The sequence below is a fragment of the Rattus norvegicus genome, chromosome 11 (genome assembly GCF_036323735.1).
Source record: "Rattus norvegicus strain BN/NHsdMcwi chromosome 11, GRCr8, whole genome shotgun sequence".
Lineage (NCBI taxonomy): Eukaryota > Metazoa > Chordata > Mammalia > Rodentia > Muridae > Rattus > Rattus norvegicus.
The window spans coordinates 99,166,968-99,239,056 of record NC_086029.1 but is presented as its reverse complement, the minus strand read 5'-3'; positions in this window follow the sequence as shown (position 1 = coordinate 99,239,056).

Genomic DNA, 72,089 nt, shown 5'->3' with positions numbered 1-72,089 from the left:
GATTTTTTTAACTGTCCAGTGTAAAATTATTGCCCAAATAACATAGTTCTGTCTGACAAAATAGGAACAGAAATAGTTTTCAGAACTTTACCTCTTTCCTTCCCAGTCCTCTGTACAGAAAATGGATGGGGTACAAGTGGTGAAGCTGATATATGCAGAATAGAAAGCTGAGAGGCCATCAGTCTATGAAAAAAAGCTAAATAAGTAAATAATCTTTCTTATTTATTCAAGTCATGCTAAGTTTTGTTTTCTACATGATCTGGCTGCATGTCATGTCTTTGGTTGATAAGCTATATAAGAAGACTAAAAAGCAGAAGACAAAAGCAGAGTGAGATAGTATTTTAAATAGGAAGTCCCTAAGAAACTTCCAAATCAAATGAAAACACTCAAAGAATCTCACCATCTCGACCAGAAAGTTTAAAAATAATTCTGTTCAAGGAAACACTCAAAACAGTAATGGGAGAGAGGAAGTCATAAAATTAGCCACAGAGAAAACATGGTCAGATTAAAAGCAGGATTCCTCAACTGAAGGAGGTCAGAGACAATAAAATAATTTCTTAGTGTTGAGAGGAAATCATTGCTGAAAAAAGATTACACTTAACTAACTATTGTTTTAAAGGAAGAGAAAGACTTTCAGATACAGAATTTGTCAGTCACAGACCTACAGTAAAATATGTTCAGAAAAATGTGGTCACAAAGGTGGTCAGGAGAAAGGGTAAAGGAAGCACAGAGATACCATGGAGCATGTACATAACCCTGAGCAGCAAATTTGTTAAGGGTCCAGGGCCATCTTATAATAATGTTTAGGGAAGGTGTGAAATATTGTTAGGTGCTCATTTTTTATTATTTATTTATTTATTTATTTTTAGCAAAGCTAGACTCTATAATTTTACACGCAGATCTCCAAGCCTTTCTTCGGTTCATTTTCTATTAAGCCCACATTTCCTACCAAATTCTTTGGAAATCCCTGATAATTTTTTTACATGATTTTACTTTACAATTTCAGAAAAGAAAGCATTTGATTAGTTTGCATAGAGTGATAAGTTATTGGTTTAAATGCCTACATGATCCCATCTGTCTACCAAATGTCACTTCCTCTTAAACGTTGCCATTACCAGCATTTCACCTCATTCTGTCAAGGTCCTTTCATTTCCCCATCACTGATATGGAAATGAGGGCAAGGAAGAGCCACTCCACTGAAGCTGGTGTCCAGTTAGTACCCAGTTCACTAGGACCACTATTGTCACCACAAAAATTAAAGGAGAGTATTTGATGGTACACAATAATCTAACAAGCTATTCAGTTCTTTTGTTAGATATTATTTCTTCATGTTAATGTTTACTTTATAGAATTTTTCTTAAACAAATCATTCAATTTCAATCATTCAATATTTAAAATTCCTCCTAAGCTTTCAAAAATTGATCCTCTTCTCTTATTTTTAACAACAAATGTTGAAGTAAGGAAGAACTATTCTGTTCTTGTAGTTGATTTCCTTTTGTCTAATTATTGATGAAGATACCTATTGATTTCACTGATATTTGTCAGAAAATTCTCAAACTGAAACCTATACCAACTCCAGCAACTCTACACAGAATTTGATATTCCTATCATCAAGTTTGTTCTTACTTCTAGGTTAGAGATTGTGAATTATTGAATCCATTAGACCCTTTGAATTCTTTGCCATATTCTAGGAGTTAACAAAATATTTTCAGGAGAAACACACACACCAGCAGCAGCAGCAGCAGCAGCAGCAGCAGCAGTAGCAGCAACAACAACAACAACAACAACAACAACAACAACAACAACAACAACAAGATGAAGACATTCCCTTCCTGTCCAACACAGCATGGGAACAGAACCTATTCCTCAATGCACTAGCCCCTAGTGGTCACATTCCTTCTCAAGTGTGGTTGATGAGGTGGTCTGGGAAACATTCTGACTGGGAGGGATCGAATTGCTGAAAGGCATGCAAAAAGGAATGTGGTTTTCAAAAGGTTTCCAGCAAGTACACAGGAATAGGGCTCTTGAAAGAGCCTGGATCTGGAGCTTCCCTTCCGAAAAACACTTCCAATCTCCACAGAGCCAAGTATAATAACAGTCCTGACATTATTATTACGAAGGGGAAAAAATCATTCATGCAGACTTAATGCTGTAATTTGGATATTTATAAGCCATACCCACTTTGCAACCTTACAGTTAGTTCTTGATCCAAAATGAAGCCCGCAGAAAAGCAGGGCCATGAGTCAAAGCCATAGGGCGGTTAAGGTCCAGCTTCTGAGGGTATCAGACAAGGGTAGCTATTTTTTAAGTGTTTTGAGGTAATTTTTCAAAACTTGGCCTCTTTTCATATATATATATATATATATATATATATATATATTATATATATATATATATATCATCGTATTTCACAAAATTTTCCATTTTGACCACAAGATAGAGTTCCAGACATGGGCAAAGAGCCGCTGTAACCAGAGCTCATGGTTAGGGGAACTTAATACAATAATCATGTGTTTGGGACAAGGTTTTGCAACTGCAGCTCTTTCTCCTTCTCCTCCTCTTCCTCCTCCCCGCTTCTTTAAGAAAATCTGCTTTGCTCAGAAGGAGCCAGTGGCTCCCATTATTTCCCATGGCCTCCCATTAAACATGAGTGTCATCAGTTATACTTGAACTGATTTCCAGAGTGGTCACATCCTGAATGCTACATTAACAGATTCCACCCCCATACACAATGACATCCTACATGGCGACAGCATGATTGTTTAAAAAAATGTAATAAAATATATATAATATAAAACATCATTTTAGCCATTACTAAGTACATGTTTCAGTGGCATTCAATCCATTTGAATTACTGTACAGCCAACCATCATTTCACTATCTTGAAAGCTACTAAAACCTTCTCCCCATTAAACACAAAGCCCTTAGTTCCCTCTTCCTCTGGTCCCAGGCAATCACCATTCTCTTTCTTCTGCCTATAATTCTCCTTTTGTAGATATTTCACGTAAGTGGCATCATGTAACATTAGGATGTTTGCATCTGGAGTGTTCTGTCAGCCTTACAGCTCCATGTTCACACGCGGTGTTGTACGTATCTGAATTTATTTCGTAGTCTATTTCCTAATTATCCTAATTCTATTCTAAAGTAATATTCTATTTTGTTTATTCATCCACCCACTATCTAGACACTTACATTGTTTCCATCATTTGCTATCGTAATGATTATATGAAAATTTTGTACAAATATCTGTGTCACAGAAAGGAATAATGGCTCATGTGGTTATTCTGTGTGTACTTTCTTGAGTAACTTCCATATTCTTTCCACTGCATTTGTATTATTATACTTCCCCACCAACCACCACCAGCATTCCATTTCCATATCCCCACTAATGCATATCATTTCTGGGCTGGTTTTCTTTTTTCTTATTTTAATTTTATTTTAAGATTTGTGTGTGTGTGTGTGTGTGTGTGTGTGTTTGTGTGCGCGCGCGCATGTGCATGTGTATGTGTATGTGTACAAACTAGTTTGTGTGAATACTGGCACACATGTGGAAGTCAGAGGACAATATCAGGTCTTTGCCATCTCCCTTGAATGGGAATAGATCTCTTGTTACTTGCTGCTGAGCTGTGTACAGACTAGCTGGCTGGGAATTCTCCAGTCTCTATCATAGGAGACAAGCACTATGATTCATAAGATATGATGCCAGGTTTGATAGGTTTGGGGCAAGGAACTCAAACTAAAATTCTCACACTTATGTAGCAAGTACAGAGCTTCTGATGTGTTCCAATAATGAGTGTTTTTCACACATACATTGGCTATAAAGTAATTATCTCAAATCTTTTGCCTGTTTTAAAATTAAGCATTTGTTATTATAGAATTATTTTCTCTTGGTTGACTGTGATTTTGGTGTGAAATCAAGGAATTATCATCCAATCCAACCATGAAGTTTCCCTCATCTTTTCTAACAAAGTATGTTTTAGTTTTAGTTCCTGAGTTTGGCTCTTTGGTGTGTTTCACTTAACTTTCAATATGATGTAGAGTATAACATGTTTCTCTTGTGCACACAGGGTCCATTTTCCTAGCTCTCTTTTTAAGCACAGTGCCTTTCATATTTTGAATGCTCTTGATACCTTTATGCCTTGTTAAGAATATTTTGACCCCTTGTTTGAGGATTTATCTCTGCATTCTCTGTATTCTGTTTGTTCTCGTGTCTGTCTGTGCACCAGTACCACACAGCTTTATAGTAAGCTTTGAAATCAGTAAGTATGACTGATTCCGACCTGTACATTTTGAAGGTTGTTTTGTTGACTTATGGTTATTTTCCTAATGCAGTTTTGTTTCTTGAAAATATCATTGATATTTTGATTAATGTTGCACTGAGTATACATGTGATTTTGACTATAATTCACTATTTTTATGTTAGCTATAGATTAAATTAACACTCTTTCAATCTTTGACTGTGGGACACACTTTTCTTTGTTTCTGACTTAAATGTGTTTTTACAATATTCATGTTTCCAGTGGATAGATTTTTGGTTAAACTTATTGCAAAGTATTTTATTTTTGCCATTACTGTAAATTCTATTATTTTCTTCATTTCCCCTTCAACTTCTTTACTGTTACTGTTTATAAATGTAGTTTAATTTTTATCAAGGTAACTTCTTTTAAGTATAAAAAAAGTATGTATCACCTTTCATTAATCAGAAGCAAAATCACTTTATTTGTGGGTGTCTGTATATTTATTTCCTTGGAGGTGTAATGATAGAATTGTTGGAGACCAAAGAACTGAAGAAAGGTAAAAGAACCATCTTACATAAGTCAGTCTGAACCAGGCATATCGGCACTTGCTTGTAATTCCAGAACTTGGGAGGCATAGCCAGGATAGTTAGAACTTCAAGTCATCCTCAGATTCATAGTGAGTTTGGGGGTACTTCGCACTAAGTAAGACTGATGGCACCTGCATCACCAGTGTGTGAATATTGGGCGTAGGTTTGCGGGACTGAAAGAAAACATATACCCGGGTCACCCGTTTTCAGAGAGTGCCACCAAGGCTTTACTGAGATCTCCTTATATACCCTTATATATCCTTATATGCCACAGGTTGTCTAGAATGACTCCAGTTTTAAGCCAACTTTCTGTTACCAATGTCACAAATTTTTAACCATACCCAATAACTCAAAAGCCAGTAAACTATAACCAAGACATGTAGAGTGTATTATACATTTAAAACTAATCAGAAACAAAAAATGAAGTGACTACACGTATCTTTAATATTTGGATCAAACACCATTTTTATCTTTTCTAACTGTGATTTTAAGAGAAGCACTTTGTCACCTATTGAATCCAGTAATCACAGTCAAAGAATTTCCTAAGAGAAACAGCCATCAGTTCCATTACCATAGAAGCTGTGAAGCTCCTGGAGCCTTTAGGATCCGCTAGTGTAAACATTTGGCCAGCCCACTGGGGAACTTCCCCAGTGGACTTAGGCTCCAAACTACAGATGCAGGGCTCCAAAAGCCAATTGAAACTGCTTTTTACTTATTTGTTCCTTTCTTGAAAGGAGTTAAAGCTACATCAAAGGGAGAATCAACCAGCATTTAAAGTTTTAACCATTTTTTTCTTTTAAACATGAAACACAAAACACTCAAGCAACGAGAAGCAAAACCCATAAATTGACATACATGGACAGCTTGGCGCACCAAGAACAGACAATAGATATACAGGGGGAAAAACTAGATGGTGTCCCACCAAAGGGACCCAGATATCCTACCTAAAGGACCCAGAACCAGAAAGAAGCACTTCTCTAATACCAGCAAGGAGACAGGACTGTCTCCTGCCGTCCTTCTGTCCCTAGGAGGGCTCTTAAAAAGCTTAAGTTCATTTTCCTTCTCTCACCAAAGCATCTGTGGAGAGTCCAGGAGGACTGTTTTTCTCAACCCCATTTTCTCTCTTGTCTAGGGTGTAAACTGTCTCTAGTCAGGATCCAAAGACTAAAAGCATCTATGATAATTGACTTTGCTCCTCTAGATTTTAGCATAACACTAAAAGATTACATACACAAAAATATTTTACCATTATTACCTTGTCCCTTTTAACCTATTTCCAATCTGGAATATTAAAACCGCCATTAGCTATAAACCAAGGACTGACTTGTTCTATAGTTTTAACAAAATCTTGGGCTGTCTTTACCATAATACCAGTACCTTGTTGTTTGAGTAAACTTACAAGCTGATCTAGGACCAATACCAAGGAACTTGTGGTTCCCATAGGTAAGACAAAACCTTTGTAGTGCTACTTACTTTCAGTTTTGCCCCGTGGTCACTGCTAGTCCCCAATACGTTCCTCTTCCTTGTGGGCCGACATCTTGGAACGATCCTGTCAGGTTGTCCTCTCTTTCCCGATCTGGGTGGAACCTCCAGATGACAGCGCCTGTGCCGCCAGTGTGTGAATATCCGGCGTAGGTCTGCGGGATTGAAAGAAAACACCTACACGGGTCACCTGTTTTCAGAGAGTGCCACCAAGGCTTTACTGAGATCTCCTTGTATACCCGAGGCAAAAGCCATCGAAAAACAACAAGGCAGGTGAAAATTACCAACCAGGAAAACAGGAAAAGTCTGTGTGGTGGAAAGTCCCGAGCCCAATCAGGGGCATAAACAACTTCTTAACAACAATAAGCTGGAAGGCTTGGTAGGGAGCAAGGGTGCCATGGAAAAATCCCGGCCCCAAATCAGGGGCTAAGAGCAGCTACCAAAGGTGTAAACAACTTCTTGCTATAGCAGGCTAAAAGGCTCAGTGAGGGGGAAGGGAGACACCCCAAGGTAGGGCCCAACATAAGATCATGTTTCAAGGGGTAGAGACAGACAAATTGTCTCTGGTTGAAGAAATAACCATGAATAGTTCCTTTCACTTAGTAGAGCAAATGCTGCACCTTGAACTTTGTGTAGAGGCTTCTGTAAAGCACCAAGCTCATCCATAAGCTTCTATTCTGAAAAGACAAATGAAAATCTACAAACAACTGTGGAGAACATAGGACATGGGGCCAAGAGATGTCTCAATGGTTTAGTGCACTGCTTGCTCTTCCAGAGAAGCCTGATATGATTCTTAGCACCCACATGGCAGCTCAGAACAATATTTTAACTCCAGTTCCAAGGGGATCTGATGCCCTCCTGTGGCCATAACGGGTACTGCACACAGGTGGTACACAGAAATTCACACACATATAATAAAAATAAATCTCAAAAGAAAAAAAAGCTTCAGCAAAGTAGAATAGTAGAATAGGTTGTCTAGTAGTCTATACTATGATACAACAAAGTAAAATGAAAAACTGGAGTATAACTGAGAACAAGGAAGTAGTACTAGTCAAAGTTCAAGAGAAGATGGAGAAAACTCACAAATGGTCATGTAAGAATTAATAAGGAAGCAAAACTCCTTGAGCAGGTTGGGTTCAGATGCTATTTGTAACACAAAGGTGACTGTTTATGATCTCTATATTTCACTCTAGGGGATGTGGTCTATCCTCAGGAGACATGTTCTTTGTAAATACCTACAACTCTGTAGAAACGTCAGTTCTCTAGCAAGCTTATAGCTTTATTATCTATGTTAGGATAAATGGAAAGTCTGCTGGTCTGAAATGAGCAAGCATTATTAATGGGGACCATGTACCTGTCAAACATGTAACATGAATTACCAATAAGAAATATAGATTAAATGGCACTCCTGAACTCAAAATCTTGTTAGAAGGGTATGTCGTTAGCCGAGTGCTAGGCATAGACCCCTATTCCAGAATATTGAGTCCAATAAGAACTATAGCAAAAGGACCAGGTAATGTTTGACAAAGGTACAAAGAATATTTAATGAAGGAAGATGGTCATCTTACCAAATGAAGTTGAAACTGACATTCAAATAAACTTCCATGTTATCTCAACATAACCTCATAGTTTATGCAAAATTAACCTTGGAATATATAACAGCTTGCAAAAAAGTTTTTCAAAAGCTCCTGGAGAAAAGCATAAAAGAGGACCCTTATGCCCTCAGCAAAGTAATGAGTTCTTAAACATGTCACATGGGACTGGAGAGATGGCTCAGTGGTTAAGAGCACTGACTCTGACTGTTCTTCTAGAGATCCTGAGTTCAATTCCCAGCAACCACATGATGGCTCACAACCATCTGTAATAGGGATTAGATGCCTCTTCTGGTGGATCTGAAAGACAGCTACAGCGGACTCATATAAATAAAAGAAATCTTTTAAAAAAAAAGTCACATGAAATAAAATGAGAGGAGCTGAAGAGAAAACACAGCGGTTAGGACCACATACTGCTCATACAAAGGACCAACGTCAGCCCGCAGCACCCATGTCTGGTAGCTTACATCACAACTGCAGTTACAGGGGATCTGACACCTTCTCCTGGATTTTGCTGGTACCTACTTCATGTGCACATGCACACACATAGATACATGCACACACATACTTTTAATGATAAAAATAAATCCTAACAACCATAGATTGATTTGATCAAAATTAATATACTTTACTCAGCAGAAGTTACTAGCAAAAGAGTTAAAAAGACAAGCTACAAACTGGGAAACATTTGCCAACCTTATGTTAGGTAAGTAGTTTTCACAGTGTAGTATAAAAAAACAAAAGGGCCCAATTTTTAAAAAAGAAACAATATTTCTATTAATTCTTTGAGAATTTAATATACTGCATTTTAATTGTATTCACATTCCTCCTCTGACTACTCCCAGATTATCTCCTTATCAGCCATCTTTTCAAAGACTGGCCAGTTGAATGCCTCTGTGGTAACTCACCTTTGGCACAAAGAAGCTTCTTTCTGATGAAGGTTGACCAGTGCACTGAACTATGGGTATAACAATCAGGAGTCATTTCAATACTATGCCCATTTAGCAGAATAATAGTATTAGAAGCTCTCTTAGGGCCTATGACCTGTATAGCCACAAGTTCTTGGCCTAATCAACAGTGACAGGTTGCCAGCTAACGGAACAAGCCTTGGACTCAAACAAAAAAATGGCTGATTATTCCCATAACACTTACGTCACCTCTGTAGCAGTGGGCTGAACTCGTCAAGATAGCCATTATTAGCTAGCAGGGTTTATAGTTGGTTGAGAATGTTGACTTCTTTCCCCCTCTTATAGTATTTCTAAAACCCTTCAGCACTAAGAAAGACAGTCATCAGGACAGATGAGTTTTTATATGAATACCAGCTTGATAGCTTCATGTTCTGTGACTCAGATGTGTGGTGTTTTCAGCAACAGAGTCTTACTGTAAGTTCTAGAATGTAACCAAGAGTACTAGCATAGCCTAAGACATGTCTGACCTACAAAAATAGGAAAAGGAGGCAGAAAGACTGTAAGAACCAGAAGGAATGGAGGATACCAAGGAAGCAGAGCTCTATAAATCATGAGTAAAGCTCATATGAATTCAGAAAGGCTAAACCAGCACACACAGGTCTGCATTAGGTTCTTTGTGTTTAAATTAGTGTGCTTCCTGTATAGGGTTTTTATGTGATCCCTGAGTATGCAAATGAATAGATATCTGATTCTTGTATCTTTTCTTAGATTTATTTTTCCCTGTGGGTTCATCCTTGTCCAACCTCAGTGTAACAGCTTTTGTTCTATTTTATGTTAAAAAAATGAGTGGATGAATGGATGAATGTAAACCTAGTTACTCAGGTAAAGATCAACAACTTACTAATTTACCTTTCTTATCTGCTGGGAGACTGAGAATCATTTACTCCAATACAATGATAGTGGGTATATCTGGGGTAGGCCTTATATTCAGGAGTAGGTGACCAATACAGTTGTGGGTTTTTTGTGGTTTTTGTTGTTGTTTGTTTTGCTTTTGTTTATTTGTGGTGTGTGTGTGTGTGTGTGTGTGTGTGTGTGTGTGTGTATGTGTGTGTATTTGGTTCTAGTTTGGTGTGTTGTGTTATTTGATTTTATTCTTTTTGGTTTCTTTGCTGTTGTATTGGGCTTTTAATAATGCAAAATCCACAGCCACCACTCTTAATAACCCCATAGCCTCTACCTCAATACCATACACTTTCCACTGTTCCCTTGTTGTGTTCTGGCTACTGTCATAAAGGGATATTTTCAGGGGACTATATTTCTTATGTTTGGCTTGTGATACTAAGGACAATAAAGAATTCAGTGGGAAGTGGTATGACCATTTGAATGTTTTGAGCACCTACTGTGTGCTGTTGTTCCTGCAGTAGACACAATCCCAGTGTGGTATTGACTAATTGTCTCGGAGCCCCAAGCACTAATCTAGTGTGAGAACAAAACACCCTCAGTGACAGAGGGTAGAAACTAGATCTCCTTGGTTCCAAAGTATTTCCAAATACATCGGGTCAAAACCAGGAGGCTCTGGCTACTAGTTTTTTTTTTTTTTTATTAACTTGAGTATTTCTTATATACATTTCAAGTGTTATTCCCTTTCCCGGTTTCCGGGAGAACATCCCCCTCCCCCCTCCCCTTCCTTATGGGTGTTCCCCTCCCAACCCTCCCCCCATTGCCGCCCTCCCCCCATAGACTAGTTCACTGGGGGTTCAGTCTTAGCAGGACCCAGGGCTTCCCCTTCCACTGGTGCTCTTACTAGGATATTCATTGCTACCTATGGGGTCAGAGTCCAGGGTCAGTCCATGTATAGTCTATAGGTAGTGGCTTAGTCCCTGGAAGCTCTGGTTGCTTGGCATTGTTGTACTTTTGGGGTCTCGAGCCCCTTCAAGCTCTTCCAGTTCTTTCTCTGATTCCTTCAATAGGGGACCTATTCTCAGTTCAGTGGTTTGCTGCTGGCATTCGCCTCTGTATTTGCTGTATTCTAGCTGTGTCTCTCAGGAGCGATCTACATCCGGCTCCTGTCGGTCTGCACTTCTTTCCTTCATCCATCTTGTCTAATTGGGTGGCTGTATATGTATGGGCCACATGTGGGGCAGGCTCTAAATGGGTGTTCCTTAAGTCTCTGTTTTAATCTTTGCCTCTCCCTTCCCTGCCAAGGGTATTCTTTTTCCTCATTTAAAGAAGGAGTGAAGCATTCACATTTTGATCATCTGTCTTGAGTTTCGTTTGTTCTAGGGATCTAGGGTAATTCAAGCATTTGGGCTAATAGCCACTTATCAATGAGTGCATACCATGTATGTCTTTCTGTGATTGGGTTAGCTCACTCAGGATGATATTTTCCAGTTCCAACCATTTGCCTACGAATTTCATAAACTCGTTGTTTTTGATAGCTGAGTAATATTCCATTGTGTAGATGTACCACATTTTCTGTATCCATTCCTCTGTTGAAGGGCATCTGGGTTCTTTCCAGCTTCTGGCTATTATAAATAAGGCTGCTATGAACATAGTGGAGCACGTGTCTCTTTTATATGTTGAGGCATCTTTTGGGTATATGCCCAAGAGAGGTATAGCTGGATCCTCAGGCAGTTGAATGTCCAATTTTCTGAGGAACCTCCAGACTGATTTCCAGAATGGTTTTACCAGTCTGCAATCCCACCAACAATGGAGGAGTGTTCCTCTTTCTCCACATCCTCGCCAGCATCTGCTGTCACCTGAGTTTTTGATCTTAGCCAATCGCACTGGTGTGAGGTGAAATCTCAGGGTTGTTTTGATTTGCATTTCCCTTATGACTAAAGATGTTGAACATTTCTTTAGGTGTTTCTCAGCCATTCGGCATTCCTCAGCTGTGAATTCTTTGTTTAGCTCTGAACCCCATTTTTTAATAGGGTTATTTGTTTCCCTTCGGTCTAACTTCTTGAGTTCTTTGTATATTTTGGATATAAGGCCTCTATCTGTTGTAGGATTGGTAAAGATCTTTTCCCAATCTGTTGGTTGCCGTTTTGTCCTAACCACAGTGTCCTTTGCCTTACAGAAGCTTTGCAGTTTTATGAGATCCCATTTGTCGATTCTTGATCTTAGAGCATAAGCCATTGGTGTTTTGTTCAGGAAATTTTTTCCAGTGCCCATGTGTTCCAGATGTTTCCCTAGTTTTTCTTCTATTAGTTTGAGTGTGTCTGGTTTGATGTGGAGGTCCTTGATCCACTTGGACTTAAGCTTTGTACAGGGTGATAAGCATGGATCGATCTGCATTCTTCTACATGTTGCCCTCCAGTTGAACCAGCACCATTTGCTGAAAATGCTATCTTTTTTCCATTGGATGGTTTTGGCTCCTTTGTCAAAAATCAAGTGACCATAGGTGTGTGGGTTCATTTCTGCGTCTTCAATTCTATTCCATTGGTCTATCTGTCTGTCCCTGTACCAATACCATGCAGTTTTTATCACTATTGCTCTGTAATACTGCTTGAGTTCAGGGATAGTGATTCCCCCTGAAGTCCTTTTATTGTTGAGGATAGCTTTAGCTATCCTGGGTTTTTTGTTATTCCAGATGAATTTGCATATTGTTCTGTCTAACTCTTTGAAGAATTAGATTGGTATTTTGATGGGGATTGCATTGAATCTGTAGATTGCTTTTGGTAAAATGGCCATTTTTACTATATTAATCCTGCCAATCCATGAGCATGGGAGATCTTTCCATCTTCTGAGGTCTTCTTCAATTTCTTTCCTCAGTGTCTTGAAGTTCTTATTGTACAGATCTTTTACTTGCTTGGTTAAAGTCACACCGAGGTACTTTATATTATTTGGGTCTATTATGAAGGGTGTCGTTTCCCTAATTTTTTTCTCGGCTTGTTTCTCTTTTGTATAGAGGAAGGCAACTGATTTATTTGAGTTAATTTTATACCCAGCCACTTTGCTGAAGTTGTTTATCAGCTTTAGTAGTTCTCTGGTGGAACTTTTGGGATCACTTAAATATACTATCATGTCATCTGCAAATAGTGATATTTTGACCTCTTCTTTTCCGATCTGTATCCCTTTGATCTCCTTTTGTTGTCTGATTGCTCTGGCTAGAACTTCAAGAACTATATTGAATAAGTAGGGAGAGAGTGGGCAGCCTTGTCTAGTCCCTGATTTTAGTGGGATTGCTTCAAGTTTCTCTCCATTTAGTTTAATGTTAGCAACTGGTTTGCTGTATATGGCTTTTACTATGTTTAGGTATGGGCCTTGAATTCCTATTCTTTCCAGGACTTTTATCATGAAGGGGTGTTGAATTTTGTCAAATGCTTTCTCAGCATCTAATGAAATGATCATGTGGTTCTGTTCTTTCAGTTTGTTTATATAATGGATCACGTTGATGGTTTTCCGTATATTAAACCATCCCTGCATGCCTGGGATGAAGCCTACTTGATCATGGTGGATGATTGTTTTGATGTGCTCTTGAATTCGGTTTGCCAGAATTTTATTGAGTATTTTTGCGTCGATATTCATAAGGGAAATTGGTCTGAAGTTCTCTTTCTTTGTTGTGTCTTTGTGTGGTTTAGGTATAAGAGTAATTGTGGCTTCGTAGAAGGAATTCAGTAGGGCTCCATCTGTTTCAATTTTGTGGAATAGTTTGGATAATATTGGTATGAGGTCTTCTATGAAGGTTTGATAGAATTCTGCACTAAACCTGTCTGGACCTGGGCTCTTTTTGGTTGGGAGACCTTTAATGACTGCTTCTATTTCCTAGGAGTTATGGGGTTGTTTAACTGGTTTATCTGTTCCTGATTTAACTTCGATACCTGGTATCTGTCTAGGAAATTGTCCATTGCCTGAAGATTTTCAAATTTTGTTGAATATAGGTTTTTATAGTAAGATCTGATGATTTTTTGAATTTCCTCTGAATCTGTAGTTATGTCTCCCTTTTCATTTCTGATTTTGTTAATTTGGACACACTCTCTGTGTCCTCTCGTTAGTCTGGCTAAGGGTTTATCTATCTTGTTGATTTTCTCAAAGAACCAACTTTTGGTTCTGTTGATTCTTTCTATGGTCCTTTTTGTTTCTACTTGGTTGATTTCAGCTCTGAGTTTGATTATTTCCTGCCTTCTACTCCTCCTGGGTGTATTTGCTTCTTTTTGTTCTAGAGCTTTTAGGTGTGCTGTCAAGCTGCTGACATATGCTCTTTCCTGTTTCTTTCTGCAGGCACTCAGCGCTATGAGTTTTCCTCTTAGCACAGCTTTCATTGTGTCCCATAAGTTTGAGTATGTTGTATCTTCATTTTCATTAAATTCTAAAAAGTTTTTAATTTCTTTCTTTATTTCTTCCTTGACCAGGTTATCATTGAGTAGAGCATTGTTCAATTTCCACGTATATGTGGGCATTCTTCCCTTATTGTTATTGAAGACCAGTTTTAGGCCGTGGTGGTCCGATAGCACGCATGGGATTATTTCTATCTTTCTGTACCTGTTGAGGCCCGTTTTTTGACCAATTATATGGTCAATTTTGGAGAAAGTACCATGAGGAGCTGAGAAGAAGGTATATCCTTTTGCTTTAGGATAGAATGTTCTATAAGTATCCGTTAAGTCCATTTGGCTCATGACTTCTCTTAGTCTGTCGACATCACTGTTTAATTTCTTTTTCCATGATCTGTCCATTGATGAGAGTGGTGTGTTGAAATCTCCCACTATTATTGTGTGAGGTGCAATGTGTGCTTTGAGCTTTAGTAAGGTTTCTTTTACGTATGTAGGTGCCCTTGTATTTGGGGCATAGATATTTAGGATTGAGAGTTCATCTTGGTGGATTTTTCTTTGATGAATATGAAGTGTCCTTCCTTATCTTTTTTGATGACTTTTAATTGAAAATTGATTTTATTTGATATTAGAATGGCTACTCCAGCTTGCTTCTTCTGACCATTTGCTTGGAAAATAGTTTTCCAGCCTTTCACTCTGAGGTAGTGTCTGTCTTTGTCTCTGAGGTGTGTTTCCTGTAGGCAGCAGAATGCAGGGTCCTCGTTGCGTATCCAGTTTGTTAATCTATGTCTTTTTATTGGGGAGTTGAGGCCATTGATATTGAGAGATATTAAGGAATAGTGATTATTGCTTCCCGTTATATTCATATTTGGATGTGAGGTTATGTTTGTGTGCTTTCATTCTCTTTGTTTTGTTGCCAAGACGATTAGTTTCTTGCTTCTTCTAGGGTATAGCTTGCCTCCTTATGTTGGGCTTTACCATTTATTATCCTTTGTAGTGCTGGATTTGTAGAAAGATATTGTGTAAATTTGGTTTTGTCATGGAATATCTTGGTTTCTCCATCAATGTTAATTGAGAGTTTTGCTGGATACAGTAACCTGGGCTGGCATTTGTGTTCTCTTAGGGTCTGTATAACATCAGTCCAGGATCTTCTGGCCTTCATAGTTTCTGGCGAGAAGTCTGGTGTGATTCTGATAGGTCTCCCTTTATATGTTACTTGACCATTTTCCCTTACTGCTTTTAATATTCTTTCTTTATTTTGTGCGTTTGGTGTTTTGACAATTATGTGACGGGAGGTGTTTCTTTTCTGGTCCAATCTATTTGGAGTTCTGTAGGCTTCTTGTATGTCTATGGGTATCTCTTTTTTTAGGTTAGGGAAGTTTTCTTCTATGATTTTGTTGAAGATATTTACTGGTCCTTTGAGCTGGGAGTCTTCACTCTCTTCTATACCTATTATCCTTAGGTTTGATCTTCTCATTGAGTCCTGGATTTCCTGTATGTTTTGAACCAGTAGCTTTTTCCGCTTTACATTATCTTTGACAGTTGAGTCAATGATTTCTATGGAATCTTCTGCTCCTGAGATTCTCTCTTCCATCTCTTGTATTCTGTTGGTGAAGCTTGTATCTACAGCTCCTTGTCTCTTCTTTTGGTTTTCTATATCCAGGGTTGTTTCCATGTGTTCTTTCTTGATTGCTTCTATTTCCATTTTTAATTCCTTCAACTGTTTGATTGTGTTTTCCTGGAATTCTTTCAGGGATTTTTGCGATTCCTCTCTGTAGGCTTTTACTTGTTTATTAATGTTTTCCTGTGCTTCCCTAAGTGTTCTGTCTTTCTTGAAGTCCTCCAGCATCATGATCAAATATGATTTTGAAACTAGATCTTGCTTTTCTGGTGTGTTTGGATATTCCATGTTTGTTTTGGTGGGAGAATTGGGCTCCGATGATGGCATGTAGTCTTGGTTTCTGTTGCTTGGGTTCCTGCGCTTGCCTCTCGCCATCAGATTATCTCTAGTGTTACTTTGTTCTGCTATTTCTGACAGTGGCTAGACTGTCCTATAAGCCTGTGTGTCAGGAGTGCTGTAGACCTGTTTTCCTCTCTTTCAGTCAGTTATGGGGACAGAGTGTTCTGCTTTCGGGCGTGTAGTTTTTCCTCTCTACAGGTCTTCAGCTGTTCCTGTGGGCCTGTGTCTTGAGTTCACCAGGCAGCTTTCTTGCAGCAGAAAATTTGGTCTTACCTGTGGTCCTGAGGCTCAGGTTTGCTCGTGGGGTGCTGTCCAGGGGCTCTCTGCAGCGGCAGCAACCAGGAAGACCTGTGCCGCCCCTTCCGGGAGCTTCAGTGCACCAGGGTTCCAGATGGTCTTTGGCTTTTTCCTCTGGCGTCCGAGATGTGTGTGCAGGGAGCAGTCTCTTCTGGTTTCCCAGACTTCTCTGCCTCTCTGAAGGTTTAGCTCTCCCTCCCACGGGATTTGGGTGCAGAGAACTGTTTATCCGGTCTGTTTCTTTCCGGTTCCGGTGGTGTCTCAGGCAGGTGTCCTGCTGCTCCTGGGCCCTCCTCCACGGGAGCCCAGAGGCCTTATACAGTTTCCTCTTGGGCCAGGGATGTGGGCAGGGGTGAGCAGTGTTGTTGGTCTCTTCCGCTCTGCAGCCTCAGGAGTGCCCACCTGACCAGGCGGTTGGGTCTCTCTCTCACCGGGTCTGGGAGCAGAGAGCTGCTGTGGGCCGGGATCCGCGGGTGTGGGACTTCGGGTAAACACAGAACGTGCCCGGTCCTAGAGAAATTCTGCTTCCGTGTGTCCCAAGCTCACCAGGCAGCTTTCTTGCAGCAGAAAATTTGGTCTTACCTGTGGTCCCGAGGCTCAGGTTCGCTCGTGGGGTGCTGCCCAGGGGCTCTCTGCAGCGGCAGCAACCAGGAAGACCTGTGCCGCCCCTTCCGGGAGCTTCAGTGCACCAGGGTTCCAGATGGTCTTTGGCTTTTTCCTCTGGCGTCTGAGATGTGTGTGCAGGGAGCAGTCTCTTCTGGTTTCCCAGACTTGTCTGCCTCTCTGAAGGTTCAGCTCTCCCTCCCACGGGATTTGGGTGCAGAGAACTGTTTATCTGGTCTGTTTCCTTCAGGTTCCGGCGGTGTCTCAGGCCGGTGTCCTGCCGCTCCTGGGTCCTCCCCCACGGGAGCCCAGAGGCCTTATACAGTTTCCTCTTGGGCCAGGGATGTGGGCAGGGGTGAGCAGTGTTGGTGGTCTCTTCCGCTCTTCAGCCTCAGGAGTGCCCACCTGACCAGGCGGTTGGGTCTCTCTCTCACCGAGTCTGGGAGCAGAGAGCTGCTGCGGGCCGGGATCCGCGGGTGGCTACTAGTTTTTAATAATGCCTTGCTTCCCTAAAGCATCCCATTTCTGCAAATTCTCCTTTGTAAATCTGAGACTAGAATGTTAAGGAAATAAGATGAAGAAGAAATACCTCTAATTTTATCTTAGAGATCAGAAAAAGTTTATTTTGTTTGGTCATGGCAACCAAAATCAGCATTGTTAAATCAAATTATGACTTTTGCAAGATCACAGAATTATATAGATGTCAGTGTTTTCAGGGAGAAGATGTTCATGCTGGAGAAAACAGCTTACCTCAGAACAGGAGAAATCAGGCTGAACTCATCTTACTCTAGATGCTCCTCTGGGCATGTGAAGAGTTTTCAATAAAAAAATAATTTATAGCCTTAAGATGTTGATTAAAGACTTTCTAAATAAACTGACCATTCAAATGGCTATTATTCACAGTTGTTTTAGTGCAGACTAAGAGTGTTCTAGAACTGAATCATAAGTGGACACAGTAAGCCTTTTTTTTCCCTCAGATGTTCCCAGCAATAAGTAAGATGTGCAAAGCACCCAGGGACTTAGTGAAAAATTTTGAACTGTGCCAGAATTGCCATATTAAGGAGACTATCTCAGCCTGAAAGATAGGATATTATATTAAGAATATATGACTGTGAGAACTGGACAGATGGCTCAATAGTTAAGATCACTTATTCCTTCAGAGAACCCCAGTTAAGTTCCCTGTACCCATATGGCAGCTCGCAACCATCTATATTCCAGTTCAAGAGTATCTGATGCCCTCTTCTGGCTTCTGCAGATATCAGGCATTGAAATGTTACACAAAAATGTATGCAGACAAAACACTCATACACATAGTGCATGCCATTTTATTATGTTTTTATTAAAACAACTAACCAAAAATTCTTATATTAAAGGTAATTATTTATGTCCTATGAAATGTTTAAACTTGGTCCTCTGAGAATGAACCATCTTCAAATGATCTCAGTTGAGAAAAGTTCAACACAAATACATATGGATGTCTGAACTTTTAGATATCAAGCAGAACCCACACTCTTCTGCAGCAGGCTGTTATTAGAGAGAACGAAGGCTTTAGAAAATGTGGGATGGATTTCACAAATGAGGACTGCTCTGTCATGTGAACTCAGAGTGCTGTAAGAATTCAAGGGCAAGGTCAAGCACCAGATTATTTTTAATCAACACACTAAAAATCTGAGACTGACTATATCAGGAAAGACCCTGGTAGCCCTAGCTGTGCTGTTCCCCTGAACAGAATTAGAATGTGGCTGGACAGCTGAAAAAGAAGCTGCAGAGTAAATACGTGTTCCTCTCTTGTCTTCTTCTATGACCCTCTAGTAACCAAAGGGGCATCCTCAGGGCCAGTACTGGGATCATCTTTGGAACAAAGTCCAAGTCAAGCTGATTGCAAACTTGTGGGAACTGGTTCTCTAAATTGGGTTTCCCATAGAGAAGGGAGGACCTATGACTTAAAGGTCCCTGTCCAAACACATGCTGAAATTTAACTCCTGTTGTGAAGTAGTAAGAGAATGAAAACAATTTGACCAAGATCTTTCCATAGGGATACTTCAGAGGCAGTAAGGACTAGATGAGGTCATTGGGGGTAAATCCTCCACCATGGCTTTATAAGAGGAGGAAGAAAAAGACCTGTGTTAGCAATTGTGCATCTTTGCACCATATCAAGTTCTGCTCCTTCTTGGGACTCTGCAGAGAGTTCTTAGCAGCAAGAAATTCCTCACGTGATGTGACCTTGAGCTGTTGTTACAGGAAGTTCAATAGAGAAGAGATTGCCACTTAGACACAGTTAATAGCCAATTGAAAATCTTATTTTTTATTGGATTTTTTATTTACATTTCAATTGTTATTCCGGTTTCTGGTTTCCTAGCCATAAGCTCCGTATCCCATCCCCCTCTCCTTCTTCTATGAGGGTGTTCCCCCTCCCCAAATTCCCCCTTCCCACCCCCCTGACCTTCCCCTGCACTGGAGGGTGGAGGGTCCAGGCTTGGCAAGACCAAGGGCAAAAGTCTTTATTCCAGCAGGCTGGGAGTATACTCAGGTGTTCAAGAACCCAGTGTCCAGAGCAAAAGGCTTTTAAAGACTTTGCCTTCACATAATGTTTTCCAGCTGCACTGGGGCTTTACAGAAGCAAACAGTTTAACAGAAGCTAAGATAAGCAGTTAGCTGGAGGGGGTTCTGCACAACAGGTAGTTTATCATAACAAAGATATACTAGCTAGGACAGCTTGACCCCAAGTTCCTAGAATAGAAAGATATGCTAGCTAGGACAGCTTGACCCCAAGTTGCTAGAATAGAGTTAGGTAATTTTCCATGGGATTTTTCCATCAAGGAGATCAAATTCTAGTTAAGTTTGAAATGGTCTCAATGAGAATACAAGATGGAGTAACCTCGGCACTGTCCTACCCTATCACAGTGCATCAAAAAAAATTTAAGTAAATTGCACATTTAAATATATTGTGTTATCCATATATAGAATAGAAAGCAGACTAAGACTGGAGACTAGAAGAAAAAAAATCCTAGAAAGTGAATTCATAACCTCTACAGTGCAAGTAGGAAGAGCAAAACAATGTAGAAAATAACCACAGATGAAAATTAGGATTAGGGTCAGCCAGAGATTCTGAAAGATCTGTGAAGCTGCTACTCACCTGTATGTAACTTCTGTGTACCTGTCCAGGGAGCCTCCATCCTCCTCTCAAGATCACTATTTGGCTGGGCCAGCCCCTGTGTTCTATTAGAGAATGGAGACCAGTAAGTTCATGATAGTTAAAGGGCACTCAGGAATACAATATACAAAAAGATGGTGTTGTTTAATATGAATGTAGAAGGCTTAAAATACCTGCCCACCCCCCAAATGGAAGAAACCCTAATATATCACCAGAGGAAAGTAACCCAGGAGAAAGATAAAGGAAATCACAGCAAAGAAATTGCCATGAAGCTTCACAAATATATGTTAAAACTAGGCTGGGTGGCAGAGATAGAATTTGATGATATATTTTTAAATAAAATATCTGAAAGGCATACCAAATGAGCCAGGGGCATCATCTCAACCATAAAGGCTAAAGGTAGCAGGACCAGGACGCTCTCATCAGTATCTACTATTCCCCAAACCTAAAGACCATCAGCCATAGGGAGAAAGCAAAGTTCTAAAACCACACAGCTACGTGGAGTAACACAGCACTGGAGTACTTCTCTGTATGCAGTGGTGTGTCCACACTAATGGAAATGAAAACACCTTTTTTGTCCTTCTAGTCACTAATAGTCACCAGCAAAAACACAACAAACAAGCAAACACCCATAAAGAAGCATTTTAGAGAAGTAGTTTTGTTCCTTACCCATGTAACAGAATAATGCTACAGCTTCTAAAATTGTTCAGGAAAGCTGGTGATAAGGATTTACTTTATTTACCTTACTTATAAGTCACAAGAAGTTCACTCTACCAAGACAGTAGGGGCTTATAGCTCTAAGCCTCTCACAGACACTTTTGCTCTACATCTCCACAGAGCACGATCACCCAGAAATACATTCAAGACTAGAAAACAAGACAGCTGCACTATGGCTCAGGGAACCATACGTGGATTCAGGCCCAGTATGGTTCCTACACAGTCACTAAAACCTCCACAAAAAGAACTCTCTGAAAATAATATTATTTTCTGAAGAAATCTTAGCATTTCCATATGTGCATTGTAAGGGAACTAAAAGTCAGCCGATCTAGTGTCTAAACATTGTGACAAAATCATAAGAGTTCACAAGAGTACACAGCACAGTACAAGTCAGAGGACACTTCCATCTCTAAGCTTTGCCTCTGCTCCCCCAGTCTCACCTTTCTAGTGCTAACCTGTCCCAAACCCTCTAGCTAGCTGTCATCGCTTCTTGTCCATAAGGATCTGAAACCTTGCCTCCAGGGTGCAGCTATGAACTGGAGTGCACAGAACAAGGGACAGCTGCTTTTCAATGGTCCTCAACTTGAACGGCCCAGCTACAGCTAATTAGGTGAGATTGGGCAATTAAATCCATAAGCTTTGATCTTTTCTTCAGATATTTCCAAATATTCTGTGTCATTCTGCTTCAGACAACACTAACATTTCTTCCAGTGAGCAGATGCCTGCCTAGGTGACCTTGGTCTCCCTGCCAAAATAAGCTAGCATCCCTCAAGGGCATGGATGTAAAGTCATGCCTCACCTGCCCAGGCTGGCATTCACTGACAAAACTTCATCCCTCAAGTTTCTGCAGACCATTCTGTGTTTATACCTAATAGATCAGGCTTCCTAAGTGTCAGGAGATAAGAGGCTGAGTCATCTACCCATCATAGCAATTGGGTAGCTTAGACAAGAGTAGGACACTTGCCAGATCCATCCCAGCCCCACCCTGGACAGACTCATCATGTGAATTCTTTTTATTGTACCTGCCCCTATAAGGATGAGACTAGGCTAGAAACCCTAGTAAAATGGATTTTGCCATCTAAGAAAGACCTGTGAAAAATCTTTCCCAAATCATTTTTCCTGTGTCTTCCATGTAAACTTATATGTAAAAGTATATCCACCTGTAGTAATATATAATTGTTATGTTAAAATGTATAACAAGATTTAGTCCTATGTGCATGCACAGGGCTCACAGGAAATGGTAAGTGAGCTTGGGAAGTTTGTCAGAGATAAGAAACCAGCTCTAATTTCTTTTCTTTCTTTCTTTCTTTCTTTCTTTCTTTCTTTCTTTCTTTCTTTCTTTCTTTCTTCCTTTCTTTTTTAAGTTTTTGTAGTGTTTGGAGGTTGAAACCAGAGCCTAATGCATGCTAAGCAGCCATTCAAACAGAGGAGAAACTCAGAGGAAGCACAGCTGTAATGTTTCCACCCCCCAGACTCCAGGACACACCAGTGGAAACCACACTCACAACACACACACTATCGTCCTCTAGAAGGTCTGGTTTATCAGAGTCATCCTATCCTTAAAAAAAAAAGGCGAATTTCTGAGGACCCACGTATCTCTCTTCCTGATAAGCAAAGGGATCCAGTTCTGCATCCTCTGGCAGAAGCGTCTATTTTGTTACCAGCTTCTGTTACATGACATCACACGTTGAAGCCTTACAAAATATTCAGGAGCAGTGTGGGGCTTGGAAAGAACTGGATCCCTTTAGTTCCAGGTCTTCAGGCTTTCTCCGATGTGCAATTATACCAGCCAATTAAACCCTCCTGTTTCTGAGGATGCACAGTATACTGAAATTCAACTTCAGTTGGATGGTCAGCATAAACATTCTATCAACTCCTAGAAAAATACCTCCCTTTCCTTACTCAGGATGTTAATGGGCTCAAAGAGGAAATGGCTATGGTTGTGGGGAGGGGGGGAGGCAGGGTGGTGACTTAGTGAAATCAGAAACTTTTCCAGCCCTTGCTTCTGTCAACTTACAAATCGAACAGGAGTCTGGATGTCTAACTGTTTCTATGACCTCATCTGAGTGCAAAACACAATCAGTAAATAAGCACAGCCTTTAAATGCAAAGCTACTGACTGTTTCATTATTTTACCATCTCTGGTTCAGATTTGTGAAGCTATTCTGGGAGTACACGTAACAGAAAAGACCAAAAACCTATGGAGAGGCAGACATGTTTCCCAGTCATTTTCAGCAGTCTGCTGAGACATTTTCACAAGTTTCTGCTGAAGACCCAAGCATGTGGATGCTTATCTGCACTAAACTAAAAACTTTGGAATCTTAAACCTCACTTCTTAAAACCTTGCCACATGCTCCAACTTGCAGCTCCTCTGGGCGCTGTCTCCTGAAGTAAGCGTCACCTTTACATACACCTGTTCTGCCCAGGCAGGGTGTTGGAAAGCCAGTGGCAACAATTCAGTGCTTCCTCCTCTAACTTTGCCTGTAATTCTCCATTTCATTCTATATGGTCTGTGAAACCACCACATGTTCAAAGCAAGCCCACTGGAATGCTTCAGGGTTAGATGATCATAGGAGAGCTTTATAATAAATCCACTTAGAACAGCTCAGAACAGGTATCAGCTAGACAGACAATTAGAGCACATATTCTGCCAGGAAACTCTGCCAGCTTTTACCTGTTAAAGCAATTGAGAAATAGACCTGCGCTTGCAGAAGAACCATACTTGTACATGCATGTGTGGTGTGGGAAGCTGAGCAGGTGTTTGCAAGCCACAGTTATAGCCTTAACAATGCTGTTGTCAATTAAAAAAAATGCTTGGTGCTCAAGCTCTCTTGCCTTACATATGGGAGGAAAATGAGCTTAGGGGGCTACTTGGAGACTGGTATTTCAGAATAGAAGAGAGTATACTTTTTTTGGAGCATGAATTCCACAGCTAACCGGTCTTGAAGGTTTTTCTTATTAGTTAGTTAGTACTTTTTACAGCTATCACCCTTAGAGTCGTCTTTCTCTTTTTTTCAAACAGTAGGCGGAGCTAGTAAGAAACCCCCAGAGGATACCATTAGTCACTTCTTTACCTCCCCTGGGGGACTGGTATTTGCCCAGCAGTAGCCTTTTTCCCTTGGGTCCAAGTAAAGGGACCACTAAGGGAACAAAGACAATAAAGTAATCTATTGAGTAATCCTGCTGAGAAATGATTCCTGTTTGAAGCCAAATCTAATTGCACACAGACAGTAAATTAGTGGCTAGCTGATAATAGATAAGGAATGCTTTCATTATGTTACAATGTATGAGCAAGGCTCTTCAACAGCAGGCAAAAGCTCTCTGATAATGCCCATGGAAACAGATGAAACACAAAGCATGTTTTTATAATAAAAAATAATTTGCAGTTTCTTTCTCATTCCACTAGCCCCTCCTTTCTTGTAAGTTATAAGCCCTGCAGCTTGGGCAAAACAGGGGATCTTAGCTTTTCTCTGCATACATGAACAGCTGCTTCCAGGAGAAATCTAAAACCCAGTTGTTAAGCAAGAATGCTCAGCATTCCACACAAGCCAGAACTCAGGTAAACCCCAAACTTGTTCTCTGCTATGTGCCCAGTTCTACAGCAAAGCCACTGTACTAAGAAGTTGTGGCCTTGGTGCATGGTCTGTGGTCCAGGTTACTGTGGTCAATAATGTGATTTCTTTCTAGAGGCTTCTTACAGTAAAGGAACATCTTGCATGTCACTGGCTTACAGCCACCCCTTCTTCCCTGTCTCCAAGATCTTTCCACAACACATTTTTTTTTAAAAATTTACTTATATTTACTTTTTCACAATTCATTCCCCACCACACACACACACACACACACACACACACACACACACACACACACACACAGTTCCTTGAGGATTCTCCCCTCTACCAAACCTCTCCCCTCCCTGGGGCCTCAAGGATTATGCACATCTCCCACTGAGGCTAGACAAGGCAGTCCTCTGCTATATATGTGCTGGGGCCTTGGACCAGCTCTTGTATGCTGCCTGTTGGTGACTCAGTGTCCGAAAGATCTCAGGGGTCCAGGCTGGTTGAGACTTATGGTCTTCCTATGGAGTAGCCCTCCTCCTCAGCTTCTTCCAGCCTTTCTCTAATTCAACAACAGTAGTCCTCAACTTCATTCCACTGGTTGGGTGTAAGCATCTTCTGCTATCTCAGTAGCTGCTTGTTGGACCTCTCAGGGGACATCTGTGCTAGGCCCCTGTTTTACAAACCATAGCATCAGTAATAGTGTCAGGCCTTGGAGCCTCCTCTTGAGATGGATCCCAAGTCTGGCCAGTCACTGGGCCTCCTTTCTCTCAGCCTCTTCTCCATTTTTGTCCCTGCAGTTCTTTTAGAAAGGAATAATTCTGGGTCAGAGTTTTTGACTGTGGGTTGATAATTCTGTCCTCTAACTTGAAGCCCTGCCTATCTACTGGTGGCAGACTCTTCAAGTTCCCTCTCCCCACTGTTGGGCATTTCAGCTGTGGCCATCCCCATTGAGTCTTCAGAGTCTCTCACCTCCCAGGTCTCTAGTACTTTCTACAGGGTCCCCCCACCTCCCCTCTCCTGATGCTGCTCATCTCCATTCATTCTCTTGGCCCTCTGGGCTTTTATCTTGCCCTCCCCCACCCCAATACCTGCATCTGTTCCCCTTTCCCCTCCTTCTCCCCTCCCCCACCCAGAATCCTCCCTCCCTCCGCCTCTCAGGATTATTTTCTTCCCCCCTTCTAAGTGGAATTGAAGCATCCTTACTTGGACCTTTCTGTTTGTTGAACTTTGCGTAGTCTGTGGATTGTATCCTAGGTATTCTGTGTTTTGGGGCTAATATCCATTTATTACTGAGTACATACCATGCATGTCCTTTTGGGTCTGGTTACCTCACTGGGGATGATATTTTCTATTTCATCCATTTGCCTGCAAATTTCATGATGTCCTCATTTTTAATAGCTAGTTGGTATTCCATTGTGTAAATGAGCCACATTTTGTGTATTCATTCTTCAGTTGAGGGATATCTGGGTTGTTTCTAACTTCTGGCTATTACATATAAGGGTGCTATGAACATCATGGAACATGGGTCCTTGTGGTATGGTGAGGAATCTTTTGAGTATATGCCAAGAGTTATATAGCTGGATCTTCTTCAGGTAGATCTATTTCCAATTTTCTGAGGAACTGTCAGGTTGATTTTCAGAGTGGTTGTACTAGTTTACAATCCCACCAGAAATGGAGGAGTGTTCCTCTTTCTCCACATCCTTGACAGTGTGTGCTGTCACTTGAGTTTTTTTATCTTAGTCATTCTGATTGGTGTAAGGTAGAATCTCAGGATCATTTTGATTGTGTTTCCCTGATGACTAAGGACTTACAACATTTCTTTAAGTGTTTCTTGGTCATTCAAGATTCTCCTGTTGTGAATTCTCTGTTTAACTCTGTACCCCATTTTTTATTAGGTTATTTGGTTTTTTGGAAGTTAATTTCTTGAGTTCTTTATATATTTTAGATATTAGTCCTCTACCAGATGTGAGGTTAGTGCAGTTTTTTTCCCCAATCTGTAGGTTGCTGATTTGTCCTATTGACTATGCCTTTTGCCTTACAGAAGCTTTTTAGTTTCAGGAGGTCCCATTAATTAATTGTTGATCTTAGAGCCTGAACAACTGGAGTTCTTCCCAGTGCCAATGAGTTCGAAGCTCTTTCCCACTTTCTCTTCTGCTCAATTGAGTTCATCTGATTTAATGTTGAGGTCCTTGATCCAGTTGGATTTGAGCTTTCCACAACCACTTCTAATTCTTAGACTACTTAGAAACATAGTTCAGTGGACTATTTTTTCTAGCATGGACTTTCTGAAGAGAAGACCTTCCTCTTCATCTACCTAAAACACAAAGGAAGTGGTGAACAGCACTTCATCTAAACAACGGATAATGCAAGAGCAAGGAGCAGGAACAGGAGAGAGCCAGATTACTGGTCAGATTAAAGCAAGGTGTGTGTGTGTGTGTGTGTGTGTGTGTGTGTGTGTGTGTGTGTGTGTGTATGACAATGGGTAGCCCAGATCAACAAGTGTGAGCATGGAATCCCAGAAGCATTGTCAGGTCCCATAGAAATCCACAGCAAATGCTAACTGTAGTAGTGCCTTTTAGCATACCAAAGTGCAGACTGGGCTGCAGCACTTCTCACCCGACCCTAAAGCTTTCCAGCCTAGCTTCACATCCTAGTTTCTGATTCCTATACAAACCTACCATTCTGGTCATTTGCATTTTCCTGATGACTAAGACTTTGAACATTTCTTTAAGTGCTTGTCTGCTTCTTGGATTGCTCTTGTTTCTCTACCTCTTGTTCTACTCTTCTCTCCCTCTCTAGTTCTTTCTTCCCTTCTCTCCTTCCTCTCTTGGCCTGCTTCAGTGTTAGCATTTTGTCTATGCTCCACCCCACAGTTACCTGGTAACAACCAGGTATTCCTGACACTATAAAGGGGGCACTCCTTGCCCCTCCTCACTCTCTTGCTCTCTTGCTTACCCTCTTCCCCCTTAGTCAATCTCTCCCCATTCTCCCCCCCACACCCCATCTCTGCATGTGCTCATGGCTGGCCTTTTCTACTTCTCTCCTCTCCTCTCCTCTCCTCTCCTCTCCTCTCCTCCTCCTTCTTCTTCTTCTTCTTCTTCTCTCTCTCTCTCTCTCTCTCTCTCTCTCTCTTTCTCTCTCTTTGTCCCTACTACCCTCATAATTCCCCTCCCCGTGCCCTGAATAAATTCTATTTCTATACTTGAACATCATGAGGCTGGTACCTCTAGGGTAAGGGATGTCTCAGCATGGGCCTGCTGAGACAACCCCTTTCCTCATACCTCACCACACCTCCATAGAATATAATCCCCCTCTTTATCTTTTTATAAACACATCAGTCAGGATCTTCTAGATGTCACCGGCTGTACTCTCCCTCATACTTACAAAAATATTTTGCTCCTCAACTCTAGCTTTGAACAGTCATGTGCTCATTTCATTCAAGTAGGAATTGTCAATCTGATCAACCAACCTTTATTGCTGTCCTTTGAAACTTTACTGTGTCTTTGGTTATCATTGTACTTCATGGCTTTCTAACTTTCCCAGCAACATCACATCAAGAAAAAAAAAATGGCCTGTGTATTCAAAGTAACCCTGAGAGGATCCACTGGTGAGAAATCCAAGATAATATGTACATTGTTTTCTGCCCCCTAAGTCAGGCATATTTACTAGTATAAAAGTTAATTGGGGTGTTAAGTGGTCATACATGCACTGTTGAGAGGCATATATGCAAGGATACAGGTATCTACTCCTGTCTTGCATGTGTGTCTCAATTTAATTGCATCTTGGCCAAGCAATGTCAACTACCCATTAGCCATTACACTGGAGTATCCTGTCATCATGGCAGTATAAAATGTACTAGCTTTCTCTTTTATTGTCCTCGTTTTTGACAGCTCCATGTTGTAGCCAATCTACAGAAACCCCTTTTTCAAGGGTTATTCAAAATCACTAGAATTTGGTGAGCATTATAAATAAGCCCTGAGTAAAGAAAAAAAAATCAGTCAGCCTCCAAATCCTAACCCAATAGGGGTTACATGTCTGTGGACCTTCTTTTTTTTTTTTTTTTAACAAATGCTCTTAAAGGAGAAATTAGTTTAATATGGTGGAATCTCACTGGTTATAGAAACCACATTCAAGGAAGGTTTTATTTTTCCTCCATCTTTATTAAGTTGGGTATTTCTTATTTACATTTCAATTGTTATTCCCTCTCCCGGTTTCCAGGTCAACATCCCCCTAACCCCTTCCCTCCCCTTCTATATGGGTGTTCCCCTCCCCATCCTCCCCCCATTGCGGCCCTCCCCCAAACAATCACGTTCACTGGGGGTTCAGTCTTGGCAGGACTAAGGGCTTCCCCTTCCACTGGTGCCCTTACTAGGTTATTCATTGCTACCTATGCAGTTGGAGCCCAGGGTCAGTCCATGTATAGTCTTTGTGTAGTGGCTTAGTCCCTGGAAGCTCTGGTTGGTTGGCATTGTAGTTCATATGGGGTCTCAAGCCCCTTCAAGCTCTTTCAGTCCTTTCTCTGAATCCTTCAATGGGAATCCCCTTCTCAGTTCAGTGGTTTGCTGCTGGCATTCGCCTATGTATTTGCCATATTCTGGCTGAGAGATCTACATCTGGTTCCTGTTAGCCTACACTTCTTTGCTTCATCCATTTTATCTAGTTTTGTGGCTGTATATGTATGGGCCATACATGGGGCAGGCTCTGAATGGGCGTTCCTTCAGTCTCTGTTCTAAATTTTGCCTCCCTATCCCCTCCCAAGGGTATTCTTGTTTCCCTTTTAAAGAAGGAGTAAAACATCCACATTTTGGTCATCCTTCTTGCGTTTCATGTGTTCTGTGCATTTAGGGTAATTCGAGCATTTGGGCTAATATCCACTTATCAATGAGTGCTTATCATGTGTGTCTTTCTGTGATTGGATTACCTCACTCATGATGATATTTTCCAGTTCCATCCATTTGCCTATGAATTTCATAAGGTCATTGTTTTTGATAGCTGAGTAGTATTCCATTGTGTAGATGTACCACATTTTCTGTATCCATTCCTCTGTTGAAGGGCATCTGGGTTCTTTCCAGCTTCTGGCTATTATAAATAAGGCTGCTATGAACATAGTGGAGCATGTGTCTTTGTTATATGTTGGGGCATCTTTTGGGTATATGCCCAAGAGAGGTATAGCTGGGTCCTCAGGTAGTTCAGTGTCCAATTTTCTGAGTTACCTCCAGACTGATCTCCAGAGTGGTTGTACCAGTGTGCAATCCCACCAAAAATGGAGGAGTGTTCCTCTTTCTCTATATCTTCACCAGCATCTGCTGTCACCCGAGTTTTTGATCTTAGTCATTCTGACTGATGTGAGGTGAAATCTCAGGGTTGTTTTGATTTGCATTTCCCTTATGACTAAAGATGTTGAACATTTCTTTAGGTGCTTCTCAGCCGTTTGGCATTCCTCAGCTGTGAATTCTTTGTTTAGCTCTGAACCCCATTTTTTTTTCTTTTTCTTTTTTTTGGAGCTGGGGACCGAACCCAGGGCCTTACGTTTGCTAGGCAAGCGCTCTACCACTGAGCTAAATCCCCAACCCCTGAACCCCATTTTTTAACAGGATTATTTGTCTCCCTGCAGTCTAACTTCATGAGTTCTTTGTATATTTTGGATATGAGCCCTTTATCAGTTTTAGGATTGGTAAAGATCTTTTCCCAATCTGTTGGTAGCCATTTTGTCCTAACAACAGTGTCCTTTGCCTTACAGAAGCTTTGCAGTTTTATGAGATCAGATTTGTTGATTCTTGATCTTAGAGCATAAGCCATTGGTATTGACAAATCGTTTGACTATGTCAGTTCTTGTTGAATGGCTTTAACGTTTTTCATCTTTGAAGTAGATTGGATCAGGACAGATTACCTGAATTTTAACAGAGAAAAAGTACTTTTGAGCCCCTAGCCTTGATGCTATTCATTGTCTATTCAACAGTGCTTTGGGTCCTTTGGAATCATTATCACCTAGCCTTTATAAGGCAAATGCTATTTCCAGCCTAGTATTTTGAATAAGAAAATGAGTTACTGAGGGTGAAGTCACTGGCAATGGTGACAAGAATAAATGACAAATCTGACATCTGGCTCCTAGAAAGACTAAGGACTACCCACTTTGTGTGCCCTTGGGGGATCCAGGATGAACAAAACAGCAGGAGCTCCTTCATCCCTGCTTCCCATAGTGCAGAACACAGAGACTAAGTGAATGGAAATAGTATATTAACTCATTCCAGAAGAACAGGTTATGATGACAATCTTGATCTTTGCGAACTGGGTGCTTTCCTTGAATGGAAACACAGAGTGCTCTCTCAGAGGGGAGAAAAAGGGGAAAACATACCACCCATAAATTTTCTCCACTATGGCTTCTAATCTTTACCTGCAGCAGGTTAGATTTTTAATTAAAATACAAAGAACTATTTACAATGTCCCAAATCTTTCATCCTTAGGTTGCTCTAATTTAAAACTTGAGAAAAGTACTAGTATATACAGCTTCAGTTTTTAAAGAAAGAAATCTAAAAGCAGCATCATTTACATTTTGTTAGGACAGTATATATTCCTCTACTGCATTGTTTCTCAACCTTCCAAATGCTGTGACCCTTTAATACGTTCTTCATGTTGTGACATCCTCCAACCATACAATTATTTTGTTGTTATTTTATAACTGAAATTTTGCTTCTGTTATAAATTGTAAATATCTCATATACAGGATATCTGATATACAACTCTCAAAGAGGTAGTGGCCCATAGGTTGAGAACCATTGCTCTAAGTTTAAATTCACTTCTCCAATGCTTAGAGTACAACAGTCAACAAGTAAATGCTGCTTTCTGTGCCATGCCAAGAAGTTTAGTAAGGTAGAGCAGGTCAAGACCATGAAACTTGATGGGCAGACACCTGAGGCTTAGGTGACTCCCAGTTCCCTGCCAGACTCCTGACTTGGAATTCTTGCAATGGTTCTCACATAAAAGAGATGTGACCTGTTGTCATATAGGCCCAAAACAGAGTTCTCAATGCTAATGAGTTACCTAGAGGGCAGGAGGAGGGCTTAGCCACTAAGCTTCCCTTCCCAGATATTCTTCCCTCCCAAAGGTATTTACTGTCAGGCTCACCCTAAGAAGTGAGGTATGGTTATACACATCCATTTTCTGCCATGACCATAAACTGTTTAGAACCATGGACTGTCTCCACCACGGGGAGCCATGAAGAAGGCCTTTGCCTGCAGAGCTGCAGCCTAATCTCCTGTAAAAGGCCTCTCTGCACTCTTAAGTCACAACTGCCACTAACATTGAGGCCACCAAGCTAAAGACAATTATCTTTTCTGGGAATAGTCGGACCTGCCCTTTTCCCCCCAGGCCCTAGCTAGATGCTGTCCCCAGCCTATGGGCCTTGATTCTGTTTTCTGCTCTTCTGCAACTCCCAGTAGCACCTGGATGTCCAAGAGTCTGAGAACACCTTTGGCCCCAGCCTTGTCATGGCCAGGGAACCCCCGAACTAGCTTCTGCTTTCCCACACCTCAGACTGTGTTTTCCCACCCATTGAGAGGTCTTTCACAGCTTCCCTATAGTCCATCACCCATCCTGGCAGCAAAGGGGTTAAGTACAGTCCAACTTCCTATGTCTGTGCCCTATAGTGAGCAGGAATCATTACACTCCAGTCAGATTTTTTTTTTATATGGTTTGGCATTATAAGGCAGATATTGTAGAAACCAATTTATAGAATGCTACCATGAACAGTATTTCAGATTAGGATGACCTTCCTGAACATTTTCCATTAATGAGTAGCTCAGCATTAGACTCACCATGGTATTCATATGAACCATTGAATCTGTACAAGTGCTCTCTTACAAAGCAGCAAGTTTCTCTTGTAGCCTCAGTGAAGTTGTGAGTCTGATCCTTATCCCTCTGGTTCTGGTCCTTTTAAAAAAGTAAATGTACTTTTAAAAACTGAGCTGTGGTTTCTTTCTTGTAAGCTCATTCTCTGCTTAAATAAGCCAGTGGTCACCTTGATATTTGCCAGGAAAAATTCTCAGTGAAGTAAAATTTACTCCTCAGAGAAACAAATCTTCAGTTAGGGTTTCTCATTATGCCAAAGAACTAAGACACAGAAGACAGAACACTCTACTCAAGATTGTATAGTTGAACAGTAAAGATATTGGTAAGAGTATTGCTATACACACATGAAGATCTGAGTTTCAATTCCAGAACCCACAAAGGAACTGCCACATGAATGAATCAATGAACTTTTTTTTATTCATTTAGTTTTGTTTGTTTGTTTTGTTTGCTTTTGGAGTTAGGGTTTCACTATGTAGCCCTGGACAACCTGGAACTTGTTTTGTAGACTAAGCTGACCCTGGACTCAGGGAGATCCCTTACATCTGTTTTCCAGTGCTGGGATTAAAGGTGGGGGCAATCACTACCAGCTTAGTTTCTTTAAAAGCCCCTAAATACAATTCAATTATTTAATTAACTTGTGTTAATTAAAACTACAAATACCTTTAAAAATTTTTTCCTATAGTCTAATCATTGGTATCTTGAAGAACAGGTTTAAATTACAATTTAAAACACAGGTTTAAATGAAACACTGAACTAGCAAGTATCTTTTAAAGGAAAAGAACTTTTGTTAGCTGAGTTTCTTCAACAGTTCGACAAATGCTATTTATTAACCAATGAGGTAGAAAAGTCTTCATTTTCAGAAAAAGACAATTCTAAGCTGCAAAAATTTTAAAATATTGCTATTGACTTTTTCATACATAGATTCATGCCTTCCTTTACCCAAGTAAGAGTCAATAAGAGATAAAAAATACCACCAAGCAAATAATGATGAATGTTTTAGTTGGATCTTTAAAGAACAGCTGAAATACATGAAGTATCTCAAATTATACCTACTAATCATCCTTCCCAACTGTGAATATAGTTCACACCTGTAGCAGCTTGGATTTTCATGCTAATTATGTTACCCAAAACACCTGTTTACAGTGTCCTCTCCCTAGGTTAAAGGAAGCCTGCCCCCAATGGTCAATGGTTCAACAGGATGAAAGAGGAGGGATTGTTTTTTTTAAGAATTCCTGAGCAAGAAATGCAGGGCAGAGGAAGAAGGAATTCCATCATGAGAGAGGCATAGAACTCACCTTCATCATGAAGGGGAAGAGGGTGAGATGGCTAAAGCTCGCTCTCTTTCTCTCTCTCTCAGAGTGGGTTAACTATCTGCCTCTGCCTCTATATTCACCACTTGAAGGTAATAAGGAATATTGTCTTTTATAACTATTACTCTCCTTAAATGTCATCTAACTGTGACGTGATTCATTAAAACTTGAGGCTGAAAATTGTTCAGATGTGATCAAGAGATCAGTATAGAGAGCGATTCCTTACTAATAAGCCCTATGTGATTTATAACAACAGTTATAACAACAGTGCACTGACACTGACCATTTCCAAAGTATCTTCTATAGTATTTCATTATTTTAATCATTTGAACAAGTACTGTTATTACCACTTAAACAAAAAACAGATTAAATATGTTAAGACTTTTGCTTATTGTCCCACAGTTAATGAACATAAACTACTACAATCAAGCTGTGCTGTACTCTGCATGACTCCGTATTGTACGAATGTATGGCATTCCACCTTTTGAATCTGTTTTGAAGAGGGAGGGTGACTTTGAACTTGGGTGGACAAGCACATGTCACTACTATCTGTGTTCCATTACTCTCATACAGCACAGGTTGATGAATGACTTATTTCTGTCATTCAGCCTATAGACTTGGGACTGGTGAACTAGGACTATAGGACACATGATCATATTAAAATCATACCAGAAAACAGACATAAGAACTTATGAGACATATCAGGTCAAAGAAATTCCCCTCATTTGGGGCCATAAAGAGGACACCTAGATTAAGGAGGGTAAAGAGCCCATAAATTTGTCATATATGCACCTGTGTATGTATCAAAGTGTTAATGAGCTGAAAATTCTCAACTGGCTTCAGTTTAGCTTAGTTCCCATTGCAGGCACGGCCTAATTGAAATGTCATCTACCCATCCTACTGGCCTATCTTAAACTGCTGTACACCAGTCCATCCACTCACCCAAGCGTTTGTTTAGTTTCTTGCTTCACCTTGCTCCTGAAACCAAACTAAGATGCTGTAGCCAGGCTTTATGTCTGTAACCAGAAGCCTCCCACAGACTTCCAGCTGTCTGTTATCTTAACAGATATAATCAATTCTGCATTTCTATCAGTTTCCTAGATTTGGCCTCTCAGGCCTTTTTAAAACTTCTGTCTCTTAAACCATTTATAGCCATTATACAACTTAAATATATACACATAGATATATTTACTATGTGATGTGTGATCTGAGTTAATGTTACTTAAGAAGATTGGAATTTACCTGGAGTCAGTGCTCAGTGGTTCAGAGCACAACTGCTCTTCTAGGGCTCCTGAGTTCAATTTCTAACAACCACATGGTGGCTCACAACCATCTGTAATGAGATCTGATGCCCACTTCTGGTGTGTCTGAAGACAGCTACTGTGTGTGTGTGTGTGTGTGTGTGTGTGTGTGTGTGTGTGTACATATATTAAACAAATCTTTTTTAAAAGATTAGAATTTTAAAAATGCATAATTTCCTTGGCAATAAGGACAGAGACTCTGGTAAAACATTGCCAGTGTAATCATCACACTTTGTAAATTTATTGTTATTAAATACTTTTTGACACTGTAGAAAGACATAACTATGTTCATCTGTTTCTGACTTCATATACCTCAAATATAGATTGAATTAGTCACTTTGGGTGTGATGGTTTGTAAATGTTTGGACTAGGGAGTGGCACAATTAGAAAGTGTGGCCCTGTGGGAGTGGGTGTGTTACTGGGATTGTGGCTGTAAGACCTTTATCCTAGCTGTCTGGAAGTCAGTCTTCCATTAGCAGTCTTCAAATAAAGATGTAGAATTCTCAGCTCTGCCTGCATCATGTCTGCCTAATACTGCCATGTTCCTGCCTTGAAGATACTGGACTGAACCTCTGAATCTGTAAGCCAGCTCCAAATAAATGTTTTCCTTTAAAAAGACTTGCCTTGGTCATGGTGTCTGTTCACAGCAGTAAAACCCTAAGACATTGGGCTAGTAGAAAAAATTTGCTACAGACATGTGGCTTCAATAAAAGCCCTTCTCCATGTCCTGGCAACTGAGCAAATCAAGATGATGCGGATGCTAAGTGGACTCTTTCTAGCTTGCAGGTAGGTGGCTTACATCCCAGTTACTGATCTTCTTTGACACAGGAAGAGACAGGGAATAAGCTCTCTACCGTCTGTCTCTCACTTTGAGGGCACAAATACCATCATGAGACTACACCCTTAGGATTTCACCTAAAGCTCATTAATTCTCAAAGACTACATTTCCAGATAGTATATTGTTTGGGGGTTTGAATACATGAATGTGAGGACTCACCTCCCACAAAGGGTTTTGTTTCTGTGCATACTCTTGTTTTTGCTGAGTTCCATAAATATGTGCTTTGACTAACTATGATGAAGATGTATCTCTCTGACTTCAAAAGACACTGCAGAAGAAAGTACAAGATTTTCTCTTGTACCAAAAACAATATGTGGTAGCATCATGAAGGGATGCAAAGTATGTATCATATGTGCTAGCTAGATCTTCCAGGAACAAGAAGATTGGATACATTTGTGTGAAGCAAGGCAAATAGAGGAACTAATTCACCAAATAATTATTAGGTTATAACATGACCACAATTGTTTGACTTCCCGAACAAATGGATCTAGGTTCAGACCATGGCTCCTAGATGTCGAAGTTTAGGACTTTTGTCAGTTTACTCCAAGCTCTTTAAGGTTTATTTTCTTCAACTCTAGAATAGGAGTATTCAAAAGCACTTATTCCCCAAGTTTTTAAAATGGCTTTTTAATGAGGTAATGCATTCACTGGTGCTCCACAGAAGACCAAGAACTCTGTAAATCTCTCAAGTGCATAGCTATTAAAAAAAACAAACAAACAATATAAACACAAAACAAAAAACAAACAAACAAACAAACAAAAAACCCACAGAATTACAGTGAAATAAGAAAAGAATCCAAGTCCCAGATGTCCTGGATTATTTGAGGAAAAGGTCTGTTTCAAATTATTTTTCAGTTACCTTTCTGAGAACTGATCAGTTCTCAAAGTTTAGTAATTTCAGAAAGCTCAAGGAGAAAAGCACTCACACTAAAAATGAATAAGGTTTAACCAGAGTTAGTCTGAGTGGACATTATGAGTTTTCATGTGGGTCTTTTCCTCCAACATGAGAGCTAATGAAAATAAGCCATACTCACAGTCTCTGTTGCCCAGTGGCCTGGCTCCATGATAGCCCTATGATGAGTGGTCCTGGTGCTTTGGCGTTCAGCAAAAGCTTGGATTTAGCAAAGCTGAAATCATGGATGAAATAGAATCAGTGTTTAAAGACTCATGCTAATTTTCCTTCCTGTTTAACAAAAATAAAGAATAGGAGAAGTCCAAATTATGTGGACCCTTAAGACTATATGATTACAGATACTGCACAAGTAAACACATTCTTTCCTCCTAGGCAAGGGAACCCAACATCATCTCCAGGACAGTGCAGGCCAGTCTACCAATAAAAGCTGCAAACCTACCAGAGGGGTTTCATAGCTGTGTCTGGCCAATAGTAGACCATCCATGGACCCAAGTGATAGCTCTATGGAAAAAATAGGCTGAAGGCTTACAGTCACCAGTTTCTGGCAAAGTCTGACTTTAGAAGGGAGCTCTTAAATATGGGAACCAGGATCCAGGGTGTGTTGAGGGAAGGGGAATCAGAAACCTGAGACACAGACTCTGGAGACCAGCATCAAAGTGCAGATCTACTTTGTTATGCAACAACAAGCATTTTTATAGAGTCTTTGGGCCAATGGGGAATTGACTTGAACTCTGGAATAGGTGACCATCCCACAGACACTGGGGAGATGCCAGGCCGAGGGACTTCCATAAAGATGGGAAGAAGCAACTATCCTATTCTGGACCCATTCTGAGGTTCTACTAGTTTGGCAGGATCCTCTATTATATGTCAGAAGGTATGCCGGCTGACATATGCACTCATACTTTTAGAGTAGTATGGAAGCCTCTTTGCTAGTCCACCATGCCCTACCCAGTATAGATTCAATATAATGTCCATGAAATTTCCAACACAATTCATCACATAAATTGAAAGGACAGTTCTTAGTTTCATATGGAAACAAGTACAAACAAACAAACAAAACAAAACAGGCCGGTTAAGGATCTTGAAGAATTAAAGAACCAGTAGAGGAATCACCATCCTTCACCTCAAACTATACTACATGATAATGGCATAAAGCAGACACGTTAATCAGTGGAATTGAAGATGGAGACAACACTCTACATATCTACAGATACCTGACTTTTGATAAAGAAGCCAAAAATACACATTAGAGGAAAAAGACAGCATCTTCAACAAATAGTGCTGATCAAACTGGATGGCTGTATGAGTATAGAGTCCTGCCATGCAGAAAACTCAACCCAAATGCATCAGGAACTCAACATAGGGCCAGATATCCTGAATCAGATGCAAGATAAAGTAGGGAATGACTTTTAACTCATTGGGACAGGGAAATATTTTCTTCACAGAACAGCAACAGTTCAGACACTAAGAATATAATAAATAAGACCTCAGGAAACTGAAAAGCTTCTGTAAGAAAATGGACACCATCATTCAGACAAAGTAGCAGACTGCAGAATGGGAAAGGATTTTTACAAACTACATATTCAATGAAAAATTAATATCTAAAGTATATGAAGAACTAAAACAAACAAATGAAAAATTGAGCACCAATTAAAAACTGGGTTATGGAACTAAACACAGAATCTGAAAAAAAAGAGAGAAAAAGGAAACACAAATGGCTGAGAAGTACTTAGGGAACTTTTCAACATCCTTAGTCACTGAGGAAATGCAAACAAACTATCTTTCAATTTATTTTAACACCCATCAGAATGCCCAATATGAGTAAAACAAATTACAGCTCATGTTGGCAAACATACAGGATAGGGGGACACTTATCCATTGGTGGTGGGAATACAGACTTTTATGTCTACTATAGAAAGTGGTATGACAGTTCTTCAGGAAGCTAGTAAATAAATCTATCTCAAGACTTACCTGTACAACTCTTGGGTATATATCCAAAAGATGCTTCTTCCTACTACAGCAGTACACTTGCTCAACCATGTTCACTGTTGCTCTATTCATAATAGCCAGAAATTGCAAACACTTTATATGTGGTACATCTATATAGTGAAGTACTATCCAGTATTAGCCAGTCATTACCAGAAAAAAAAGACACCACAAAATTTACAGGTAAACTGATGAAACTAGGAAAAAAAATCATCCTGAGGTATCCCAGACTAAGAAAGATGAATATGGTATGTATTCACTTAAAAGTAGATGTTGGTTAACTATTATGGCCTTAATAAGCAGGTGTTATTTGTATAACAATTGAAGTGAGGCATAGAGCAAAGAACTGGGCACTGGGGGAGAAGGATCTTCCTAGGAAGGGGAAATAGAATAGTGATTTATTGACACAGAATGATGACTAAAATGGGAGGATCAAATGAGGAGAAGTGATGTGGGGAGGAAGGGAGATACAGTGAGAAACAGCTAAAATTAAGGGCCATTGGAGGACCCACATGAAACTTAATAGAGTAGGAGTTTCTAAATATATATATGAAATCTATATTGGAATAACCAGTTGCAGGAGACAAAGCCCCAATTAGACATCTTTTACTACCAAATAAAATATCTAATGCTGGATTATGCCTAATCAAGTTGTTGGCCAAAGGGGCTCCACAGAAAATACAAATAAGCCAGAGTATTGCCAAGGCTACTGGTTGCTCTCCACAAATTGAGGGTAAAGACCTATTGCTGAAGACAACACCTATATAACTCACTAAAGACAGAGAAGTCAAGTTGGCGTCTACTAGAACCCTCACCCCCTACCGACTACTTCATGGTATTGGAGGTTACTGTGCACACTGCCCAAAGAAAAAAGGAAAAACCAACCCAGCAACAAACCCTGGTATCTACAATGGGAATGATCTACCTGCCTACAATACATGTGTACAATAGTGACACAAAGTTTGTGGGAATAACCAACCAATATCTGACTGCATTTAAGACTCACTCCATGAGATGAAACCTATGCTCAATACTGCTTGAGTAGCACAAAACCTGGGAGTATAAAGGCTATGGACATAGGAAAAAAAAACAAGTACTGTTATTCTGCTAAAGCAACATAGCAATAAAATGACACCAAATGAGAAGTCACTTGCAGCTATTATGCTATATAGATAGATCAGTGTCTTGCTCCGCTATCATCAGAGAAATTTTCTCCTTCAGTGGATGAGAATAAATACCAAGACCATAACTGGACCTTGTGCAGATTGTAAAGTACCTTGGAACACTCAGTCCTAAATGGATGTCTCCATCAAATCCCTCCCTTCAGGGCTCAGGAATCTCTCTGGCAGAGGAGACAGAAATAGTGTTAAAGGCAGAGGTGCTGGAGGGCATCAAGGAAATAAGTCCTGCTAAACACATATGAATTCACAGAAATTGTGGCAGCATCCAAAGGGACTGCAGAGATTTGGGACAGATGTGTTCCTAGAGCTAAGAGGTAAAGTAGACATGGTCCCTCATTCTTAGTCCAGAAGCTATCACCAATTGCTAACCACTTGCAAAAAGAATTAGTTTTTTTTTCCAGCAGAGAATCACTGTGTACACAATCCACACTTAAGGGCAGGCTCCATGCCCAGCAGTAAATGGCCAACACAGAACAAATTCAATATTATTTTTGGAGGAATTTTCTCTCACAATGCGTTGTCTGCTGTTTTGTTTTTTAAATTTATAGATCTTTCGTGTATATATTATGGTTTCTGATTTTGTTTTTATGGGTTTTCTGTGTGTGTAGAAGATATATATATATATATATAGTGTGTGTGTTTTCTTTGGCTCTTTTTCCATTTTGTTCTATTTTGGTTTATTATTTATTACTTATTATTATTATTTATTAATTATCCAAAAGAGACAATCAAATTTACCTGTATGTGTTTTACCTAATATTCATCAGTTTAAAAAAAGAAATAATACAGTGTATTAGAAAGCAGAGTGGTAAATGCAGGACTGAAGGTAGACCCCTTCAGTCCATCAGCTGATATAGTCACTTGGCAGTGTGTGTGTGTGTGTCATAAAGAACCAAAGCACAGAAATGGACACCAGATCCTTCTTATTTCTTCTGCATAATTAATGCTCTCAGAAACTCCAGATTCTGGTTGAAGGGTGAATTCTTAAGGCACATCAAGATAAAGAAGAGAGGTTGTATGTGTCAGACATTTGATGTCCATGGTCTCCCAGGCTTATTAGTCCCTGCATAACTAGAGATTTATGTAGTTTCAGACATATCTATGTTCTGAAAAGGGAAATGTGATTCCCCAGTTGGAGTACTTGACAAAGCATCTCACTTGTGAGTCTCAACAAAATCATGTAGGAAATTAAACCTTCACAGAGCATCAGGTCCTGAGTGTCAATCAGGGCTGAAGAGCATGTGCCTACATCAGATGGTTTGTGTCACCTGTAACTATGGCTCCAAGGATGATCTGACATTTTTTACCCCCGATAAGCATCTGCACTCATGTGAGCTTGTGCAGATGAGAGACTAAGAGTTAGATTCCCTGGTAGCCAGACTCAAGGGGGAGGTGGAGGGTAAGTAATAAAGGTGCTGAACTTCCAAGATATCACTTTTTTACCTTTCCGACTCAAGACTGACAGCTTAAAACAAAGGTATTGTGGGCATTTGTCTCCCATCAGCTGGATCCCCGCTCTTGGACCTGCTCAACAAGTGCAAAGAGGAATAGTTCTGGGCCAATCAACCATCCTATTTTTCTTCAAACTGATCAACCATAAATTAGGGATGGGAAAACTCCTCAAAGACTTAAAAAAACACCTAGCCCTTGCGAAGAGACTGGATTTTCAGTCTTCGACTGTTTCTCTCTGCTACTGTCTGTGATGTTCACTATTTCTTCACTGACTACCTGCTGTGCTCAGGTTTTCCTCCTATAATTCTGTAAATGGCAGTAAATGAACCCAATCAAGACCCCTAGACTTTAATTAAAATATTTAAAAATGAATCTTTGTTTTTAAGATTGCTTCTTCCCAGAACAGTGCAGAATAGACAAGGAGAATACTCACATGTCTGTGGCTCGAACTTTTTCCTGAGCAGAATACTTTCAAACAGTGTTCATCCTCTTTTTGACTTGTAAGTGTCTTAAATAAAAAACTGTTTGGATGAGGGCGACTGTCTCACATCTTCTAAAAGTGGCATTAGAATCCTGTGATCAGTAGCCATCCCCAGAAAGTGACAGCATCAATCTTTGGACAGGCCAAATTGTAGTGAGATTAAAGCCTGTGAAACAATCATCTAACTAGCCAGAAAGGCAGGATTTTGTAGGAACCACGTGACACATATCTTGCTGAAGCACATTTCAATAAATTGGTTTCACTATCTGCTGAAAGCCACACAGACAGCACTACATATGGAAACACTGCCCTATGGCTCAGAGCTTCGGGGCACAAACTGGGAGCTAAGGAAAGGATTGAGGCCTCAAGATGGGCTTGCCAATTGACAAAGCCCCAAAACCTCCAACCGGTACTCAGGTAGTAGAATACCCTAAAAGTTTTTCATGCTGGTCAACAGATGTGAACCTATTATTGCTCTCATTGCCTAAATCTGTTCTTCAAAATGATATCCAGCAGCACCAAAGAAGAACACACACTGAATACTGCTTTTGAAGAATAAAACAAAACAAAATAAAAACCACACATAGAAGCACACAAACAGAGGCATGCATGAACCCTGAATGTCTAATCTATTAACTGTTTTGAGGGGTTTATTTTTATTGAAAATAGGAACAAGAAAATTGGGAACATAAGCCTTCTTAACAATTTTTAAAACAACTGAATCATGAAGTCAGCCGTCTGATATGAATGATCATCATTCTTTTAAAGCTCGTATGTTGCATTTTCTTTTACAACAATTTGATTTTATGATACAAAGTAGAATACCCAACATTGAAATACTCAATCCTTTCAGTGACTAACTAACATGTTAAAAATAAAACTTGATGATTATAAGTAGAAGATGTAGATATAATTCCAGCAATTTCCCCAGCCCTTCCTGCCAAGACATTCTGACACTCCAAAACACAGACCCAGCACTTACCACACAAAGTCCAAACAGCTGACCCTGGGATTGATGGATGCTCAACATTTTCCCACATAGTGTGGGAAACCCAAGGGAGCAAATCCTCAGCCTGAAATTGCTTTATGAATTATTCTTGCATCTCATCCATACACCCCCCAAGTTATTCTTCTGTTGGCAAAGTGCTGACATAACAAGAGATGGCAGCCTGAATTTCCCTGGCTGGAAGGACCCCAGTCAAAGAAGTAGATCCCCTCTAGTCTGTGAGAGTCCACTTTTAATTGTGGGACTTTGGAGGAAGCTCCACCCTGCAGCTTGTTACTCTGAGACAGTGTCAACATGGATGATTTAATCATCAGATGGTAAAACCTTGTTTAAAGGACAGATGCTACATAATGGATCTTTAAGTTCCAAAGCAATGGAAAATACCTTAGTGACTTCTAGGCAGCTGACTTGAAGGGTGGCAGTCCTTTGCTTGCAGGAGTTTGTCTTGTCTGCACAGGCCCAGGAAGCACCAGGTGCTTCCCAGTCATTAGCTTTTTTCAGTGAGCAGCTGCAGTTTCAGTAAGTGACTAGAAGAAAGCTACTGAGCAAACAAGTCACCAGGCCACTAGCCTGCAGCTCTCTATACAAGACAACTTCTGATGCCAGTGTACAAAGGACAGGACTTCTCCATGGTATGAATAAAGACAAGGTTTTTATTGTAGATATGAGGAACAGTACAACCTGAGGCATCTGGAAGAGACCAGAACAGAGAGATAAAGTAGTAAATTAAACATGACCAGCAGACTGAACTGGGCCATGGGGGATGGTGCAATAGAGGAAGGCCAAGAGAGAGGGCCAAGAGAGAGGGGGCCAAGAGGACCAAGAGCCAAGAGGATCAAGAGGATGCGTAGCCAAAATGGTAGGGTTAAATAGGAATGATAAGCTGCGGGAATGGAAGCCCCTGAGCTGCAGAAGTCTAGGGTAGGGGCAGGGTGAGAAGAAAGAAAAGAGGAGTCACAGGTATTGAGTGAGCCTGGAGGCAAGCCTGCTTTCTGGTATGTGATAGGCACCACAGTTAGCTTTTGTCCTGAAGTTTTTGGTTTAGAGGTTTCTTTAAGTGTTTGTTTTTTGTTGTTTTGTTTGTTTGGCATTTTGTTTTATTTGGTTTTGTTTAGACTTAACAGCTAGGTCTTACCACAGGAGGCCTTAACCAGCATAGCAAAATTAGTTCTGTTTTCTTCATTCTGTTTTTATGGTAAAGTGTTAGTAATCAGTCTGGAGGATCCTCAGAAAATTGGACATTGAACTGCCTGAGGATCCAGCTATACCTCTCTTGGGCATATACCCAAAAGATGCCCCAACATATAAAAAAGACACGTGCTCCACTATGTTCATTGCAGCCTTATTTATAATAGCCAGAAGCTGGAAAGAACCCAGATGCCCTTCAACAGAGGAATGGATACAGAAAATGTGGTACATCTACACAATGGAATATTACTCAGCTATCAAAAACAACAACTTTATGAAATTCGTAGGCAAATGGCTGGAACTGGAAAATATCATCCTGAGTGAGCTAACCCAAACACAGAAAGACATACATGGTATGCACTCACTGATAAGTGGCTATTAGCCCAAATGCTTGAATTACCCTAAATGCCTAGAACAAATGAAACTCAAGACAGATGATCAAAATGTGAATGGTTCACTCCTTCTTTAAGAGGGGAACAAGAATACCCTTGGCAGGGAAGAGAGAGGCAAAGATTAAAACAGAGACTGAAGGAACACCCATTCAGAGTCTGCCCCACATGTGGCCCATGCATATACAGCCATCCAATTAGACAAGATGGATGAAGCAAAGAAGTGCAGACCGACAGGAGCCGGATGTAGATCGCTCCTGAGAGACACAGCCAGAATACAGCAAATACAGAGGCGAATGCCAGCAGCAAACCACTGAACTGAGAATAAGTCCCCCGTTGAAGGAATCAGAGAAAGAACTGGAAGAGCTTGAAGGGGCTCGAGACCCCATATGTACAACAATGCCAAGCAACCAGAGCTTCCAGGGACTAAGCCACTACCTAAAGACTATACATGGACTGACCCTGGACTCTGACCTCATAGGTAGCAATGAATATCCTAGTAAGAGCACCAGTGGAAGGGGAAGCCCTGGGTCCTGCTAAGACTGAACCCCCAGTGAACTAGACTGTTGGGGGAGGGGGACAATGGGGGGAGGGTGGGGAGGGGAACACCGATAAGAAAGGGGAGGGGGAAGGGGGATGTTTGCCCGGAAACTGGGAAAGGGAATAACACTCGAAATGTATATAAGAAATACTCAAGTTAATAAAAAAAAAATTAAGACAGATTGAGAAAAAACAAACTCCTGAATTCCCTCCCTGCCCAAACAAACAAACAAACAAACAAACCATTTTCTTTTAAAAGCATACAGATTGGCAGAAAAACATGCCTAAGTCTATCAGGACCCTTGACATTACTGTCCACCCATGTGGACTACATAACACACTGCCCCAAGCAGGACTCTTCATTTTATGTGTATATATATCATATATCATGATATATATACACACTATATACACATACTCTCTACATGTATACATTCATATACACACAGTATATATATATATATATATATATATATATATATACACTATATTTATACATGCCATATATATATATGTATTGACTGGTGAATAAAACTAAGCATTTACCAAGCAGGACCCTGTCAAACATGTGGGTTGCACCAGACAATTCTCCCATGAAGAGTCCTTGACTTTATTGTCTACCAGTATAGGCTATTGCACACAAGTCTCAGTGTTTCTGCAAGGGTGAAGCCAGTCTTTCCCAATGTCAGCTCTGAGCACAAACATAATGCCCACAGCCGAATTGTTGATGGGTCTCCTGGGACATGCCTTGCATGTGTCCAAGGTTCCTTCAGGAATGTGGAAGGTTTAATGATTACAGTGTACCATACTAGGCTATCGCCAACTCTCTTTTATGATCCTTCCTGACTTTTTAACTAACTAGAAGTATCAAGTCAGATAATGAATTAATAATAATTAAATTTATTTTTAATAATTTTGCCTTTACAGAGATATTACTTGGTGAACTTTCCTCAGTTACTACTTATAACTTAAATTATCTTCTGGCTATATTTTCTTGAATTATAAACAGGAAATATTTTCCTGGGAGGCATGATGACATAATTACAGGCATATCAATCTGAGAGTAGAGTCCTCCATGTTGCTGACTTTAGAATTCCACTTACATGCAGACAAGGGTAAAGTCTCCAGGTTTCACCCTGGTCACTGCCTGTGTCCTATCATTGGTGACATTTGTTTAAGACAAAGCCTGGAGCATTTTAGCAGCTTTCATGAGTCAGAAACTTGAGGGGAGGTCTGGAGTTATACCCTTATAAACGATTTCTTATTTGTTTTTATACTCACTGATGTTTGATAATTCTCTTAGAGTAAGTACCTCTTGCATGTCCCTTGTTTATTCTGTTTTATGGAATAGCTGCAAGGTTTAACTGTCCAAAATCTCCACACTACTACTTCAATATGAAGTGGTAAGCAAAGGACGCATTCATTTTGTTAAAACATTCAATAAAATAACATTTTGTTTCCCTACAAAATGTATGTCTTTAAATTCCAATGTATCTATTAATAAGAAGGTAATGGTCTTTAGGCAGTGATGAGTGCTTTATTGTGAAGATAACAGGCTAGTTGATGGTGAAATACACATGAATAAGATTAAAAACTTTTGAAAGGGACCCTCAGAGGCTTAAGTGCCATAACTTTATTTAAAGTATGTATGTAAAAATGTGATTTTTATGGCTTTTCAAATATCCTTAGTGTTTTAAAATATTTCGTTTATTGTAGTGGTGTGTGTGTGTGTGTGTGTGTGTGTGTGTGTGTGTGTGTGTGTGTATGTGTATGTGTTTAGGTCCTCTGACCAATTTGAGAAGTGGTCTTTCCTTTCATTATAGGTTCCAGGGACTCAATTCAGGTTGTCAGGCCTAGTATAGAGTGCTTTAACCCACTCGTCTAGGGATTTTGTTTGTTTGTTTGGTTGGTTTATTTGATTTTATTGTTGTTGTTGTTGTTGTGGTTGTGGTATGTGTGTGTGTGTGTGTGTGTGTGTGTGTGTGTGTGTGTGTGTGTTGTCTGTGTACCTATGACCAAAAGGAACTTTGGGGAAGAAAGAGTTTATTTTTTTACCTTACACTTCCTGTAATTCTGCATTTCTGCCTCTGCCCTTGAGATAGTAGAAGATTTCTGAAATTTGACCATATTCTATCCGCCAGTTCTGTGCCATTTCAGTGAGCTAAACAAACAACAGATAGAAATCTGGGAGAAGCCCACACTGTACTTCAACCATGCTATCCCCTGACCTTGAACTTTTAAGCTCCTAGAAACAGGAATTAAGTAAGAGATTGATCTGTGGTTCTTCTTGATTATAAATATTCTACAAGGATTTATCAGGTGGACTAATATCTAATTGCATACACTTTTGTTATCGTAAAAATGATATTTCTAATGTAGACAACTTAAAGAAAAGAAGGTTGCTTTTGACTCTCAAACTTGGAGGGTTTGGCTCATGCTAAGTTGACTCTGTTGCTTATGGCCTATATTGAGTCTCCACAGCTTGGCAAAAAACAAACCACTCATTTTATGGTGGGGAAACAAAGAAGAAAAGAAGAGGAAGGGGTAGAATTGTAATATCTGCATTCAAGGAAGAGCACAGCTTCACCAACCAATTTTCTTTTACAATGCCTTACTTCCTAAAAGCTCAACTTCCCAATAGTGTCAAAGTGAAATCCTACCCTTAAACACATGGGTTTTGGAGAAACACCTCAGATCCAAAGTAAAGAACCAACTTCCTTCAGGTTCTCATCAAAAATACTGGCAAAGAAATTACTTGATTGCAAGATATAGGCATTGGTTTAAAGGTAAAAGTTTAAAAACATTACTTTGAATTTTAAGGCAGTCTTTGCAGGACTTACTATAAACGAGCATATATTTCTCCATTAATTTTTTTCTGTCTTCTATGACAGCCATGTACTGGTCAGTCACGTGATAAAATTGTGTTAAAATTGGGTACTACTTTAAAAGCTCTACAACTAGAAAAGAAGCTACATTATCCAGGAAATCAAATTAAAGACTCCTCAAGGGCCTAGCACTCTGATACCTTCCTGCCAAATTCTCCTATAGGATTACTACTGCTGTGTCTTAGTTTCCCTGAGAGAAAATTTTAGTAAAATTTAGTAATATTTCCCTCAAAACCAAACAAGTCCTATGAGAAAGATCTTAGATAAATGTAGGGCAGTGGACTATGAGAGGAAGCCTGGGGAGCTGGAGAGATGGCTTAGTGGTTAAGAGCACTGGTTGCTCTTCCAGAGGTCCTGAGTTCAAATCTCAGCAACCACATGGTGGCTCACAACCATCTGTAATGTGATCCAATGCCCTCTTCTGGTTTCCTCTGAGAGGAAGCCTGGTAATGTAGAGCCAAAGGTTTGAAGCCCCAGAGACCCAGAAGGGACAGTAGGAGCTTTACTGGCTCTGGGCACCATGCCCCTGTCACATAGCCACAGCCCCTGATAGATTTGTGGCCATCTAAGGACAATGCCCCAAGTCCTTTTACATGTAGATGAGGCATCCGTAACATCTCAGACCAAGACAATAGGAAAAGAGGTTTGGCCACAGTCATGTAGGCTCAAAACAGAGTTCTCCGTGCTAATGAGGTACCTAGAGGTCTGGAGTGCATTGTCAATAAACTTCTCTTTGCAGACATTCCTCCTTGTAAAAGCTGTATTATCTCAAGTCCACCCTGAGAAGTGAGGCTTGATTTTTATGTATCTATTTTCTACCATAACAATAAATGGTTTGGAACCACAGACTGTCTCTTTTTATCCAGATCCACCATGAGGAGTCATGAAGGTCTTTGTCTATAGAGCCACTGCATAATCTCCTCTATAAGGCCTCTTTGTGCTATTGGTCACAATTGCCACCAAACCTGCTGGACTCTCCCTGTGGGACTAGCAGGTGCTCCCCTTCCCCATTGCCCCATACCCCCAACACTCCTCCAGGCTCTGGAATAGACCCAGTCCCCAGGCTTCCACTCTGTTCTCAGCTCTTCCCAAGAGACTGAGAACATCCACGGCCCTGTCCTTCTCACAGGCTCTGAGACCCCCAAACCAGCTCCTGCTTTACCACACCTCAGACTATGCTTTCCCACCCCTGGATAGTGTCTCAGCACTTCCCCACATCCCAACACCTGACCTGTAGGTAGCTCCAGAAAAACGCAGTCAAACTCCCGGAGTTCCTCCTCTCCAAGCAGCTATGCCCCTTGGTGGAGCAAACACAGGCCCACAACACTACAGATAAAGGCATTTCTATTAGCAGAAAACAATGACATGGACTCAGTCCTTCTATGAAAAATAAATCCACTCATTTCACTGCTGAAGTCCCACTTCGCTCCTCACCTAGGTACAATTTACATTTGCCATATAACTTAATGGCAGTGATAAATTATGAGAAAGACATTATTGGTCAGTGTCTCACATGGTATACTAACCCAAACCTAGATGCTATTACCCTTTACATAGAAGGATATTGGTATAACCTATAGCCTGTTACTCTCTTGCATAGTATAAACAATGATGCCATACAGGAATTTATCTTTGTGTGTAAACATAGAAAACATACAGGCTGAAGGAATTATTCATTTTTACTGTAATCTTACGAGGTAATCAGCCTTTTTGTGTCACCATTGACCAAAACACAGCACACAGTTAACCCTTTTTGGGGCCCATAAGAACCCTGAGCTCTCTACCTCAAAGAGACTCCAAGGATCCTTGGAACACTTGCCTCGTGGTCTTAATGAAGTTACTTCTCCTGGATTATAGGCAGGCATTCTAAGCTTCTTGGGATGTAACTTCTGTGATTACCACTATTCTAGATACTTCACACATGCCCTCTCTCATTGTCCTAGACTCACTCTAGTTGAAGCTGGCTCTGAACTCAGGATCTTTCTACTTTAGGGTAAAGTTCTGTAACTACAGATGTGTAACTGTCATCATGCTTGGTTTTACCAGATGCTATCTTGCTAGCAGAGTGACTTTGGAGAGTCCTCATTTTGTGCTCCATGAAGTACAGAGCTGTATTGGGGAATCCATGTGACAAACTCAAGGGAGCCTTCTGCCACAACCAGCAAAAAACTGTCCTGTAACCACAGTGCTTTAATGATAAGCCCTGATGGAACTTTCAGTGGAGTCAGGCCTGTCTGCCCTCCTAACCAACATGTGGGTCTCAGGGAAAATGTACATTGTGGTGAGGAACTAAATATGTGGCAAATATGTTCAAACTTGATAAAGAGTAGAAAAGGATATTGTTTTTGAAGTTAACTCAATAAATAAGACTCTTATTTATAAGGACATAGAGGGCACCAGAGGAACTGTGTTAAATGAAAGAAGTCAGATAGAAAAAGACAAATATCCCATGTTTTTATTTGTATGTAGATGGTGATAGATTTATATTAAAAAGGTAGGAAATAACATATTAATTACAAGAGCTTAGAAATATTGTGGACAGCTTGGAGGATGGACAGGGAGAGAGGAGATTAGCAGTTGAATTGGAAGGTGATCTAATTCTACTGTTCTACAGAAAAATATAGATTACAGGTAATTTTGTTTAACAACAATTAACAATCCAAAATAACAAGTAGGAAGGATTTTGAATGTTCTAAACACAAACAAATGAGAATGTCTAAGGTATTAGATGTACCGATGACCTTATCTAGTCATTAAACATGCATTGAGATATAAACACAATACTAATGTATCAAAAGTGCATTAAAATAGGTTGAATGTGCATGCACGCATGTATGAAATTTTCAAACAATAAAAAATATTAATGGCATATAGGTAGGCATAGATAGGACTTTAATCCTAGAGCTACAGACTGAGTCAGGAAGTAAACTTTCTAGTCAGTGCCATGGAGAGACCTCGTCTCAAAAATACACATTAAAGTGCATTTGTTTGTGTTTTCACAAATTGACTTAGCCATTCTGATTTATGGAATATGTACTTTGGCCTTATAACAGAAATGCAAATGCACAGCTGCATGGCATTTAAACTTGCCCTGTGATAAAAGACACAAGACACAAATGGAAGAAGCTACAGCTCAAAGAGGAAAGCAACAAAGAGTGGCATGTTATGAGAAGATTTTGAAATTTTAGTTGAAAGTTATTTTTAAGGGAACTGGGGCTGATGGAATAAATAAAAAGACCTTTTTCCTATAGTCTCTACCTTCATTCATATTCTGTGACAAGCATTGGAAAAATTGGTCTGATCACCAAATCTGGAGAAATGTCTGTGTTCATTTGAACATATAGCATTTTACAACACAGCTGCTGTCTCCCTTCAACAGCTGAGTATAGTAATTCCAATGAGACGTTAGGAGTTTACAAGACTAAACTATTCAATACCTGGCCTGACTGTCTGTTTCTCAAATTAATTCTATTTCCATACCCTGTGACAAATTAAATGGTACCTTGTTAATGTTGATGTAGGAAGGTCCTCCAAATGACCCTGTGGGGTGTCTTCCTCCTCATCTAGTTTTCATGGATTTACTCTCAGATCTCACCATCAAAGTTTCAAATAATTCTCTTCCTCTTTCCCAGTTGGCAACCCTCTTCACTCTAATGTCTATTTTAGAAATAGACAGAGAAAATAATATTAATTCCCACACTCTCCCTTCACCCTCTATGATTTTTCCAAACACAAATAGAGAAGGAGAATATCAAGGAACTTTTCACTTCATAGCCATTATGCTAGGAGGTAGAATGGCAGTCTAGATTCATATAATGTTTGATCTCTCACTTGTATATTTGATGGAAGAGAAGAAAATGAATACATGTTTGCCACAAATCCAAGGTTTTCAAAAACCATGATTCCAAGAATGACTTTCTCATCTCTATCATCATATACACACCTCACAGATACACACACCATAAAACACATATACAACACATATATACACATACACACATAACATACTACACTCATATCATGGCCAAGAAGAGAGAAGAGGTTTGGGGTTGCTCAGTCTCCTTTGTGGGATATCCCCAATGATTTGATGCCCTAAGGGTTTCATTACTTACCAATAGTGCTGTTCTTGGGACATGGGACACACCACACATATATGCATAACACCACAAACTCACATACCTGTCCACATACACATAAGCAACCACATGCACACATGCACCACAAATACTACACACACAACACAGATACACAAACATGATTAGCATATACACATGGAGAGACACATACATAACACCCATACACATAGCACACACATATTTTCTTCTCTCCTTCTCCCCTCCCTCTCCCTCTCCCTTTGCCCTCCCTCTCTCTTACATATTTTCTTCTCTCTCTCTTCCTCTCCCTCTCCCTCTCCCTTTCCCTCTCCTTCTCCCTCCCCCGCTCCTGCCCTAGAATCACTGCAGACTAGTCCAGAACCTGATTTGTAGCTCAGAGTAGAATCAAACAAAAAGTCTTTACCTTCTAAGTGGTGGTCGTGTACTTTCATACTTAGCTAATTATCAAAAGGCACTGTAAAATATTATCAAATGGCAGTTTTTCTATTCATTATTTGTCTTGCCTGATCTCTTATAACTAATTATTGCTTTACAGCTAACATTGGAAAGTAGCAACCTTGTACCCCTAAGAATGGGAAGAGTTTGCCTTCTCCCAAAAGTTCTTTTCGTAGTTTGATGTCATCTAGCCAAGAGATTCCAGAAAAGCACTCATCAGAGCTCCTCCATTTTTATCCTGACACAATACCCATTTTATACTTCTGATTTTACTGTCACTAAAGGAATTGTCATCATTAGAAGCAGCTGCAACAGCAGGTAAATTAAATCAGTAGCAAGAGGGAAGGTTAAGTGAGCAAGAGTTGAGATAATCTTCCTTCTGCTTTTTTATCTGAGTTACTAAGAGACAGTGTGGCCTACAGTCAGGGTGGGCCTTCTCACATTAATCAAGACAATTGGGACTGTTGCTCAGGTGAGGCTCCCTACCAAGGTGATTCTAATTTGTGGCAGGTTGATATTAAAACCAACTCTAATATGTGTACAGATAACTAAAGTATAAGAATTCTGTCTCAATAACAAAAATAATTAAAGAATTAGAGATAGAAAATGTTGGTAACTGCAGAGATGACTCAAGGTATAAAATCCTTGGTATGAAAGCATGAACACTGAGGTTCTGATCTCCACAACCCATTTAAAGGCTGACTGGGCATAGTGGCATGCTCATAAGCCCAGCATATAGAAAGTAGGCTACCCAGATTAGGCAAAACAGTGACTTCTGAGTTCATTAGGAGACCTTGCTTCATGTGGAGAAAAATGTGGAGAATAAAACGAAAGATATCTGACATCAACGTTGTGCTTCCATAAGTGTGCATGCACATTTCATAAACATCTGTACACATGTACCCACACATGCATATATGTAAATGTATACATACTGTATACATACAATAAAAGAAACTTGAGAGTTAGTTTTAATAATCAAAGTAAAAATATCATTAGACTTCAAGTGAAGATTTCATGTGGTCACAATATAATCCTTGAACAGGAAACAAGTCAATTGATATAGTCCTAGTAGTATAATGGGAGAAAGGTGGGGTGGTTCAAAGACCTACTATACACCATCTACTGTATAATAAGATTTCCAGAAGTACATGCATAAAGAATATTTGAAATGACAATGACTGAGACCTTCCAAAATATGATTTTAATTACAAATTCACAAAGCTCACCAAACTCCAAATACAATAAACTCACAGAAATCCATACCTAAATATATGAGAAAATCTTGGCACAATAAGAGAAATCATGTCATATAAAAAGGATTGCCAATAAAATCACTAGGTGGTACCTTATCGGAACACATGGAGATAGGGGAAAATGGACTTCAAGATGCTGAAAGAAAGTTCTATACCAAGTAAAACTATCCATCTAAGTCAACAAAACAAAAAATATGTCATTAACTGTCTTTCTACCAAAAAAATTATATGCCATGTTAAACTATCCATCCAAAATGAACAAAAAAATGTATTCTCAAGTCAACAAAACTGGAGAATATGTCACTAGCTATCTTTCTACAAGAAATTCTAAGATTATCTCTTCAAGTTAAAATGAAAGGCCATGTGGCAACAATTCAAAGGCATTGAAAAAAATAAAGATGTGGTTGCTTCCTGGATTGATTGCCATGACTTGTTCAGGTTGCTTTCAAATAAAATACTGTCATACACAGGATTCTGTAAATATACTTTTGTTTGTAATATTTTCTTGTATATGATAGCAAATAATTGTATGTAGCATTAATTATAAACCTTTTATAATGCATATATCAATATAGAGATATTATTTTGTTACAGTAATAACAGAAAATAACAGTGAAAGAAATGAGTTATGTTGGAGTAAATTTTGATACTCTATTGAAATCATTTGTATTAACATAAGCTATATGGTTTGATTTATTGTTAGAACAATCAAATAGCAATTGGGACATAGAGGAGAAATTAGGCCAGAGATAATGTTGGGGTAGATTTGATCAAAGTGTATTATATACACACATGAAATTCTTAATTAAAAAATAAGCCTTAAAATGAGTAGAGCACATAGAAATACCCACAGGGAATTAAATATTAACATAATTTTGCATGGCCAAATTATGATCTGTACAGAAGGAACCTACACTCTACCTTGTTGGTAGTCATAAATGTTATTTTAGATATTCTTATAGAATGGACATACAGAGGTTACATACATTGTAACCCTTGGCATATAGAAGCCATATTGCCAAGGGTTACAATGATTCAGCCAGAAGCCTAGTTATGTCAACAGCTACCTGAAACTTCTGAATCCCCTGATGGATCTAGCTTCTAGCCTCCTAGAGACTATATAGTTAAGAAAATGAATTTCTAATGTGCTAGGCCATTTAGTTGGCAATTCATTAAGATACAGATAATAAATGCAGAATCCTTGTTCAAACACTAGAGTACTTTCTTTCCCTCCACCTATGCAGACAGTCATGAAAGTCATGAGATGCCTGACTTGAAGCTCTAAGCAATGCTAAGACACAAGCTTCCTGTGGGGACAATACATGGACACCAAAGCCCTGTTCCAAGAACTCAGAGCAGAATCCCAAAAGCCAGAGTGCACTGAATTGCTACTAAGCAAGTACCTTTCTAGGTATACTACATGATATCTAATTTAATCCTTTGTCTGCTACAGTGCCTGCTTGTCAACCCAGGATACTTCAGTACATAGTGGCATCCAGAGGAAAAAGCCCCATTTACTACTGGACCAGAAACCTCCTTCTATCAAACCAGCAAGAAACTTCCATTAATCTTGCTTGCTATCAAAAATTCCTTGGGAAAATAAATCATAGATTTTTGTTCCTTAAAAATAAGGCCCAGAGGGCTACATGAATCTCATCGTTGATAAAATTTATTGGTTAAATTCACCATCCAGTTTAACTTGAATATTACTAGGCATCCAAAACAAAACAAAACAAAACAAAACAAAACAAAAAAAAACAACAAAGCTCAGCCCATGGAAGGCTAACTAAAGTAAATAAACATGGAAAATCCCCCTTTCAATCAAGTGTGGCTTTTTATTCCTCCTCAACTACTCATAGTCAAATGGATCATCTTGTTATTCACTGTTGCTTTCCATTAACACAAATTAAACACAGGTTACAAGTAAACACTTCTTCCAGAAAGGGAATGTGCCATGACAGAAATAACCAACAAGTGAAAAATCAAAATCCCTCTAGAAAAAATGTTGCAGTTAAAGAGCTAGATCAGTGTCTTAGTATATTAGAGTTACTATTACTGTGATGAGACACAATGACCAAAAGCAACTTAGGGAAGAAAGTTTCTTCTTGGCTTACATTTCCACATTATAATTTATCAGAAAACCAGGACAGAAATTCAAACAGGATCAGAACCTGCAGACAGGAGTGAATGCAGGAGCCATAGAGAGGACCATGCCTTGCTCAGTCCACAAGAGAACCTATCTTGGTTATAGATGTCCAGACATGGCATCACCCACAATGAGTTGGCACCCCTTCATCAATCAATAAATAAGAAAATGCCCTCCAGTCATATCTTATGGAGACATTTTTTAATTGAGCTTCTTTCCTCTAAAATGACTTGAGTTATGTCAAGTTGACATAAAACTATCCAGCACAATTAGTGTTGTAAAAGCTGCATAAAAATCTTATCAAAGGACAATGTCTGTTCAAAGCATTTAAGTCTGAGATTTTAGCATTTTCAGGACTCAATACAGGATATTGAAAGCAAATGAGGTCATGAGAGTTCCAAGATATTGTTGAGTAAAAGGTTTTAATTGCAGATCTGATCATCTGGAAGAGACCAGAGAAGAAAGAGAAAGAAATGAATTAAACTTAACCAGCTTAACCAGGAGACTGAACACGACCATGAAAGGAGTTTTGTGTGTATGGGGGTGGGGGGAGATATTGGAGGGGAACAGAAGCAAGAGAGGGGAGTAGGAAACAAGAGCAGAAGACCAACAGAGGTTGAAGAACCAAGATGACAAATAGACTGTGTAGATGAAAAACTTAAGAGAAGCTGAGAGAGAGGGATGCCAAGCTGAGGGCCTGGAGAGATTAAGGGTAGGGGTGGAATGAAAAGAGCAAGTAGGAGCCAGGTTGTCAGCACCATGGACTCTTAACAGGTACTTGCAATGCTGAGAAAGCCTGAGGCCAGCATACATGTGGCTGTATTAACAGGCATGACAGTTAGCCATTTGTCCTGAGTATTTTTGAAACTTGACAGCTATTTAGAGAAATGTGTCAACTTGTAACAGATATTTTCCTACCTGCAATCTCAAAGAAATGAAGCCCAGGGTGGAAAATGAAGCCTGGTTCAATGACCTAAGCAATTAAGATGTGAACTGACGGGGTCAGAAGACAAGATCTTCAAGGCTCCTGTGATTCCTGTGTAGTACTCAGTCAACAAGCCTTAAGTGGATGCTAAAGCTGAGAAGATGGCCAACAGGCTGTGTGAAAAAATTACAAGAAAGAGAGGCCTGGAGCAGAGCCATATCTAGTTGATGGTCTGCTTACCACTCACCAGCAGTGTGACCTTCTACACACATCATGGTTTCAAACTCCATCTTCCTACAAACACAGATTGTAACACCTAAAATACTTTATTTTCTGGGAAGAAGAGTGCTGATTAACCCAATGCTGGACAAATCACAAGTGCTTAGTCCCTGGGGCTGGTGATTCCTCTAAAACAGCAGTTCTCAATCTATGGGTCACAACCCCTTTGGCAAACCTCTGTCTCCAAAAATATTTAAATTATGATGTATAACAGTAGTAAAATTATAGTTTTGAAGTAGCAACAAAACCAGTTTTATGGTTAGAGGTCACCACAACATATGGAGCTGTGATTAAGGGCCACAGCCTTAGGAAAGGTGAGAACTGCTCAAAAACTGCAGTAAAGGTAAACAACAATGATCGAGTGTTATTAATAGTTTTACAAAGAGCTTTTCTCCTCAGTCTCCCTCCAAACTCCAGTCCTGATAATTTCATACAACCCTCTTCATCTACCATACATATATTGCTTTTTCTCTACTGGTTGGTCCACTGATTCACATAGCTTGCCTCCAGTCTTGGCTACCACAATTAGTGCTAAAGTGAACATGAGTGTGAACATGTCTCTGGACACCACTGACCAAACCCTGTCTTTTTATAAATCATTTAGCATCATGGGTGGTGTTATCCTTCCTCATTAGCAGAAGATCAGAGTCAATGCTAACATTTGACCAGGTGGACTTGTTAGTGCCATAAAATATCAATGCCAGAATCTTAAAAGGGTTTTCTTTAAAGTGTTTCTTCCCGTAAAGCAACTTAGCTTAGGAAGTGAACATCTTTGCATAAATGATAACATCTGTCAATTCTTTGGGGTCATAGAAGATTTGACTGTGACACTATACCTAAGTTATTTCCCGTGTTGTGATTTGACATTGTCTGCTGACATCAAGAATGTGCTCTCTGAGAGAAAGACAAGTAGCAATTCAGAGAACTTTCAAGTGGATTCAACACAACTGATACTATTTAGTACTCCAAAGAAATTACTGACTCATGAGAAGAGGAATCAGAGATGGTAACACCAGCCACAAAACAGCAGAACCTCATCCCAACCTCCATGGGACAATAGGTTGTCAGAGACCTGGGCTGAAATTGCATAAAATATCATATGGCACACATAAGACCAAACCAAAGAAAGAGTACTTCATGTTTCAGGGTACAGCCATGTGCCACTTAACTGCATTTTTGTCAATGACTGCATTCACAATAGTAGTGCATGTGCCATAAGATTATAGACTCTTTCATTTGCCTAGCAATGTCACACTTGTGGTCGTGTCACAAAATAAGGCATTGTTCATCTGTTTGTAATGATACTGGTATAAGCAAAGTGACTGCCAGTCACAAGTATGCCACTCATAGTTTCAAATGGCACCTGGTGGATCAACAATGACAATAAATATAAACTACTGGTTTATGCATTTAGTATTCTATACTTATTATCATTAATGTAGAGTATACTCCTTCTACTTATAAAATCTGCTTACTGTGATGCACAGTACTATGTTACAGCAGCAGCTCCAGCAGAACCTGTTCATTTAAGTTAACACAGTTTATGATCATTTCAAGCACATGAGACCGACCTGCAGGCTCTAGGATGTTTACATAGGATCACCTATTGATGCATCCCCAGTATGTGGATTCTCATTATGTGTTACATGAGTGTGCTTCTGATCACTAGTCAATTCTGGAGTCCAGAGGGTAAGAGCCAAAAACAGAAAGCTGGTTTTAGATGTATGGTCAAAACTAGTATATATGGTCAAATATAATCCCCAGTTTCATTGTGTCCTCTTTTGACTTTCACAGCTTCCTCTCCTTGGGTTGCCACTTTTCTGCATTCCAGCTAATCTGTAAGCTGAGACAGGCTTTACAGGGACATCACAGTAACCTGGTTTCTTATTACCCTGTGTCATCATGACAGAATATCTGATAGGAACAGTTTAAGGGGAAAGAGAGATTTTGTTTATGATTTCAGAGGGTTCAGTCCATTGCTGTTTGTTCTCATGTGCCTGGGCGGAACATTGTGCTAGCAGCTACATATGTGCATATGTGTCAAGCTGTTCAGCTCAGGACAGGCAGAAAACAGAAGAAGAAAGGAACTGGGAAGTAGTTTTAGCCTTCAAAAGCATTTAGGCATCACCCCCTAAACTTTCCATAATGTCTTAAAATAGTACTACAGTTTAAGAACTAAGTTCAACACAAAAGCCCAAAGGGGGTCATTTCATATTCAAACAATAATGTCTGATAAACAGCACAGTAAATATAGAGATGCTAGTAAACCAGCCTTAGAAGCAAGTGACTTGTCCAAGATAGGTTCCTCTGAAGCCCAAAAGCCTTGACAAGGAACAGGACAAGAGAAGAATGTAGAGCACTAGGAACTTCATTCTACAACTGCATCCTGGCCTTCCTAAAGCCTGCAACATTTGCTTTCTTAATGTTTTCATGCCAGTTTTCATGAGATCTTTCAAATATTAGTTGAGTTTAGTTAAACATTTATATACATGTCTGTATACTAAAAGTTTTCCTGTATACAGTAACACCCAATTATATCTGAGTTGCTATTTTCTGAGGACATCATAGGAGAAGGTCAGAATATTGAGCTTTCTAGTTAATCATAAGATAAGACCCAAGGGACACTTGATCTACTGACATAGATCAACACTGGCTACACTGATGCAGGTATGAATATACCTGAACCCACCAAGAAACTCTAATCAAGGCCAGAGCAATGTGCTTGAGCATCTTTTCCACCATGTAAAGTGTGAGCATCTTTGGATAATAGGAGGGTACTCACATGGACCAGCCACTCTTAGGAGGCAGCCCATCTCTTCACTTGAAAGCCAGGGTGAAAACTCTAGAGTTTTCATCCTCCATTCTTCACACTTTCAAGTAGCCCCATAGCCTCCTACATCTTGGTTTCTCTGAAAATCATATAATGATATAACATCATGTTTTGCTGGTCACATTTGCACATTGCAGTGGGTTTTCCTCTTAAATAAACTGTCCATTTGGCCTCTCAAAATTCACAATCATGGCTGCTAAGTTGTGGGAACATTCAGAACACATTTATTCTTTTGATCTTCTGGCAACTGTATGAACTAGGTGTTATCATACTCTATCTAGAGTTGAAAAAACTCCCATAACAAAGATCCAGAGACTGACCCAAGATCCCACAACTACCATGGGGTAGCACTAGGATATGCTTAAAAAGCAAACTTAAAACGATGGTCACACTGGCCAAAGTAAGAGGTGTTATAATTTTTAATATTCCTGAGTAAAAGTCCTGTCCAACTATCCCTGTTCTTTCTGGCTGTGTTGCATAACTTAATTTAGTTCCATGGAGTTAATAAATATATTATTTTAACAGAAAGAGAAAACATTCCAGAAGAATATTTGAGTATAGTATCAGGCTCAAAGAATACAAAGATCACTTTACAAAAATATTCTAAAATGAATAAGCTCTTCATGGGGGGCAATGGGAAGAAGCAGGAAAAATAAAGTTGCATTTTTTTGGGATCAACTCAACTCTTTAATTCTTACTCCTAGTTACTAACAAAACATTCTCCTGCTCTACCCTCATCCCATACTTGTTTTACCAAACAGGAAATCATAGAAGCATTTACCAATTCCCACACATACTTTTTTCAAATAAACCATAAAATATGTTTAATATTGTCCTTTCAAGGATATTTTATGAAATAAAAATAAATTGACCCCCAAATGATACTTAGTGATGGTTGTTTATTGTTACCTTGTCGCCTAAAAGAATCTTCAGCAGAAATCTTTTTCTAAATGCTTACATGCACATATTAGTATGCTTTCAGCCTGTCAGAGAATCTTCTGCAATGGTCAGTGGTTAATGCAGACCAGAAAATAAATTCCTTCTATCACATAATAATCAAAACACTAAGCGCACAAAACAAAGAAAGAATATTAAAAAGCAGTAAGGGAAAAAGGTCAAGTAACATATAAAGGCAGACCTATCAAAATTATGCCAGACTTCTCACCAGAGACTATGAAAGCTAGAAGATCCTGGACAGATGTCACACAGACCCTAAGGGAACACAAATATCAGCCCAGGTTACTATATCCAGCAAAATTCTCAATTAACATAGAGGGAGAAACCAAGACATTCCTTGACAAAACCAAATTTACACAATATCTTTCTACAAATTCAGCCCTATAAAGGAAAATAGATGGAAAAGCCCTAAACAAGGAGGTAAACTACACCCTAGAAAAAGCAAGAAAGTAATTTCCTTGCAACAAAAACCAAAAGAAGAGAAACATACAGACATATTCCCATCTCTAAATATGAAAATAACAGGAAACACCAATCACTATTCCTTATTAACTCTCAACATCAATAGACTCAGTTCCCCAATAAAAAGAGAGACTAACAGACTGGATACATAAAGAGGACCCAGAATTTTGTTGTATAAAGTAAACAGACCTCAGAGACAAGGACAGACACTACCTCAGAGTAAAAGGCTGGAAAACCACTTTCCAAGCAAATGATCTGAAGAAGCAAGCTGGAGTAGCTTGAATTACCCAAGATATAGTCCACGAACCACATGAAACTCAAGAAGAAGATGACCAAAATGTGGATGCTTCACTCCTTCTTAAAATGGGGAACAAAGATATCCATAGAAGCAGATATGGAGGCAAAGTTTAGAGCAGATACTGAAGGAATGGCCATTCAGAGTCTGCCCCACATGTGGCCCATATATATATATACAGTCACCAAAACTAGATAAGATTGATGAAGCTAAAAAGTGCATGCTGAAAGGGAGTGGATATAGAACTCTCCTGAGAGACATATCCAGAGCATGTCAAATACATTCAAGAGGAGTAGAAGGTAGGAAATAATCAAACTCAGGACTGAAATCAACCAAGTAGAAACAAAAAGGACTATTCAAAGAATCAAAAGAACCAAGAGCTGGTTCCTTAAAAAATCAATACCACAATAGATAAACCCTTAACCAGACAAACCAGAGGGCACAGAAAGTGTGTCCAAATTAACAAAACCAGAAATGAAAAGGGAGACATAACAACAGAATCTGAAGAAACTCAAAAAAAATCATCAGAATCTAATACAAAAGCCTGTGTTAAACAAACCTTGAAAATCTGGAAGAAATGGAGAATTTTCTAGACAAATACCAGATACCAAAATTAAATCAAGATCAGATAAACCTTCTACACAATCCCATAACTCCTAAAGAAATAGAAGCAGTTATTAAAAGTCTTCCAACCAAAAAGAGCCCATGACCATATAGGTTTAGTGCAGAATTCTACCAGACCTTCATTGAAGACCTCATACTAATACTGTCCAAACCATTATACAAAATAGAAACAGACATAGCACTACCAAATTCCTTCTATGAAGTGACAATTGCCCTTATATCTAAACCACACGAAGACCCAACAAAGAAAGAGAACTTCAGATCGATTTCCCTTATGAATATTAATGCAAAAATACTCAATAAAATTCTTGCAAACTGAATCCAAGAACACATCAAAATGATCATCTATCATGATCAAGTAGGCTTCATCCCAGGGATGCAGGGATGGTTCAATATACAGAAATCCAACAATGTAATTGACTATATAAACAAACTAAAAGATAAAAGCTACATGATTATTTCATTAGATGTTGAGAAAACATTTGCCAATTTCAACACCCCTTCATGATAAAAGTCCTGGAAAGAAGAAGAATTCAAGGCCCATACCCAAACATAGTAAAAGCCATATACAGCAAGTCAGTAGCTAACTTCAAACTAAATGGAGAGAAACTTGAGCAATCCCACTAAAATCAGGGACTAGGCAAGCCTGCCCACACTCTCCCTCCTTATTCAAAATAGTTCTCCAAGCTCTAGCCAGAACAATCCAACAACAAAAAGAGGTCAGAGGGATACAAATTGGAAAGAAAGAAATCAAAATATTACTATTTGCCAATGATATGATAGAATATGTAAGTAACCCGAAAAGTTCTACCTGAGAACTACTAAGCCAGATAAATAACTTCAGCAAAAGTGGCTGGGTATAAAACTAACTCAAATAAATCAGTAGCCTTCCTCTACTCAAAGCATAAACAGGCTTAGAAAGAAATTAGGGAAATAACACACTTCATCATAGTCACAAAAAATATAAAATACCTTGGTGTGATTTTAACCAGTCAAGTGAAAGATCTGTATGACAAATACTTCAGGTCTCTGAAGAAAGAAATTGAAGATGATCTCAGAAGATGGAAACACCTCCCATGCTCATGGATTGGCAGGATCAATATAGCAAAAATGGCCATTTTAGCAAAAGCAATCTACAGATTCAATGCAATCCCCATCAAAATTCCAACTCAATTCTTCATAGAGATAGATAGAACAATTTGCAAATTCACTTGAAATAACAAAAAACCCAGGATAGTGAAAACTATCCTCAACAATATAAGAAGTTCTGGGGGAATCAGCATCCCTGACTTCAAACAGTATTGTAGAACAATAGTGATAATAAATTTATGGTATTGGTACACAGACAGGCAGATAGACCAGTAGAATAGAATTGAAGACCCACAAATGAACCAACACACCTACTGTCACTTGATCTTTGAAGAAGGAGCTAAAACCATCCAATGAAAAAAAGATAGCATTTTCAAATAATGCTGCTGGCTAAACTGGAGTTCAGCATGTAGAAGAATGCAAATCGATCCATTTTTATTACCCTGTACAAAGTTTAAGTCCAAGTGGATCAAGGACCTCCTCATCAAACCAGATACACTCAAACGAATAGAAAAAAAGTGGGGAAGATTTTTGGATTCATGGGCACTCGGGAAAATTTCCTGAACAAAACACCAATGGCTTATGGTTTAAGATCAAGGATCGACAAATGGGACCTCAGAAAAGTGCACAGCTTCTGTAAAGCAAAGGACACTGTCATTAGGACAAAATGGTTACCACCAGATTGGAAAAAAAATCTTTACCAATCCTCCATCTGATAGAGGGCTAATATAAAAAACACACAAAGAACTCAAGAAGTTAGACTACAGAGATCCAAATAACCCTATTAAAAAATGGGGTACAGAGCTAAACAAAAATTTCTCAGCTGAGGAATATCAAATGGCTGAGAAGTACCTAAGGAAATGCTCAACGTCTTTAGTCATCAGGGAAATGCAAATCAAAACAACCCCGAGATTCCACTTCACACCAGTCAGAATGGCTAAGGTCAAAAACTCAGGCAATAGCAGTTGCTGGTGAGGATGTGGAGAAAGAAGAATACTCCTCCATTGGGATTGCAACCTGGTACAACATCTCTGCAAAGCAGTCTGGAGGTTCCTCAGAAAATTGGACATTGCACAACCTCAGGACCCAGCTATACCTCTCCTAGGCATATACCCACAAGATGATCCAACATACAACAAAGACACATAGGCTCCCCTATGTTCATAGTAGCCTTATTTATAATAGCCAGAAGCTGGAAAAAATCCAGATGCCTTTCAACAGAGGAATGGATACAGAAAATGTGGTACATCTACACATTGGAATATTACTCAACTATCAAAAACAGTGACTTTATGAAATTCATAGGCAAATGGAGGGAACTGGGAAATATCATCCTGAGTGAGGTAACCTGATCAGAGAAAAACACACATGGTGTGCACTCATTGATAAGTGGATATTAGCCCAAGTGCTCGAATTATCCTAGATACACAGAACACATGAAACTCAAAAGGATGACCAAATTGCAAATGCTTCATTCCTTCTTTAAAAGTGGGAACAAGAATACCCTTGGGAGGGAATAGGGAGGCAAAGTTTAGAACAGAGGCTGAAGGAACACCCATTCAGAGCCTGCCCCTCATGTGGCCCATACATATACAGCCATCAAACAAGATAAGATGGATGAAGCAAAGAAGTGCAGGCCGACAGGAACTGGATGTAGATCTCTCCTGATTGACAGAGCCAGAATACAGCAAATACAAAGGTGAATGCCAGCAGCAAACCACTGAACTGAGAACGGGACCCCTGTTGAAGGAGTCAGAGAAAGGACTGAAAGAGCTTGAAGGGGCTTGAGACCCCATATGAACAACAATGCCAACCAACCAGAGCTTCCAGGGACTAAGCCAATACCCAAAGACTACACATGGACTGACCCTGGACTCCAACTGCATAGGTAGCAATGAATAGCCTAGTAAGAGCACCCGTGGAAGGGGAAGCCTTGATCCTGCCAAGACTGAACCCCCAGTGAACGTGATTGTTTGGGGGAGGGCAGTAATGGGGGGAGGATGGGGAGAGGAACAACCATATAGAAGGGGAGGGGGAAGGGTTAGGGGGATGTTGGCCTGGAAACCAGAAAAGGGAATAACAATTGAAATGTAAATATGAAATACCCAAGTTAATAAAGATGGAGGAAAAAATATCTAGAAATAATTTCTATGCATATTTCTCCATCTAGTACTTAGTATTACATAGATGATGTTTTGTTGACTGATTCTGATGCAGATACTTTAGACAAAATGTTTAAGGAAACAGCAAATTCTGCCATGCTAAGGGTTACAGATTAATTCTGAAAAACTATGCAGAGGATCCTCTATTAACTATTTGGGTTATAAAATAAATCAACAAAAATTCAACTACAAAGGGAACAGATCAGAAGAGATCAGATGTAAACTCATAATGATTTTCAAAAATAGTAGAATATATTAATTGGCTACAACATACCATTCAATTAACTATTCAAGAATTAGGTAATTTGGTTCAAATGTTACAAGGAGATTTGGATTTAAGCAGCCCAAGATGGTTAACAGCTGAAGGAGAGAGAGAGAGAGAGAGAGAGAGAGAGAGAGAGAGAGAGAGAGAGAGAGAGAGAGAGTTAACACTGGTAGGATACTGATTTCAAGATGCATATGTGGATCCCAAACTTGATTGTATTTTGGTTATTTTGCCTTCAATTCATTCTCATCAGGCAAATGGAGGGGTAGTCTTATGGAAGGAATTTTCCTAGCACAGATACAAAGTAAAGTATTAAAGATGTATATAGAATAAGCTTCTAACTTAATCATACAGGGTAGAATAAAGCCAGGTTAATTGTCAGATTATGCCATTATGGGCTACCAATAAAGATTGGCAAAGAGCTTATAGCACCTCTTTGGGAGAAATGAATAGCAAATATCTTAAAAGCAAGTGTCTTCAGTTTATAAAGAACTAGTTCCATTTGTCCCACGCATTGTAAAAGGAACTCTAGTTTCTGAAGGACTCCAGGTCCTACATTCTATACTGATGCAAATAATTTGGGAATGGCAGGCTGTAAGCCAAAATAAGCAAGCAATTCAAACCCCATATACTTGTCTAAAAATCAGAGCTATATGCAACCGTTATGGTATTATTATATTTTTCTGAATCTTTTAATATAATTACTGGACTCTCGATATGTAGAAAGAATTGTTCTGCATGTAGAAATTTCTGAGTTTATTGTGGATAATTCAGATGTAACTTTGTTATTTATACAGCTGCAAGAGGCAATCATTATATTCACCCATATTCAGTCTTATACAGGCTTGCCAGGTCCACTGGCATGAGGAAATGAAGAAACTGATCAATTATAAATAGGAAATTAGGTATTCATGAAAGACCTCATATTAACAGTAAAGGTCTAAGGAAAAATTTCTACCACCTGGCAATAACCCAAAAAAATGTTCTACCTGTTCTTTGTAAAACCAAACTCCATTGCCAACCGGAAGTAACCCTAGGGGTACAAAAGAAACGAAATATGGCTGTGTTTCATTTTGCAGAAAGTTTGTACACCATGCCATTGATATATATTCATTCTGAGAAGGCTGATTCTGTAATTACGCATTTAATGCAAGCACTAGTTATCATGGGGAAACTAGTACAAATTGAGGTTAACAATGCCCCAACATATGCCTCTAATAAGATGAAACAATTCTTTACATATTATAATATGTAAAGCACATTACAGGTATACCACACAATCCAACAGGACAAGCAGTTGTTGAAAGATCTAGTTGCACCTTAAAGAAAATGCTTATAAAACAAAAAAGAAGAATAATGACCCCCAGAGATAGACTAAATAGTGCTGTTAACTTTTTTTCTGAATGTTAATGAGAAAAAAGAACAGTTGAGAGACACTGGGTTATAGGAAAAAACTGTGGATACTATAACAATGTCTTAACATTAGAATGGAAACGAGCAAATATTTTGTATTGGGCACAAGGATTTCTTTTTTCCATCAACACACATAAAAATTAGAATTGAACAGGAGAGGTTGGCTGAAAATCTTGATCACTGATCCCCAAAACATGCATATTTCATTGAAAATGTCTCTGCTTATAATTTTCCACTACACCCAGCATAATTAATAGTTTAAAACACAAAGGGGAAAATATAGTAAGAATTCTGACATTTTGGTTTCTTTAAAACACAGAAATATTATAAGAATATTTTTTTTAATCTCAGGTATTGGGATATGGACCTCTTCACAGAAGCAGATTATGATTTGCCTCATACACTAGCAGAGGCATTATTTTGCCAGTTACAGATAGTTTCTGCAATTGTATGATGTTTAGGGTTCTGGGAACTTTTCAAAGGGTTTATAAATGCTAGTGCCCCAAGAGGAGTTACTGGTTATTGGTCTGTTGGGATTTGGGGAGGTGGATGTGGTCTGTTAGTAGTTGAGCTCAAAGAACAAACAAGAGGAAGGAAATTAGATACAGGGACCTCTGTCTCTCATCTCTCATCTCTCATCCTTTTTTTTCTCTCCTATCTAGTATTACAAGAACAAACTGGGGAAATAAAGAATAGGAAAAAGAGGAACCCACAAAGTAGCAAAAACAAGCTGCAATCAGGCTTATTACAGTCAATCGAAAGGCTCATTGTTTCACTCACAGGCCATAGCATCAACTTAGTTCTGAAACCAAACCTAATCTGTATGAAGAAAAGAGACAAAGGGGAACACAACAAAGTGAAAATAGGTAAAAGCAGTTCTCTAACTTCATGAATCCTAAAATCTCACTTCTCTTCTCACAGAGACAATATAAGTCACCATCAGCTAGTTTAAACATGCTTGGTCCTCTGTGGATGCTGACTCAGGTTAGGCCACTCAACCCTCCAAGTTATGAAGGGTCAGTCTCTAAATCACAGAGCTGCAAAGAGGGTTCAGAAGCTAGAAGGTGCCAGGAAGGGTCTAGCCTAGGAAATATGCTTGTTTTGCTTTGATGTTCACTTTTGATTTTAATATATTTAAATTTTAGCATGTAATTTAACATATTGATGGGCACAGTGTGACATTTTATTTGTGTGATCAGATCAGGACTACTATTCAGATAGTTCTTGTTCATTTTTGCTTATTGCAGCCCTGGGATCTGTGATTCTTCTCAATTTCTCAAGATCAGGATTTTAATTCTTTCTTGACCCAGTTCTCAGGAGCAACACAGAAGTCTAAGAGCTCCCCTCCTCATACAGCCAATAAACTCTTACCCCAACAGCTTCATTTGTCACACTCTCACACATTAAGTCATTGCCCACTGTCCCCGGGGCCAGGTTCTAGAAACCCAGTGCTCAATGCCCCCAAATGACTTGAACTACCCAATTCCAGACTCTTGTATGTCTGTCCTCTCAGAGGTGAAATGTGTTAGCTACTTTCTCACTGCTGTGACAAAATACCTAGCAGCAACTTAAGAGAGAAAGAATTTACTTTGGTTCGTGATTCAGTTCATTGTGGAGGGAATGTGGTAACCATAGCAATGTCAATTGTGTTGGCAGTCAGAAACAGAATAGGAACTTGAGCTGGAAGCAGGCCAGGCTATAATCCATATGATTCACCTGCAATAACCTGCTTCCTCTAGCAGGGTCCTATCTCCTAAAGATCCCATCCATATCTCTCATTCCAAAGTAATACTACCAACTGGGTAAGTTTAAACATGTTAGCCTATGGACGGCATTTCATATCCAAACTGTAATACAACACGGTATCTTAGATACTGGTGCTCAAGGCTTGCACAGCCTGGGAGTTACAGCAGTCACTATTCTCTGCACCATCAGGAGCCATCATCCTTGATGCTTTTAGCCTTACTGGAGACTTTATAACTCCCTTCACTATCTAGTCAAAGACATGGCATTGCTTCTCCATCTGCTCTTGCTACTGTCCAGTCCCATAAAAAGGAAAGAAGTCTCATTTTCTACCATTCTAAATCGCTTTGTTTTGGTGGAGATAAGGTTGTGCTGTGTAGCCCACACTGATCTAGAACTCCTAACCCTTTGAAATCTACCTTCTAAATGCATGTGATAGAGGTATGTACTCAGCCTTCTCCATCCAACTCTAGAGTTACAGTAGTGTCCATCAAATGCCAACATCTTTCTTCTTGAAGCAAACTTCCATGGACGGGGTGCTGGTTTCATAATCAGAAGTCCTAGACCTATTACTAGGACTTGGTTACCTCATTTACACAAGACTTTGTGAATTTGAAGCAATGACACACTCTTAACAGAAGGGCTGTTTTGAAGCGGAAGGCACACTGCTTTCCCCCACAGGTGTGGAGTCCCCATTCACTCTATCTGCTTTGGTTTATGGAAGTAGTGGCTTCAAAAACATGCATACAGAGGGTGGAAATTCTTGGGATTTCATGGCTGCTTCCTGATGAGTGGCACACAAACCCTTTTGTCTTTTCTAAACTCAAAAGGGATTTCATCTCTACAGTGTCCTTTCCCAGAATATATCTGAATGCATAGCATGATCATCAGATGTAGGATTGTTTAACACTTCTTTTAAAATATGGCAAACTGCCTAAAGTCAAGACTTTGTATAACTTAATATGATTCTTAACATTTTAAAAGAAAAGTAAACATGAAAAGGTTTTGATGGGAAAGTTATGTGTGTTGAGGGATTTTCTCCTGAAAAGTTAAATGTTTATCCAGAATTTTTAATATCAATGCATGTGAAGTTTTTTCACATGCACTGTGAAAAAAGTTTTTGAAAAGTCACTGAATTGTGATGACCATGTTGAAGCTTGGTTAATTGTGAGACTTTTCTTCTGCATAGAAGAATAAGCTGCTGATCATCTAAGTGGGAAGGGACCTAGGCTTTGGCTGTGGTGAGGATCACTTCACTTGAAGCAACAATTTTCTCAAAGAGTAAAATCAGAGAAGCTACAGGGATGTCAAGAGCATTTGAAAGGATCTTTCTATTATCATAATAAGATCATAAACAATTTATAGTATCATAAATAATTGGCAGTCAATAAATAGTCTTGTTTTAATAAGACAAATTTTTAAAAATTATTTTTATTTTAAATTATTAATTGTGTGTATGTGTTTGAGGGTGGGTGGGTGTACTTGTGTGGAATGCCCTCAGAGATCAGAATATAGTGTTGGAACCTTTGCAACTAGAGTTATAGGCAGTTATGAGCTGCCCTGATGTGGCTACTAGGAACAGAATTTATGTCCTCTGAAAGAACAGCATGTGCTGAGGCATTTCTCCAACTCTAAGTAGGTGTTTCTTAATACAACTTTATTGGCTTGGAATATCAAGACCATTGTGAGGGATATTTGTCTAAGCTTTTCTTGTTGGTTATTATCTTGCTTTACACATCATAGCAACCACCATAATTCCCTAATTGATTGTATTTCTTTTGTTATGAACTTTTATCAGACCCTTTACAAAGGAAGAATAGGGGGGCCAGGGATGCAAGACTTCCCAAAAGACACTTGGGAATTTCTGAGAAGTCTGGACAGATGGCTGCATAGCAACACAAGGAACTGTAGAGTTTAAAATTAAAAAAAAAATTAACAGGCTGAAGGAAAGAAAACACTGTGAAAGAAAAAGTGACAGAATGAATGTGGCTTTCTGGGAGGCAGGGAAGAAGAGTGGGCAGGACAGAGGGAGGGATGGAGGGATGGGGAGAAAAGAAAAGGAGGCAGACAGTAGGGAGCTAGGTATTATCCACAAAAGTGATTGGGAACAGCGATTAAACTATTAACATAGATTCTACCTCTTGGCATTTAGATAAGCTCCTTCATTACTGAAAGGAAACAGGCTCTCTGGATAAATGAACAGCTCAGCACACAGAAGTACAAGATGAGCCTAAAACTTGCTGTCATGCCAGGAAATAAGGAAGGAATTGAATAATAATAGGGAGATATTCAAAAGGCACAGACACCAGACCAAAGGGAATTTGGGGACAAAATCCAGGCAATCTAATAACCAAAACAATGACAGTAAAGAATTATAATTACGGAATAAAATAAGAATCCATGAAATACCAAAATTTCTGAATTAAAAAGGATAATGACATCTGAAATCATCTATTGTGATGCAAGATTTCCCAAAAGACACTTGGGAAATCTATTCTGCTTGGGAAATCATCACTAACGCAAAGGTACATGGATGAGTAGAGAGGAAACAAGATGTCAAATGCCTTCAAAGTTAGTTTCACACACAAAATATGGATTGAAAATTTGTAGTGACTATAATGACATGGCATTTTTATTATGTGATAAAATATCACTTTTACAAGTTGTGAGAAATACCATTATCAGTTTGCAGAGTGGTAAGTTGTAATGAGGAAAACACATCAGTGATGTTCTGTCCAAACATACCTAAGCTGGGCATAATCATGAAGCACCCTATCCCTAACAGGAGTATATGCTGCAAACTTTTTAACCAGAAATTTTATCAGAGACTGAGAATTTGTATTCGATGGAAGAAGCTCAAGTGATGCAGGGGCAAGTGCAGTGGGCACCCGTGGTTTTGCTTCTCTGGGACACCCAGCTACTACAGGAAGCAGAACAACTTGAGTGTGGCATTTGTACTACTTTTAATATTTCCTGTAGGTTTGAAGATTACTTCCAAATATAAGCATTTTAAAGGCTTTCCCCCTTCTTATTGTTGCCAGTGACTAATAAACTTCATTTTTTGAACTTATAGCTAAATTTATACTTCATGTAGATGTGTCTATAGTATAAGTTGTTCCTGCAGATTGTAGGAAATAAATAATATATATCAATAGACAATGGATATACATAGGAGACATAAAAGACAGAGACATAAAGAGGTAGGCAGGTAGATATTGTATGTATAATGTACAGATGATAAACAGATGCAGACAGATATAGGTAGACAAGCAGATGATAAACATAGATGATAAATGTTAGAGCTTAGCCATCAGTTAAATCAACTGTACAATATCACACATTGTCACAAGCATGACTTTATTTTCAGCTACATCTTTTATTTAACAAGTAAAAAAAATGCAGTGGCAC